Below are 71,131 nucleotides of genomic sequence, written 5' to 3' on the forward strand. Positions count from 1 at the left end.
ATATATAGTAGGTTATTTTTGATACGATATTTTATATAAGGGTAGAGAGAAATATTTCAAAAAATAGACTAAAAAAAGTGTAAATATATATTTAAAAAAATAAAGATGTTTTAAAAATATTGCCTAAGTCTATTACATAAAATTTTACTAATAAAGAAGAAAAATGAAAGTTAAAATTATTAATTAGAATAGGATGCTTTGAAAATTATTGTGTCAATATCAAAATAAGCAACATGCCTAACACATTATCTGTTTTAGTCTAATTTTGACTTAATTACAAAAACTACTCTTACTTTGTCAATTTGAAATATTATACTACTATTAGTTTTGAAAGAATTGGTCAAATTTTCAGAAACACTCAAAGATATGGTTTTCTGGTATGGTTTTAGCCTTGGCCAGGGTTGTGATCGGTTCACGATTCCAATATCAATGAAATTGGTCAGTTTTGATTCCGATTGGTTTAAATTAAATTAAATAAAAATAAAATTAATCTCATTTTTTAATTTTTATTTAAAAATTAGAGAAAAAGAGTTTGAACTTAATTTTTTTATCTATGTATCCTCTTGTTGTGTAAAAAAATTAAAGCATAACATATTTATTTGTATCTATTATTTGAAAAACATTATTTATTCCTTAGATTAGTCACTACCAACGGAAGAACTTGCAGTGACATGAGTTCTATCAAATAAATCATCCATGAGTTTTTTTGTATAATCTTCAGAATAAATTCTTTTTCCATCAAAAAAAGGAAACCGTTGCCTCCCCAACTCCGGACCGATTCCAAGTCGGTTTTGGGTCCGAACTGGCTCGTGGCGGGGGTTATATTGTTTAGACTAAATATAAACAGTAGTACAAAATATTAGTATTTTATAAACGTTTACATGAAACATTTAACAAATTTCTAGTCATGAAATGGAATCATAACTTTTGAGGTAAGGTTGATTATATGGAAGTTAAAGTCTCTATTTTTTTTTTATTTTTTTTTATTAAAGATGGAAATCGACTCTTTAGAGTCTCATGTTAGTTGTTAGTAACCGAAGCGTGGTTCGAATCCACAACCTCTCGATGCACTTAAAGACGCCTTAACCATTCAAGCTATGTCCACATTGACATTAAAGTCTCTATGAAAAATTGATTATATGGAGGCTATACAATTTTGACTCCATTGTGGAACTTTTCTTTTAAAAACAATAAAGGGAAATACTTGTTTTTATAGTTGAAACTTGAAAATACACTTTTAATTTGGCAGTCTGCTTTTATAAACATGGTCGCCATCTTCTTTACCACACAGATATGATGTATTGGGTAATTTATGCTGTGAGTATCCCAACGTTTCGTTTTATTCCATTTTAATAATCGAATTTTGATTTGTTTTATTTTGATTATTAAATTTTAATTTTATTTTAATAAAGGTTTTCCGGCTAAAATGATGACGTGACAAATTTATTTCAATTCAACATGAATTTTTTCAGCCAAATTTTATATATATATATGTCAAATTTATAGGCAAAATATGGCTGCCGCTTATGCATTTTTTTTTTGAAAAACCTTCTGTTGAAATAAAATTAAAGTTCAGTAACCAAATTGAAAAGAAATTAAAGTTTGGTAAACAATTGAAACGAATCAGAATTTGATCACCAAAATTCAAAAATGTGATAGTTTGGGTACCTTCAGGGCCAATTACCCATGATGTCGTATAAAAAAATGAGTCAAATCCTTAAAATAAAGGCGTAATCACTCAAAAATATCTTTTTTTTTTATTATTTTTTTCATTTATATTCTAATTTTTCAAAATCATCAATTATGAGCTAATTTCGATAAATATATTTCCACTGTAATCAATTATTTAATCCTTTCGTAAAAAAGTTACTTTTTCCCAATTTTTCATTTTTTTATAGGACGATGCTTATCAAAATCAGAAAAATCTAGTATAAATGAACAAAATTTGTTTGATTTTTGAAAAAGTTAAATAATTGACTATATAATTGAAGAATATATTTATCAAAATTAAGTTAAAATTGATGTTTTTAACGAAATTAGGATATAAATAAAAAAAATTGAAAAAATTGAGTATTTTTAGGTTATATAAGTCTAAATAAAGGTAGGACATTATGTAGCATTCTTGGTCTTGGACAGCCTTCCAAAATATGTCATTCAACTCTGGATTCCTTTTCGAATCAATTCAAATAAAACGACCTAAACTGAATCATAGTGGTTAACTTTAATTTTGAAGATGAGAAAAGCTAGTGAATTTAAAAAAAATCAATATATTGACAAATTTAAATTTAATTTTAATTTTAGATTTTCATGTTTGAACAGATTTTTAACTCGAATTTTAATATATATTTTTACCATTTGAACCCTATTGACGTGTGGCATTTACAGATGGTACAATTTACACGTTATTTATAATTTTAAGTTACAAAAAAAGAACATTTATGTTCAAATATAGAAAATGTCAGCTAAACCTATTATAAATTAAGTCTCTATACTATTAGTTTTTATTTCACTAGATTCTTAACAATTTTTTTATTTTTAAGTAGTCCTTTAACTATATTATTTGTATATTTATGGTCCTTTTGTGGAGGAAACTACAAAGAAAAGTTGTTGTTTTATATTGTCATGAAATGATGACGTTTTATGTTTTAAAAGATCATATGTAAAATAGTTAGAAAATCACTTAAATGTAAAAAATCTGTTAAGGATCAAGTGAAATAAAAGACAATAGTATACGAATTTTAAAATGGGTTCAACCCAAAAAATCACATGTATACTACATGTTACTCACATCAAGGGAGATAAATGTTAAAATAAACATATGTATTAGTTCTTTTTTTTTAACGTTTTACAACTTTTTAGCTATTTTAAAAACATGCAATTAAATATTTAAAAATTGTTTTGTTGACTATTTAGTATAAATGTTGGGAAGGTTAAGAGAAATTAAAAATTTAATCAAACCATTGATATGTGATTTTTTTTAAATTAAAAAAATTAAAAGTTCTATGGTCAATCGTTGGATTTGATCTGACAATATAAAATTTATTACAACAGTTAAATCAAACAAATCTAGTTTAAAAACTGTAAAACAAATGTTAGATTAAAATATCAATATTCAAAATTCCACGAATAAAGAGTCGATGTGTCTTTTAAACTTATTCATGAGGCTTAAATAATTCAGTTTTTTAGCTCTTTTTATTAAATAAAAATAAAAATCTCTAATGAGGAGTGAACGCGGCTATAACGTCCCGCAACGTCATGAAGTAAGTTTCTAGCGTGTGACGTGTGATCCGTCAAAATTTTAAGGTGCCAAGAATTGTATTCATTATTTAAAGACGTAAGTGATTGATATACGAAATGAAATCATCAAGGTATCAAAGAGGAACATAATCATATGCGTAAAATGATTGTAGAAATTTTTCGGGATTGAGTTCAAATGTATCTCACAAGAGATAATGTGTTATGCACGAGATGAGGCTTGGTGGATACAACATACAAGTTAGATATTGAAAATGTATTCATTCATATATTGTAGTTTAGTATTGGTTTGGGAGTTAACCCATCTATTTTCATCTGAAAAATCGAGTTATCGATGTTTTATAAAGTGAACGATCGTTTATTTTGAATATCATGTATCACAATCCGAATCAGAATGAATATTTGCATTATCCGAGACTGTGGAGGAGGAGGGAATGGATTAACGTACCTCACAAAATATCTAAAATCGGCAGCATACAAGTTAGTACACTCCAACTTCTTGTACAAAATGTAACATCTCAACTACCAAATAGGTATAATATCGTTTATTATTTTTAATATCATTTTAGTTTTACCAACTTAAGCATCGGAATGAAATTTTAGTATAAAATTACAATTCAATCTAATTGTGCCTCTATAGAATCATATGTCCTAACTCGTATTAGGGAGACTCAGCTCACCAAAATTATACAAAAATCATCATATGTACAAATTTAAAAACCGCATTGACCTTATACTCAAAATCCAACTCTCTTCATTGAAAAAAATGGTGATATTTTTACAAACCAAAGCAGGGTACTAGTAACAAGGAAACAAAATGGAGTCATGTTGTCCGCTATGTGCACAAACTATGAATAGTTCTTACCTACTTTCCCCCACCAATCCCATAATTCTTACCTATTTAAAAGGTCCCACTTACTATTTTCTGGTTAGTTGTAGTACAGACAAGTTTTTCCTGTTAGGTTAGATTAAGTATTATTATTCCAGCCAAAAAACGCAGGTTAATCTTTCAAATTTCTAAATCATTTAATTAAAATTAAAGTTAGAGGACCCAATTATATAAATATAAAAAAGTTTTCCGATACTCGTTATGGATTTTTCCTAAGATTGTGCATCGTACCGCGAACCGACGATCTCTAAAATGAGATTTCCATAACCGTACCAAAATACAGTTTGGTTCGGTGCGAAGTTTTAGTATTTGGTCCACTTCTAACGGAACATTATAGTTTGTGAAGAAGATTACATAAATACAAAAATTATTTGGCTTAATGGTGAAAAAAAATTCCAAAACAACTGGTTGCAATTTAAACCAAATTTTTTAATTTTTATAATAATAGCCAATTTTATTTGTTTTTGAAATAATAGCTAAATTGGTGAGCAAACTTGCAATAAAAAGATATACTATAAGTTTGGCTATTATTACAACTAAAAATACAATTTATCTATTATTACAAAAATTAAAAAAATTGGTTTAAATTACAACAAATCAAAAAGGTTTGGATTCTTTTCACCATTAAGCCAAATTATTTTACACCTAATCATACATACCAATTAACAAAAACAAACCAAGCTTAACTTACACGAATTATTTAGTAAAAAGATTTGTCCAAATATTTTAAAAATATTATTGTCAAATGAATTTAAAACTATTATCCAAAATACTAATAAAACATTATCCAATTAATAAAAGAAAAGCTTAATGAAATCTGTCAAACATTCCACAATCGACCTTTGGAGTTTGGCAAAACACATATACTTTAAATCAATTATAATTTTGGTTGTTGAGTACTGTTCTATAAAATTTTCGGTATGAATATCTACATAATTCAAAACCATACCAAATATAATTTTCAATATGATCCTAAGTCAACGATATCAACTTCTATTTTTTTATTTTAATCTCATAATATTTTCGGTTCATTTTTCAATTCGAGTTCAGAGATCTCCATGACTTGTGCATAGCCTTAGACTTTTTTGCCTTTAAGTTTTAGAATCTTATATATATAAGAACTAAAATGAAATTTGAATCTCGATTATAAATGTCATTTAAGCTTAAAATATAGCCAAAAATAATGGAGGTGGGGGACTATTGATTAGTGCAAGTGTTGCACTATTCAAGACGCTTTTGCACGAAAAAGATGCAAAATAGGCAATAAGGTGAAAAGGAGTTGAGAGACAAATGGAGAAAGGGAATGAAGTATGTTCTAAGTTATCTTTTGGGTAATAGACACAAAATAAAAGGACCATTTTTCTCTTTGTGGACACTATTATTATCAAGCTTTTCCTCTTTGAAATTTGAGATTCAGATTGCTTTGGTTTCACTCTAATCCTTTTGATTTCATGATTTGCCCCAAGTTTATGGAGATTGGACAATATTCAGATCAAACCATTCAAGTATGAAAAAAACTTAAATTGAATTTGTTTGAAGAGTTGTTATTGGTCATTAGGTCGTCTCTCACAGCACACCAAATCTCCAATTTATGATGTAAACGTCTCCTCCAACAGTAATCTATCTTACACTATTAATTTTTTACTCTAGATTTGAAGTGAAAGTTGAGTTACACTATAACATAATAAAATAGAGTATAGTTGAAGATGAAAAATAGTGTAACTCTATTTTACTTTTGATATTTTATTTTATTATAAATTTTATTATTAAACATTTGTTAGTTTTGTTTTCAATATAGTCCAAATGATTATTAAACATTTGTAATTCTATGTTTTCTTAACAAATATATTTTAGTGTTTTTTTAGTATTGAATAAATTATTGGTTTTCTTTTAATAAAGATAGTATATTTTAATATTTTTTATTATTTAATAAATATATTTATTTTATATTTTTTAATAAATATAGTTTCTTTATTAATTTAAAGATATACAAACATATTTAGACTATAATAATAAAACTAATAACATATTTTATTATATTTATAGTATCATATAAGTATTAAAAAAATAACAGAGGTAATGTGTAAAATATTTAAATAATTCATTAGGTAGGAACTGAGAATATTATTTTGATATAAAAAAATAAAAAAAACTGTTGGAACATTGTAGCAAATGAATTTTTATATAATTTACATTAGTTTTATAATCATTCTTGGAGATGCCCTTAAATTTCATCTCATATGCTGATTTGAACGAGTGCAGCCTTCGCATCAAATTGCACATGCTGCCTTGTGCCCGAGTATTAATAAAAAAGAAGAAAGTTTATGCCCGCACAGCTTCATGAATCACAAACTCTTGCAATTTTTTTGAATGTTTCCGAGTCTTTTATACTTTAAGACGAATATAAAACAGTTTCAAGAGTATTTACTAGTCATAAAACTAGAGGTATCCAGTTCCTAGATGGACTGATCAGTACTAGTATATGCAGACACTTGCGATGGGAAATTTCAATATCCCCTTCTTTACAGACACGGTGACGTATACAGTCCGTTGGTAAAGCCTCTAACAATAAATGGATTGTATGATTATGAACAATTGCAATAAGTCGGCTAAAATCAAATGAACAAATTACCGAAGGTCGGTAACTTTAAACTTTAAGTTCGGATTCATATAGACATCTGTACAGGTCTGGTAAATTGGCCCACCATCCTCAGGTTGACTGTGAGGATGGAATCCACGTTGCTGGCAGTTTCTTATAACCTTCATGCCACCAGGGGTTGTCAACCGAAAAATGCCATGTTTTCTGCAAGCAGGTCACGATGGTCAAACTGAAAAAATAATGGTGAAACATCTATTATTCATATGTATAAACTTATACCTCGAGGAATCTGATGGCGCCATGACAATGGCGACAGCTTGTGGCAACATTGTCTGAGGAATGAACAAGCATGCATGTGAACAATGAAGAAAATGATTGGGGCCAAATAAACTTTCTTAGCTGTTATGTTGCAACTTTTAACTTATTTACAAAAACCAATTCAAATACATCGATGCAAAAAAAGGACTGGTCCTGAAGATTGAAATTACAATAGAAACGAATGGGATTACCTGATATGAGTAATGGGTGTGGACATCAATTGAAGACATGAAACAAGACTGTGTAGGATGCGTCTGTAATTTGCAACATGGTGAAATCAATCCGTCAAATAAATAAAGAAAAAAAAAACAACTAACAAAAGTTAATATAAAATTTATGTTCCAATTAGATTCTGAAGACAATCATTTAAACCCACAAAAATTATCACAACATGAGTAAGTTAGATAAACTAATGACAGTGACTTTGGCCCCATAATGAATAAAAATGCATGTCAAAAGGAATTCAAACCTTAAACTAGCACGCATTCACAACTTTCATTCTAATATGAAATCAGCAGCTATAAAGTATTAATTTGACCAATCAGGAAAATGGACACTGTTCATCAAATATGAGGCACTTACATGTATCCACCCAAGAGATAATAGATCTCCGTTATCCTGCGCTTCAAATAATTCTTCTTCATTGGTTGTTTGACACTGAGCAAAATGTACATATTTAGATAAAAATCACATAAATTCAACTGATAAGGAAATACGAAAAAACATTCTTTGTGCTGTGAAACTGTCATACTGAATCAGATGTGGACTCCTGCTTAGGGATGATCAGAGCTGTAACACTATACATTCTGTTTTTCTACAAAAAAGGGTTGATAAATTAAGTAGTCAAAATTGTACATTCTGAAGTTTAAGAAATGTAATTTAGGTAATCAAAACTTACGAGTTTTCCAGCTAGGACACCACAAGTTTCTAAATTCTTATCAGTATTTGACTTTGCCAGCTTCATGAAATTCTCCATCATTGTGGTTGACTGCAAATAAAAACTATTGTTAGAAATAGCCACAAGCACAAATACTGCCTACATGCCCTTGGATTTGCCTCACCCCATAATTCCAATTTCCAACTTCGGAAAATAGCAATGTGTCTGTAGTTTTGGAATATTTGCAAGCTTACATAACCTTCCAAAAACACACTTATTTTATTTTGCTAACCATGATCTGAATTAACAGATCCTGAACGCTAACCATGATCTGAATTAACAGATCTTGAATGGTTACAAACAAAGACCAAATAGAAAATGAAGGAATCTGAAACAAAAAATGAAGGGACAAAAAGATGGACTGACATTGACAACTTGCATTACAAGAAAAAATTGTTACTAAATTCAAAACTCAATAGATATTAAAAATTTGTGACTTACAATGTGCAGTTGTAAGGGAGGTTCAGAACAAGCAATATCATCAGGTGAGGAAATGCTTAATTTATTTCCTACTTCCGTAAATTGTGGAGACATTGCAGGTAACAAATCTTGTACTTCTGCAAGCACAGCTGGAGGAGAAGGCTGTCTAATTAGATTTGTCTGAACAGGCATTTCTGTTGCTTCGAAGGAAATCAATGCACTAGGTTCTTCAGCTTTGCACATCTGACTATCCACCTGTGAACTTGGTCTTTCAAGTCCTGAGCTGTTGCTATCTGATTCTAAATTGACCCCATTTTCTTTGAACAGCTGCAGGTTTTGAACTTCTGAATGGCTAGAGTAGTTTTTCTCTGCAACTCCATTTTCCAGCAGCAGGCTGTTTTCACATGCAAAGCCACCCGACAAAATAAATCCAAGATCATAAGACTTTCATCCAAAAAAAGGAAGGGCAACAGGAAAAGACCCAAATTTTAAACAAATAAAGCACTTCTGTAATGCCTTCAGAAAACCTTTAAAACAACTTTTTTTGATTCAATTGAACTAACTAATTAAGACTTGTAACTCAAAACAGTTCCAAAAATAAAATAAAAAGGAACTTTTGAAACCCAGAGAAGAATAAAACCTGGGGAATTTGACTGGAGTGAGGTCTATGTTGCTAGGATACCTGACCTGTATAGCGAAAAAAAATTCAAAACGAGCTTTCGCACAAAGTGCCAAATATAAAGAAGTAAACAATTCCATACTCCTTTATCGCTCCTAGGTGGTTGCCATTGCCCCTGAAGCCCATTTGGACCCAATATAGAATGTCTGGAGAGAGTTTCCTCCTTTGGTTGTGGAAAGTTTAAAGACCTGCAAGAAGTATGTTAACTTGTAAATAAATTAATGAGTATTGAAGAAAGTCGAATATGATTCAAGAAATACCGGATCATCATTGTCACAAACAGTGACATTGGTGAATTACTTCCACTCAAAAAAGAGAAGAAATAAATTAGACTACTCTTGGAATTATCCGCTCATTTCCAGCCCTCCTTTTAACCAGATTATCCAACATCAAACATCGTCCCGCCAATAATGCAAACTATACCTAGAATTTTCACACTAAAATTTGGAGACCTGGTACGGGTCTATACTGTGTCAAAGGTCAAAATTTGTGGATCACCTGTTCATCGGACAATTATTCTCAAACTCTAGTATAGAGTAAAATGCATCATAAACTATTCTCAAACTCTAGTAGAGTAAAATGCATCATAAACTATCATATTACCCAAGTCAAGTCCAAAGTAGTCAATAGCTATATATCCATTTCTAATTATGATATTCACTATGGAAGCTTATTGGGTTTGAGGCTTTGTTACAATTGAGATCAGAGTACAGCTCTCTCTATCTGCTTTTCCCTATGACACTTTAGGTTTTGAAAGCTAACAATAAAGATATAATTTCAATTTGAAAAAAAAAAGTCTAAAGCTTACCGTGCTATAAATAATACCCCAGGGTTCAAATGGGTTGAGCAAAACAATAAATATATATATATATATATATATATATATATATATATATATATATTATAATGATCAGAACAAATTCAATAAAAGCAAATGCCAAAAAGCAATTAGTTCCAACAGAGAATATCTTGATGACTTGATCCATGTTTTCCAGTGAGCAGGATTTGGCAAGCATATAAATTATCTAATTAAGAGTGTCAATTTTTACAAGTTAAAATAAAATAAACACAGAATGCCTATGAGATTATTTTGAAGTTTGTTTATTAGAACATAGTGTGTAAAATTAATAGAAATTCTTCTATTATTAAACTAACAGAAAAGCGGGAGCACCACCATTTAATATCTCAACAGAACTGAAGTTAAGAGTGAAGAATATACGGAACTAGGGAGAGACAATCAATTGCAATAAATAATTACTTAAAATTACCTAAAGATAAATCAAAAAGTTGAAGTTAGGCAGCTATATCAGGCCTTTATAAGATGTAAAGTCACAGCAGGGAAACTATAAGTAAAGAAATGCCTTCATCTCTCTTGGTCATTCAATAAAAGTTAATATTAGATTTTACGCAATTTTACAAATAACCAACCTTTTTTTGAAAAATCTACTCAAAGAAAGCACCAACAGTTTTGCTCTAACTCAACAACAGGCTAAAAAACATAATTTTTTTTTCAAAGAAAGTATAAGTGAAGGCGGTAGTAGCAACCTAGTTATAAGGGAAAACTAAGTGCAAAAAGTGCTCCCTGGATAGTGCAGAGTAGAAGTTGGGGGAGGATAGGAGTACTATTCCACGCCAAGCACCATGACTTACAAATCAACAAATGAAGCAAATTTACCAACTGTACCATGCCCTACACTCTCCGGTATACTCTAAGTTTGTGCAATAAAAATCCATTTAACTGACGGACAACCACATCAAGATAATAAAACACTCACCATCTCTGGAATTGTTCTTCTGGTGGCCTAACATGCGAATATTGCTGAGTTCTTGTGCCCTGAGATACAATTTCTTGTGACGCTGGTCTCCCTGCCTGCCAAAGGCATAATAGTGTTAGGATATTGGCAGTAGAAGAGACTTCCTCCCTGCCAGGCTAGCAGCAGATTAGTATCCTCAATAAAATTTCACCTCCAATAATAAGGGAAAAAGAAAAGAAAAATCATAATAAGATAAAAGTAATAGAAAAGAATCTCTCCCTGGCTAAAAAATTCATAATAAATTGTTAAAGCCGGTAACTAGTAATTACTGTACCATACCTTAGTCACGTCATAACTAGTAAAGGTTTTCTTTTTGACAGGAGGCCCCACTAATGAATCATTTTGATTCACAGAGACCGAGCCATTCACTTGTTGGGTGTGTTTTCTGTTTAATTCATTGATCTTTTGCTGGACTGCTGGCTTCAAGTCCTCCAACTCTATCACAGCATTCAACAATCTCTATAGATATAATAATATCAAATGAAGCCTCCAACATTGAAAGAGAAACAGATTATTGATGATAAAGGAAGTAAAAAGGGGAAAATTCACTATTACCTTTTTCAAATAAACTTTCTTACTCTCTTGGGATGCCCTGTAGTCTCGATGATATGGTATTGTTTCTGATACCAAGCTAAAGCAAAATAAGTAATAACAGTAAGTTATTTTCACATCATTTAGTTTTTCATGGAAGCAAGCTATAATTTAAATACCATAAAATAAGATTGCATTGCTAGTTCACACCCTTGTTCTCACCTTGAAAACCTTAAAAGCATAGTATACAGGTCTATAATATTTCTCTCTTCTCGAAAGATATCAGCCTGCAGAAGAAAACCCAGAAAGTAAATTTAGAGGATTTGGAACATAAAGGTGTACTGCTTAGAATCACATAGCTCAATGGCACATCATTAATCATTGACAATTAAAATAGAAGCAAAATAAAGATCAATGAATTGTGCTTGCTATGGCTAACAAGTATAAAGAAAAAGTAGAGTTAAATGCATTCCGATTACAAAGAAGATGTTAACGGAGCATAAAGATTATACGTCCAATGCTATTAAGCCACAACCAAAAATACTACATAAGAGCAGAGGAAAGCTATTACATTTAACTAGTGATCATATCTTAGGGACATTCAAACATAAATATATAAAACTAAAAACTTCTATTATTACATGATAGATACTTTAAACCATGCTTGATTAACATTTATGCTTTAAAATGCGTTACAATTGCAACTTCATGCGTCACATATTCCCCGAGTTCTTCTTCACAGTAAATGTCACCGCATAAAGATAACCTAGTGTTGTTTAATATGAAACCGGATCAAGTGCATCTCCTCAAATTTAAATTCTACTGCAAATATGCAAATTCTTCCAAAGGTCGCAAAATGATAATTAGATATTTGCATTCGCAGCACGATCCAATAACATCAGTCAAAACTTAACTAGTTAATTTCATAATTCTTTAATGCAAAAACAATTGCATTCATCAATGAGCAAACGAAAATAACTTCCCATTGCCATATCAGCTATTAAACCCTAAACATTTTACCAAAGCAAAGTATTTAACTCAACTCCACACTTATTACTGAACACTATAATCAAGTTTGATTATTTTCAAGCGTTAACCCCTAAAGAACCTCAAATTATAAAAATCAAAATAACATAATATAAATAAGAATATAAAAAGATCTGTATATACCTGTTTGAGAATACTATCGGCGATCCGGAAGTAAAATCGGAGAGAAATTCGATTATCGACATCAATTTTCTGAGCGACGGTAGCGATATTTATTCTACCACCGCGAGTAGAAGAAGACGACCTCATTGAATTTTCCTACTGTTGCTGATCAAATTTTCCGGTGGACCAGAAAAAAATTGACGGTTTGTTGCTGTGATTTGGATCGGCGGTGACGTATGTTGTTGGAAGTTCAAAGAAAGGTTGTTAATGGCTGCTGCTACCTGCTAGCGACTACAGAAGGAAGGAGCCGATGTGAACAAGAATGTCATTTTTGGTTATGGAAAGGGTAATCTTGGAAATATAATCGTCCGTATATTTGGGTTTTGTAAAGTTGCGTTTCGATATATAATATTTGTCGTATTTGATTATTTCACATAAATTAAATAAGTGATACTTTTACTAAATTATTTAGGCTTAATTTTATTTAATAGCACAACATTTCGCGTAATTTTTGATTTAAGTCCAACCTTTAAAAATTGTCAAGCGTTGGCTCAATCTTTCCATTCTTTTTATTTATTAGCACAACTCGTATTTCCGGTGATTGAAATCCTACGCGGCACGCCGGCTGTCCAACTCATTTTCCAGCGTGTCTTACCTAGACGACGTCGTTTCTCTGGGGACCCATACATTACCAAAACGCTGTCGTTTTGCGTGGAACGATTGCGTTTCTCGTTAATTTTGAAACGCCGCCGTTTTGTTTTCCTTCTTAAAATACCCTAAATCTGAAAACCCCAAATTATAACCTAATCAAAATTTCTTCGATTTCAAAATCTAATTTTCCAACTTCTTTATCCCTCCTATTTCATTCTGCAATTCTCTTACTTTATAAACCCTAAATTTTGAAAAACATAAACCCTTAATTAACACTGGAAACGCTATGACTAAGAAGAAGAAGGGGATGGAAAAGTGTGTCGTTGTTCAGAAATGGCATAAAACTCCATCATTAACTGAGGTGCGTTATTTTTTCTTTTCCATTTCACGATTTACTTTGTTTTTTTTTTTTTGCAACCACAACACCAGCTACTCCAAAGTTCACAAGCCCTCATGTAGTTACTGCCACAAGCACAGCTTCACCTGTAAACAGACCATATCAACAGCCAAGAATGGTGAACACAGGTCCAACACATGGTGGGTTTACTAGACTATTTTCAAAATCTGGAGGGAACATCTGCATGATAATATGTATTGTTTTTGAATGATTTACTTGGTTAATTTATAAATGTCATGTCATATGTAGATAACATTGTCATGTTATGTACAGCCACCCAATGGAGGCACTAGACGTGGTAGAGGATTTGGAGGGGCTAGAGGATTTGGAGGAACTACTGAAGTTCCAAGGAGCACTATTACTCAAGCTGGAAATTGTGAAAAACGTATCTGGCTCGAAAAATTGCATTAACAGGTCTCAAGCTAGTGTAACTAAACCTTAGAGGTTTTAGTTGTTTTGTGTCTAGTTGGCTGGAAATATATAGGTTTTTTGAAACTGCTAAGCAGGCTATTTGTAACTGCTATGATAGTTTATTTTCATTTTGCTAAATTTTGCACATGCTATGTAGGCTTTTTGCACTTGCTGCCTCTTTTGGGTTAGGTTAGTTGCACCTGTTATGCAGGTTTGTTTAAAACTCATATGTAGTATATTTTCTATGGCAGCATGTAACATTATACTGTGTCAAGCATTTTTTTTGCAAGAATAACATGTAACCCATATTATACTGTCCTACATATATATTTCGTCCATTCTATCATCAGTAAATGTACATAAAAGTTAGTTTATAGAAACGGCTACTTCTTCATTCAAATTGGCACTTTGTTCTTACATAACATAAACTAACATAAACTGTAAAACATAAACTACATACTGCATACTACATACTACATACTAGCATAAACTAACATAAAATGACATAAACAAACTGCCCAACCATGCACATTACTGACAAAGATTGATGGCCACCGCACAAACAATCACAATCAGTATAGACATGAACCAAATAATCATCACAAACACTTCATTTCTTTTCTGCAGAGTCTTCTTCTCAGTTAGTAGTTTAGACTTGATCCCTCCAAGCTTATCTGTTTGCTTTCCAACTCTAGAGTTCATCTCAGCCATTTCATGAACTGTTTGTTGCAACTCAAGGTTCTTACGATCATCATCTTCCACTTTTTGGTTCAGCACGCCTATAAGGCCTCGACAAGCTGTCCACCTAACTCCACTGCTTTGCATCTCACATCTCAGTTTGGCCTCTATCTCTGTTTTCAACTTCAATGTCTCTTCTAGTTCATCCCTCTTTTCAAATATCTTGTTTATAACCTTTTTTCATGACCAGTTACCTCTGGGTCAATCAATTCAAAGAATTTGCAGTCGTCATACTTCACACAACAAACAACAGACAGATACGAAGCAATTAGAACATCTAAGGGACTTTTGGGTAACAGGACAAACCATAACATGCAAGCCTAGCATCAATACCCTCGATTAACCTTAATTTCACAACCCTAGCCTAAAGAATAACAATGAAATCAGACTAACATCACAACCCTAAAGAAGAACAATGAAATCAGAGAATAATAACTCACCTCTCTAAGCTTGCACCAATAAAACCTCCTTCTAGGGTTCCCTTTCGTGTATGAGGTATAAACGGAAGCAACTAGGTCATGGAGGCAATGCTTATGAGGAATGGAATTGAATTCCGAACTAGTAACTTCAGAGTAAATCCCACTGCTTGCTAACTCATGGTTCGTCATCAAACAATGTAAGGAAAAACTCGAAAAAGATAAATTAGGGTTTTTAGTTGGAAGAATCAGGAAGTTAGAAGAAATTAGAGAGAATTTGGGAATTAGGTTTTCAGAACGAATAGGTTTGAATTTGGGGTTTTCAGATTTAGGGTATTTTAAGAAGGAAAACAAAACGGCAGCTTTCAAAATTAATGAGGAACGCGACCGTTCCGAGCAAAACGACTGCGTTTTGGGTAAGACAAGGTTCATCAAAGAAACGGTGTCGTCTGGGGTAAGACACGCTGGCAAATGAGTTGGATATCCGGCGTGCCGCGTAGGATTTCAACTACCGGAAATACGAGATGTGCTAATAAATAAAAAGAATGGAAAGGTTGGGCCAACGCTTGACAACTTTTAAAGGTTAGACTTAAATCGAAAACTGCGCGAAAGGTTGTGCTATTAAATAAAATTAACCTTTGTTTATGTTAATTACTATCATTTTTATATTTGATTTGTACTTTTAACTTTATTAAATTATTTGTTATTAAGGATAAATTTAAAAAAATAGTGATAAATATTTTTTTAATATTCTAAAATAATAAATATTATGGACTAAAAAAATTAAATACAATAAATATTATGAATCGGAGGAAACATATAATTTGAGAAAAGGAATACTTATATAGAAGAATTTGATAACAAATGAGTTTGTTGCATAGTGTTCGGACTATAACTTCTTGGTTTGTTAAGGTGTGTTTTTGAATTGACTATGATACGACATTTACTTTATATTTTTAGAATCGTATAGTTTTAATGTAGAATTATATATTATGGACTGGATGTAATATGTAATCATATAGTCAGCACTTCATAATTAGATTGATAATTTGACATAGTTAAATCTAATTAATCATACTTAACTCTAATTAAATTTTAATAATAATCTTACTTTAAAATTTTAACTAATTAAATTAATTATACATAATTAATTCTAATTAACCTAATAAATTCTTGTTAACCATAATTTTCTTAATTTTCTGCCGCCACTATCTGTAGAGCAGCAACAATTGCCTCCATTGCCAACAATTGTCAGTCAGGCCAACCCGAAGGTCATGTCCTTTTAAGCTCGACACCTCATCCCTAGAGCAACTCACTCTCCCACTTGACAAGCGGCTCGGTGTCAGAAATATTTCAAACAGAGGACAACTCTATCCAAAGCACCACCATCCACGTGGCCCAGCAACTCGAAAAATACCACCAACTCGGACATAAATATCCGACATACTGGGGGGACTAGTGATAACGTAGCAGTGTAATTAGTAGGGGCGAAGCAACCTCGCCAAGAACATATATCACTAAGTCAAGCATTTTTACTGAGATGGTCCTAATAAGGAATGCCGAGCTATGACGAACAAGGGACGCTTCACCCAAGACTTGAATTCAGGAATATATATACATAAACGACCTCCGCCTGTGATGCTCGGCGTCATAGGCCGTATCAGAGTCCTCTTGATGCATAGAACTCGTGACTTGGGGGTCACCAGACTGGAAATGACGAAGTGGCATCTAGGATGGATATTAAATAACACCGGATTCAAGGCATCGCCCGAGCTTTGAAGAAGGAAACGTAGTAGATCGGCCCAAACAAGAATTGCAAAAGACGAGCTCCGAGATCCCATTATGATCCACACTCACGTGTAACTGATTATGGGCCCACAAAAGATCCTCTGACATGCGCGTAAAGAATGTTCCCTAAACCTGACACACTTAACAAACTGCGCCCAATATGGGGATTATGCCACGTAGGCATAATCGAATACAGGAACCACAAGAAGGAGAGCCTGCCAGCAATGCAAGGTCTGCACCAAAACCCTAACTATAAAAGAAGGTTTAAGGTGCAAACCCTAGGTAATTTCTTTTTTTCTCTCACTTATTCATCTCTTCTTTCTTTTCTTCTTCTTTCTCTCACTGAAACTTACTAGAGCATCGAAGCGAACGTGACCCCAACCGAAAGTTCCATCTGACCTTATTTTTGGTCTGTGCAGGATTTGGAGATCAAATTCTCATTTGGTGATTCATCAGTAACTATGATATAATATGTGGTTTTTGTTTTGTATCTTAATGTTGTTAATTTAATTGGGTTTTAATGGGAAGTGACTCTAATGAGAGAATATGAAATAAATTGTTATTGTTTTGATGGTTGAGATAGGTGGTGGTGGTGGTGGAATCCAATGATTGTGGTATCCTAATCAATAGTGTTCAGAACGGAACATCATCTGCAGCAACAACAACAGTAATTTCTAAAATAAGGAGTGATTTATTGTCTACAACATTAAATACAACCATGGAAGATGAGCCTTGTATTTCTTCCATTTTTAATATTCTTGCTCTTATTTGAGATTGGATAATCATGTAATAATCAACTACATTTTTATATTTAGTAATTCAATTTTGGCTTAAATGCATAAAAAATTCACCATATTTTTTGGGATTAGGATTCCCTAATGTTCATTTGAACATGAGAGGTCATGTTCATTAAATCTACACCATTCATTACAAAATGAATGGTGTAGATAAAAAAAGTCCAAATTTAGTTAAATTAATTTACACCATCCATTTTATAATGAATGGTGTAGATTAGTGAACATGACCTATCACGTTCAAATGAACATGAGGGAATCCCAATCCTCTTTTTTGTGTTTTGCATATTTAATAAAAAAAATTAATTTTGGCAAAAATATTATACAAACTTTTCAATTTTTATAATTAAGACGTCGGCATTGATTTGATTGTTAACTGCACCGTTTTAAATGTAAAATTGTACCAAATATGTCATTGATTGTATTCTTTTTCTTATTTAGGAATAGGAATTAGATTAAGATTTTATTGAGAAATTTTTACTCTCTATAAATAGTTGGGAATGGTTATTGTATTATTTATCCTTTAGGTCAAATCAAATAAAAACTAGAGTAATGTGTATTTTATTCAGCAATATCCAGATTATTATTAGTTTAGGAGTAGTTTTGATATTAATTTCGCTTGAGTTTTTTAATTTCCGAATTAATTTTTGTAGCTTTTACGGTTAACTTTGTTAACTCAAAAATTATGTGTGACTCTAAATACTAGTTCGGTTAAAATATCAAATCTGAATAGTTTAAACTTATAAATTTAAAATTTCGAGTAAAGATTTATTTCGATGCAAACGTACATTTTTAATTTATAGCTTGCTTTATGTGGCTTTCCCCGGCTAATTTGATAATTACTTTCAAAATTGACCGGCATCTAATTATATACTCCCTCCGTCCCGTAAAGATAGAAAAAGCACTCATTTTACAAGAATTAAGAAAGTAGTTATTTATAGGTAACTTGTGATAATTTGTCTAAATTACCCTTTGTAATCAATTAGTTATATACATTTCCCAAAGCCACTTTACTAAATATAACACTTACAACTTCTTTTTTTTATTTTTTCAAAATATGCATTTAATGTTTTATGATAAGTATGTAGGGGTATTTTGATAATTTTTGACTTAACTAACTCCACTTTTTTTATTTTTATGGGACAAAAAAAGGTGGTACTTTTTCTATCTTTACGGGACGGAGGGAGTATATGCTATCGTTTGATTTGTGGGATATTAAAATATAGTAGATCTTATGATGATCAAATGATGTTCGCTAAAACTTTATTATTATTGGTTTGTTTTCTCTTCTATGTTAAAAAACATTGTCTATTCCAATTAATTGTAAAACTTTGAAAATTATTTTTATAGATTCTTTTTTGACAAATTTATTTATATTATTGAGTACCATTTTTTTATGCAATTGCGTACCATTTTTTTATGCAATTGAGTACCATTTTGTATCTCATAAAAATTTGAATTTTTATGCTAAAAAGGTTGAATATCATTTTTTTATACATATACTAATAAATATCAGGATGACTTGACTTTCATTTAAGGATATTTAGTAAATTATCATTTATATTAATGATTAATCAATTAACTACTAAAAATATAAAAATTTAATCATCTAAAATCTTTTTTTGTTTATAATTTTATTTTTTCAATTTTTAAATTTAAATTTATTTTTCAATTTTTAATTTCAATTATAACCATTTGTTTAATTTGAAATGGAAAAATACTTTCATTTATCTTCTGTATTATTTCAAATTGTATTTTTATCAAAATAAATTTTAAAAATGAAACAATATAAAAGGTATACTTAACTATTTTTCTTTTCAATTTAAACAAATGATTATAATTTTTTTTATAATTAGAAAAAAAAGAGTGCTTGTGGAGAAATCGAATCTAAGACCTAACAATTTGCTGATTAGCGCTTATACCGTTTAAGTTATAACTCATTTGGTACATATAATTATAATTAAAAATAGAAATTTAAAAATATGCTAAAATTGAGGATTTATAAAGATAAGGGCATAAAAAAAGTCAACCAAATTAATAATAGGTCTACGAATGTAGATGCATTAAAATATATTTTATATTTTTTATAATTTTTTTTATATAAATTTAATAAATTAATAATTTTTTCCATTATATATATTAATAATTAATAAGGTTGATTGTATATGAAAAATTCTAATCTAAATCTAATTCATAAATTTTCTATAAACCTACAGTGAAATGTAAGAAAATTTAATATAATTTTTTTTGCATAGGTACATAATTTTTCTATAGACCGGCCATTATATATCACCTTGTTTTGCCTTTTTGGTGATTATTCTACAAAGTCATAAACCAGGTCCTTCCATGTAAACCGAGTCAACTCATGTTCCATTTCCAACACCTTCCCCTTTCTCCTCCATACAAAACCTTACAAATTTACACTTCGTTAAACCTGCACCAAACTATCCGATTACTGAACCGGGTCGCCGGCGTAGTCCATGACTTGATGGGCCGACTCTGCAATCTCTGTGCTTGCCTCGACAGAAAACTCAAATCCGTAAAAGCCTCCTATGGCGCTGATAACCGCGACGATAACGATGAATTGGACACTCATAACCTCTTCTTTGACCTGCGTACTCTTCAAATTGCTACTAATTTCTTCTCCGACTTGAATCAGTTAGGCCATGGCGGTTTCGGTCCCGTTTTTAAGGTATGTAACGTTAACATACGGGCGTACCTGAGAGTTTATGGTCCCCACTTTATAGCAAATTTATGCATCCCTGGTAACGGTAACAGGCAAGAGTTGCTTGGCAATTCTGCCGTTAATGGTGGTAATTGAAATGTTTTTTTACAGGGATTGATACCGAATGGTCAAGAAGTTGCAGTGAAGAAGCTTTCATTATCGTCGAGACAGGGACTGAGGGAATTTTCGAATGAGGTGAAACTTTTATTAAAGATTCAGCACAAGAATCTGGTCAGTTTGTTAGGTTGTTGTGTTGAAGGGCCGGAGAAGATGCTTGTTTATGAATATCTGCCCAACAGAAGCCTTGATTATTTTCTATTTGGTAAAATAACTCTGTATTTGGAATTTTCTTTAAGCTTTAATCATTATTTCCACCTTTTTCGGCTTTTTTTTTGTTATGGTTCAAACCTTCAAAATCGTCAATATTAGCTTATTTTTTCAATTTTCAGTTTTAATTGTAGCAATTTAATTAAATTAGGGTGATTTCTTTTTTATATATATGCTCTTCGTGTTTGAAATTTTTGATGGAAAATAGATAAACTGGAACAATATGAAGCAATATTTGAACCCTTTTCACTTTAATTTGAACAAATCGCTACAGTTGAAACTGAATGTTAAGAAATTTAATTAAATTGAGGTTTTGTGAATGTTTGGACCATAGCCGAAAAAAGTCGAAAAGGTTAAATATTTTTGGATGATTAAGCATTTTCTTTAATAGGTCAATAAACATGTTATTTGGTTTATCAGCTTGAATTTTAATTTGGAGGGATGGAATATTGTCAGATAAACAGAAATCTGCATCTCTTGATTGGAGAACTCGGTTTAAAATAGTTACAGGGGTGGCAAGAGGTCTTCTATACCTTCATGAAGAAGCCCCTGAAAGGATTATTCACAGAGACATCAAAGCTAGTAATATCTTGCTGGATGAACATTTGACTCCAAAGATATCGGATTTCGGCCTGGCTAGGCTGTTTCCTGGTGACGACACGCATATGAATACATTTAAGATTTCTGGCACTCAGTGAGTAAATCAAATTTGTCATTTTCTGACTGGAATGTTGATGAGCTAATTACAGAAAAAGTAAGTAATTGATTTTGTTGAATGCAGTGGTTATATGGCACCTGAATATGCCTTGCATGGTTATTTGTCGGTGAAGACTGATGTTTTCAGCTATGGAGTTTTGTTACTGGAGATCGTAAGCGGGAGGAAAAATTATGATAGCCGACTTGGTGGTGAAAAGGCCGACGTCTTAAACTATGTAAGTTCATATTGCTTAGAATTGTGAACCACAAACTTCTGATGCACTTACATTACAGATGCTTATGGTTTGATAAATTGATAAACAGACTGCATCCATATCGGTTGTTTCCTATATTTTCAACCCAAAATCAAATTTGTAAAACAGTTTACATGCTATTTAATTTGTTCTTAATTATTTCTTTCCACACTGATTCTAGGTAAATACAAATTAACCTGTTGATGTTACTAACCAACATAAGAAATGTTATTGGTACGTTCCGGTAGTGTAAAGGTCATATTTAAATACAAGATACCTGAAAGATATCCTGAACTCGTTGCAATGCATGTAATTAGGAAAGCATAAACGATGCCCATTCTGTCTTGCAAATAATATTATAGTTCTATTCGATGCCACTTGACTTGTCATACTCGTAAAATCAGAATTCAGTTTGACAGTCAATGTGACATGTAAACTGAAAATTAAGCTTGTGTTATATGGAAGTGCTGGTTTAGGTACATTACATGTTTGAACGGTCATTTATGGTACAGTTATGCCCAATTCTGCATTTACATGGTAGTAAGATACAATTTTACCTAAATTAAGCTATGTCAATATTAAACCTGACTCTGATATCCAAGTGCTGGTTTTCAAATATCTGGAACTGCCATCGTTTTGTATGTTTAATCGAGTTATAAGCGAACCAGATTGATCCGATCCTCATGGTTTTGGATGCTTTTTAAGCAGACATGGATGCTCTACCAAAAAGGAAAAATGTTGGAGTTAGTTGATGCGAGCCTTACAAAATGCAACGGTGACGAGGCAGCAATGTGCATTCAGCTGGGGCTGTTATGCTGTCAGCAAAGTATTGCAGAAAGGCCAGATATGAATACGGTTCATCTCATGCTTTTAAGCGACTCGTTTACATTGCCTAGACCAGGTAGACCTGGACTTCAAGGGCGACGGGCGAATTTTACGACAACAGGCACTTCAGCTTTTACTAATACAAACACTAACACAAATACTAATGGTAGCAGTACAAATACGGGCATCGGTAAAGCATCGGGAGGGAATAGTTTTATTGAGGATTATTCTAGAAATTCCATGTCTGTTTCTTCTATTGATGAAGGTAGATGAGAATTATTTATACTTATATGAAGGGTGATTACCTTCTTTTTCATTATTTTTAGTGGTAGCTTTATTAAGATTATGTATAGCATTAACTCATTATAAGTATAAAATGCTTGTCATTTAAATTGTTTTTCCATGTAATTAGATATGGTTAGGAGTATATTCTTGTGAATGTCACTAAACAGGGGTGATTTCAACCTCTATTTTGTTTAAGTATTATCAAGTTTTAAGTAGAGATTTATAATGAGGGTCTTTTTTGAAGAAAAAAATTGAAATGATTTTTGTTTGTCACAGAAATCTGAAATAATGCTTGGATTAATGAAAAATAAGTAGAACTAAATTCTAGAGTGAATAATGATTTAAAATTTATGCACTGCCACTTTTGAAGTGATACATATTTTAAAATGGGTTAATTTCATAAAAAGTCACGACCATTACTCGAATTTTCATTTTAATCATGACTTTTAACGTATTGGTATAATTCATATTATATTTTCAATTATATTACAGATTGTAATACAGTCGGCTAAGAATTTTTGCAGTACTGGAAACCCATACTGTGTCTCTTGAAAGCGAGTATATAATATGTATTGTTTTTGAAATTTGGAGAAACAACCAAGAAAGTTAGTTGTGACCTAGCCGACACTCCTTTCTTTGAGATTGGTGCGGGTTGCCATTCCATTGACCATTGTTATTTGATTTTGTAGTTCATTTTTAGGTTTGAAATATACTACTAGTATTTTTTATATTAGTAAAATTTCTCGTAATAATTTGGTGTCTGAACATTTTAATAAATTTTTTAAATTGGTATAGATTATTTATTTTATTTTTACTTTAAGGCTTAATTTCTTAAAAAACCCCCACCTTGCATTTTTTTTTCGTTTATACCCTGACCTTGTAAAAACATCATTTGTACCCAATTTTGAGTTTTTATGTTTCATCTCTACCCAAAAGCATTAAATTGTACTCTTTTCATTTGAAAAAAAGTTTAAAACAATTCTTCATTTTTAACTTATATACGAATTAGATATTAATGTTATTAATAGTACAAAAATACAATCTTTTTCAAAAAATTAAAAATAATAATAATTTTTTTTTAGTTTTTTTAAAAAATATTTCGAATTTTTTTTAATTTTTTCAACTTTTTTAAAAATATTTCCGACAAAAAAAATTAAATTTTTTTAGTTTTTTTAAAAAATATTTCGAATTTTTTTTAATTTTTTCAACTTTTTTAAAAATATTTCCGACAAAAAAAATTAAAAATAATAATTTTTTTTAATTTTTTAGTATTTTATCAAATTAAAAAAATTAATTAATTATTTGGATGTATTTGATTATTTTTTAAGTTTAAGGATTTATTTGTATATTTTAAAATAGAAAAAAGTATGTTTTAAACTCTTTTCCAAATGAAAAAAGTACAATTTAATGCTTTTGGGTAGAGATGAAACATAAAAACCCAAAATTAGGTACAAATGGTGTTTTTACAAGGTCAGGGTATAAACGAAGAAAAAGTGCAAGGTGGGGGTTTTTTAAGGAATTAAGCCTTACTTTAAATAAATTGTATTTTTATTTACGAAAGTATTAATTATGAAATTCTGTGTAACATTAAAATTTCCCTTTTATATAAAGTTTATGAGAGTCACAATTGGTGAAAGAGAAAGAAAACTAAACTAACATTGACAAAAGAGGAAATTAGACTCAGCACTTGATTATCAAAAATAATTCCAAAAATACTTGAGCATTTTTTTTTTTTCCTGTCAACACTTGATTCCACCTTTTTATTTCATCTAGCACTTGATTCCACCTTTTTATTTCATCCAGCACTTGATTTCACCTTTTTATTTCATCTAACACTTAACCCAACCTTTTTATTTCGTCCAACATTTAACTTCATTTTTTTATCTATCCAACATTTAACTCCATTTTTTTAAGATTTAGAATTTAGATTTTAAGATTTTAGGGGTTTAGGGTTTATGATTTTAGGGTTAGGGTTTAGCATGATTTAGGGTTTAGGGTTTAAGATTTAGGATATAGGATTTAGCATGATTTAGGGTTTAGGGTTTAGCATGATTTAGGATTTAGGGTTTAAGATTTAAAATTTAGGGTTTATGGTTTAGTATGTTTTAGGGTTTAGAGTTTGGAGTTTAGGGTTTAGGGTTTAGGCTTTAGCATGATTTAGGATTTAGGGTTTAGAGAAATAAGATTTTAAGTGTTAGGTTTAATGTTTTTATTAAATCAAGTGCTAGGTGCAATTTATTTTCTTTTGTAAGTATTGTCCGCAAATAAAAACGAATATAAGTATTTTTGAGATTATTTTAACAAAATCAAGTATTTTTCAATTTTTCCCTTGACAAAAAGTAGAGTCATTTTTCAGTCAGTTCAGTTTCAGTGTGTTCAGTTAGTGATGGAGAGTGAATGAACAAACATGAAGAAGAGATGAAGTTAGATTGTATTTAGGATTTGTGGGATCATCAGCTTATAATATTATTAATATTAATAGTAAGAAAAAATAGTATAAAAAAGAAATGATGAGGCCGAACTGGGAACTGAAGAAATGCTGCAATCATGAGCAAGTTGTGTTTCTCGTCACCGTCTCTGTCTGTGCTGTTGTCATTCTTGCGGTATCTTTCTTTTCTATATTACTACATTTTTCAATTAAAGAAGCAATCTTCAATGTATATTATATTGCTTTTATCTTAAATCATTATGGTTCACAAGTTGGATGGTTCCATTTGATCTGTTTTGCTATAAGTTTGTTTTTGTTTCTCTGCTTTCTATTGCAATTATTGGACGTTTCGGACAGGAAAACTTCATTTTTTTTTAGATAGAAAACCTTAAAATAACACCATTTCGCCGTGTCCCTGTCCAGTTTCTCCTTGTCTCTGTCAAGTGTTCCGTTTCCCGTGTCCGTGCCTGTGCTACAATGGGGTTCTGGCTAATGCTGTAATGCATTCAGTTTGTTATAAGTATAAAGTTTTGGAGTTTCTATAGACTTTCCGAAAATGGAAAGAGACCATCGGAATGTAAGACTTGATAAGTTTCCGCGCAATATAGGTTTCTATGAGTTCTAATCTTATTTGAACATTGGCCCCAGTTGAAAGGGATGTACCTTGTGTGTTATGTAACAAATTTTTAAGTGAGTGTGGTTTAGATGTATAGAATGCGGCAACTTCAATTCTATAAATTGGAATTGTCTCATTGAAGGTTAGTGAAGTTCGAGTTTCTATACTTTAATGGCATAATTACTTACTCTAATGGCTTCTTTAAAGTAAAAGCTAATGTATTGATATGCCTTTGTTTGTGAATTATACTGAATTCAATCAATATATGAGAGTCATTTCTTTGTTATTGTTACAGTTATGGAGAACAGTACTGCTGACACCATTCAAGCTCGTGACTGTATTTCTTCACGAGGCGAGCCATGCCATAGCTTGTATATTAACTTGTGGCCATGTAAGAGTCTGCTCAATTCTCATATTTAGTGCATATGCTTGATTCTTATGAATTGCTGGATGAATCCTAGCAACCTTATAATTATCTCATTCCATAAATCCAAGTAACAAAGTCTTAACAATATACATAGAATGGTATTTAGTTTTGACAGTGCAAGCCAAAAATTTGTGTCCCATATGGTAAACTGAAAGCAAGAGCAACTGTTTGGATATGAATATCTGAAAAATAGATACTGAACATCCTTCTCGTAGTGCTTGTATTGCAAGTTCTTCATTTCACGGCATTCTCTTGCAGCAAAGACAGACATGTGAAGTGAATGTGGTGATTATATTACTTCTTTATATCAGGTGGAAGGTATTCAGGTTCATGCGAATGAAGGTGGAACCACTCAAACACGCGGCGGTGTATACTGGTTAATCTTGCCTGCTGGATGTAACTTCTTCATCTTCTTAATATCTTTTCTCTCTTTAGTCTTCTTAAGGTGGGATAGCATATAATTCCATATCTAGTTTCTCCCTGGGACGAGCAATCTGCTGCATAATGTTTAGAGCCTGTTGGTATATATTAAGTTATTTCTGCATGAATTATTGGTTTTTTTTATCAATAATTTGCAATGTTCATTTTCACATTCCGCAGATCTTGGCTCCTCCTTTTGGGGAATGGTTCTGATACTTGCATCCACAAATCTTCTTACAGCAAGAATTGCAGCAGGATGTTTTGTTGTGGCTCTACTTATTGTACTGTTAGTAGCTAAAAATGTAAGTGGTTCCAAGCATAAACCTTGTCTTGTCTCCTCCTTGTACACTTCTAGTTAATATCCTAACATTTGGTAATGTTGCATTGTACTTCTTTGTAGTATCCAGACACCATTCTTGTTCTACTATGTTGCATGAAAACTTGTCGAGTCTTACATTTTGGCCGTGTTTCCTTCCGTTCCCGAAAACACTTCTGAAATCCCAAAATTTTGAACTTATAACCTATTCTTATATACAAAAATGTAGCTTCGTTATTCTTTGTTTCAACATTTTCTGTTTCAGCGATTCCGTTTCCGTTTCCATGCTACATATATGATTTGAGTTCGTAACATAAAGAGAATCGCACAATGTCAGTTATTTTGCATAGCATATTAATTACTTCTTACTGTTTACGACACAGTGGACTCTGCGAGGACTTTGTATTGGTATGTGTTTCAGTAACCTGCATAATGCTGCCTATGATTTCCACAAACTGCAATAACACTTACATGTTGAGACATCAGGGTTTGTTCTTTTCCTTGGTGTGGTCTGGGTCCTGCAAGAAACAACAAAAGTTCGCATTCTTCGGTATATAATTCTATTCATTGGCGTAATGAACAGCTTGTTTTCTGTTTACGGTATGTAGAATAGCCTATTGAGTACCACCAACGTATTTGTTTATGTAGTTGTCGTATTGCTAACGTGTATATAACAATGCAGATATTTATGATGATTTAATATCCCGTAGAGTCCATTCAAGTGATGCTGAGAAATTTGCCGAAGTTTGTCCTTGTCCATGTAATGGCATGGGGTGGGGCATTATTTGGTTAGTATCTTAATCAAAGCTAACTTTTTCGCTCTTACTACAACCGGGCTCATGGTGAACCACTCCCGTACGAGTGAATTCCATGGCGGTCCTGAAATTCCGCTTTTTCACCAAGTTTTCAAATTTTGCAGCCTAACAAACTATGTTCTAATTGTGTATAAACTGTCCTTGCAGGGGTCTAATTTCTTTCTTATTTCTTTGTGGTGCCATGTACCTTGGCCTTGTGATATTGTCTTGAGGTACATTTTGATCCTTTTTTTAATTGTTTTCATACACTAAATATTAGTCTGTTTGTTAGAATTAGTGTAAAAATGATTAAAAGATTACTGAGTTTTCTCAGATTGTTTATTATTATTATCTTTCTTATGCAGTGGGATTTTTTTGTTCCTCGACAGTTCTGCATCAAATTGGTTGCTCATTAGAGATTGGAGATAAACCTTAATTGCTGCGATCTATAGGAAATGCAATTGGAGATGAGATGTTTCATCGTGAATTTTGTTACAAAATAGTGACTGATCAAAATTGAATTATTTCCTGAATTAGTTCATAAATTTACAGAAGCTATTTTTTGTTTTGATTTTAATTTTATATAAATAATATTATTTTTATGAAATTTTAATTTTATTACTTTATAAGAATACTTGTTCAACTCAAAAAAATATTATTCACAAATAATTATTTTAAACCAAACATGGTTTATTAATTTATTTATATTTGATTATTTAAAGCTTGTAAAAAGATTTGATCACATGAGCTTTATAGAAAATTTTCCGGTACCATATCATATTTTGTTTGCAGCCAAAATAATAAATTATTTCGCAACGTTTTACAGCCTATTTCTCTTTTTAATTAACAAAGGTTCATTGGTACAAATAATTAAATATTTGGACAAAAATATATTTAAAATAATTTTAGCTTGTTTAACCCCTCTTCCGGCTTATACATCACGTCCGATAATATTCAACCACTCAACTCCAATATATTAGCCCCTAGTCGTAAATCCGCGCATTTGCGCGGAATCAAATATATATTATATTGAAATAAAATTTTAATTTTAAATAATAATAACACGAAAAATGTCAAAAAAGTTATAAGTTGCAAACCAATAAAAATCAATTCTAATATTCTAAAAATTAATTATTTTAATACATATAGAAACTAACAAAAACTAAATAAGTTAAATAATTATTTTATTCAAGTTAGAAACTAATTAGACTTACTTATTAATAATATTTTTTTGAAATTAAATTAATATTTTATTTATATCTAGAATTCATGAGAATTCTCATTTAGTCTATAACTATTTATTGAAAGTCAGAAACTAATTAGAATTATCTATTAATAATAATTTTTAGAAACTAAAAAAATAAGAATAACGTTAAATTATATATTCATATATTATATTAAAGCAACAAATATTTTAATTATCTAATATTTAAGTTGTTTTCTAGTTTTGATCTATTTTGTTTATTTATTTATTTTTCATTTTCATTTTTAATTAGTAGCTTAATCTTAATCCAAAATTTCCATGAGTTGATTGCTTCTTCATGATAGAAAAGCCCTCAGTCAATATGAACATCGAGTAAAGAATTTTGTATTCAATCATATATATAGAAACTTATCTGTGGATGTACTTTAATTAAATAATCAATTATTAATAATTTAAATTATAGTAGTAGATTACCGTATCTATTATTCTAATGACATTCTAACGTTATAATAAAAGTGAAAAGTAAAAATTCATCAAAATAAATAGAATTTAAATAGTTATAAGTATTTTATTCAAATTGAAAAACTAATAAAAATTATTTATTCATAATATATTTATAAACTAAAAAAATATCTAATATTTTATTTAAGTTGGAAACTGATGAATTCAATAGTAAGATTGTTATGGTATAATAATAAATTTAAGTAATAAGTGAAAGTTTTTAAATTAAATCATGGCACCATGCTAATGTATGTTAGCTAATTATTTAGAAAAGAATTACGACATCAATTAACAATTAATTAGATTGAACGTATGTATAAGTTAAAACACTAACTAAAACTCAATAGTTAAAAGTCTTTAGAAGTCTGGAAGAAAAAAAAAGTAACTAAGTCCGGATAAAATTTATCCATTTAGCAATTAGAAAATTAATTTAATAAGTAAAGTTACAAATAAAAGTAAAAGTTAAAAATTCATTAAAATATAAAATTTAACTAAGTAGCTTAAAAGAAGCAAGAACTCATGAGAATGCTTTATTTGATAAACATCAATGAAATAGCTCGATTGGTCCTCTAATTATACAAGTATATAGATAGATTATAAAAGTTTAATGTGCAAATTGAAGCCTAAGGTTCAAATTATCTACTACAGAGATTATGATTTTTTTCTCTAAAACCACAAGTTTAATTTTTTCTGAACTTTTATGCCTAATTTGACAAGCATAATGAACATTTATTCATTTTTTTTCTTGAAGAAATTTTCTGACAAAATATACCATGTTTTCCAAAACATGGCATAATAAATAATTAAGACAATCGACTGCAAACAAAGGACATACTTTGCTCTTGAAGTCAGCATTAACATTGACAAAGAATGCAAATAATGCAGATAAAATTTGCAAATTACGATGGATAGATGAAAAGGTTCAAAAATTCAACATTAACAGTGAAGAAATTGAATCCACAACACTTTGATTCCTACATCAACTCATTGATTCCAAAATTTAAAAAAAACTCGCTAATAAGCAATTTCTGAGAAAAACATTCAAAATCTGTCGCCACTCGACCTTTCTATGCATCAGTTATTGGATACTCGAACACAACATCTTTGCCTGAAAGCTTCCTGTAAACTGCAGAAAATGTGTCCAACTTGTACTCGGTGTTGTTTTTCTCTTTTGGGTCCAAGAAAACCTATAAATAAACAGGATGCACGTATCATGAATAGAAGTTGATTCCAATAAATCTTTGAATAAATAAAAAATGTTAACAATCATTGTATATAAAGAAAATCATACTAATTATCAAAAAAAAAAAACTCATCGTTCATTCTCTCAATCACATAAGTTTAACAAACTTTCCATTTAATCCTGTCACAATACATAGAGCTGTCTCTTTTTTAAAGAAATTATTAAATTGTTCATTTTCAAATCACTGCCTCTTTAATGTGCATTGTTATTAATAATTGTTAATTCACCTAGAACACTAATTAAAGGATATACCAGAAAAGGACCAACTAGCATTTATAAGGAAAATCAAAGTAGGCCTAAGCTTATGGAAACAAAGAAGTATTAAATATAAGATGGGCAGCTTATGGAAACAAAGAAGTATTAAATATAAGATGGGCATCACAAATCTAAAAACTACTTGTATGCTGAAATACCTTCATTATCTTAGAACCATCCACTCTGTATCTGATTCGCTTTCCAACAATTTCAGCAGGCAAAACAAGATCCTCGAGCATTGCCTCATGCACAGCAGTCAGTGTGCGGGTACGGGGTCTTTGTGCAGCTGAACCCTTCTTTGGGGGTCTTAAGATCCTCCTGGTGGCCATCAGGATGACATCCTAACAGAGCCCAAAAAAACATACTAACATTATGAACTGAACTTGTTATAAGGGAAGCCATGCAAACGACAAAGGATTTTTGTTACTGTGACATCATTAAAAGCCCAATTGCATATATTTATATCTGGGTACAAACCAATCTACACCATGGAATGGTTATGCTCAGAGATCATGATTCTCGGAAAAAATAATATCCACAAGAAAAAGACTAGTAAATGATTGATTGCAAAATCACAAACCACACTTGAAATGCTAGTACAGAAAAATTCAAAACCTACAGTTAAAATTTCTTCAGCAAATGATATCAGGCATTAAGCCATAACTTAAAAGCAAACATATAAATAAACATTTCTATTTGAAAAAGAAAAGCAAACAGAGGTGCTCATTAACCGAAAACAGATATATTGCAAATCCATATAACAGCCTATAGATATGATACCATACCCGATGATTCATGTCATGTGAGTTTCCCAAATCAAATGAACAGCAGCACAGCATTATTAACTATCTTTCCTAGTAACATCAATGAAAAAAAAGACACAGGAGACAGACACATTACTCCCAAGTACCTTCCCACTGAACTTCTTCTCAAGTTCTCTGACAAGCCTAACATGAATCTTTCGGTAAGCTTTCCTTAATCTGTAAGGAACATGGATAATAACAGCCTTCTTGTTCCCAGCAACATCAACTTGACTGCAAGGTAAACAAAGAGGAGCTTACAAACATGCAAGGAACAAAAACAAATGCAGGCAACAGATATGTGCAACTGTGATTCTTACATTGCTGAATTTATGTAGAGATCCTTCAAGTCAGACTTCAATTCTGAGTTTGTGTTTTCCAAATCGAAGAGTGCCTACATATAATGACAAAATTTTAAAAAAAAACAATTGTAAAACACATTCAACAAAAAATATTCACCAAGCTATTCAAACCTGTGCAATAGTCTCCTCAAATTCACTAGGTTCAGCATCCTTATCCTTGTGAATCTTCTGCTTTGTGGTATACATCTTCAACAGAACTGGCACAGATAGAACACAACAGTCAAAACTCCGAAACAAAACCATTACTTTTAATTTGTATAACAGGCACTCATTACATAACTAAAGTTAATTACTAGCTCTGAAGAACTGAAATTTTGTCAATTAATGGCAATCACAATACAAAATCACATAACCTAAACCAAAAATCAACACATAATTACGAGATTTCAATTAATAAAAATGGAAACCATCCTCTAATCCACCAATCACCAAAACAAATTCCAAAATGTAAATTAAAAACCGAAACTTTATACCAATAAGAAACAGCATAACATGAAAATAAACTCCAAATCCCATATCAGAATCAATTTCAATAGAACCAAAAAAAGGAATACACAAGCAACACTGATTGAATCAAAGTTTGACAGTAAGTAAATGATTTTAACTTGCATTTTCCAGGCAACCAAACAGAAAGAATAATGAGAGAGTTAAAATTGTACCTCGAGAAGAAGATGTGAAGATCGGAGTGATGAAAGTGTGAAGGAATGGAAACGGAGGCTCCAACTAAAAACTAACCAGAGAAACCCTTAGGGTTTGCTTGTGAGAGATGCCTTTATGAGTATGCTATCAACGGCCACGATTGGGGCTTGCTTTTTACTTGGACGGTTTCGATTAATGGAGAGAACATGTCTAATCAGCCCAGCCTATTTTTGGGCTAGTCCGGCCCAAGTGTTGTAATAGTTGGGTTGGGACTTCTAATAGTTTGAGACAAGGGAAAAGGTACAAATATGATCATAATGTTGTCACCAAGGAGCGAAGATGACCTTGATGTTGCTACCAAGATGCAAAATGAACCTAATGTTTCAAAAACAAAACTTTAGACCCCTCTAATAGACAAAGTTAAATTTCACTGTTAAACTAAGGATCATTTTTGCACTTTTTAAATTATTAGGATCATTTTTGCGCTTTAATATCAACATTGTGGTCATTTTAAAAAACCACGATTATAAATTTAGTATGTAAATATTATTCCAAACAAATAAATATGTTTAAATTCTCCACATTTACTGTTTTTATAAATCATTTTTTTTATTTTTTTAGTATATCATACAAATTATTCCAAATATTATTATTTTCTATAATCCAATTTTAATATTTTAATATATATATAATCTTAATTTAAAATTTAGACCTATATCAACTAATTTATTAGTATTGCACGGTTCATAAAAAATAGAGAAAATTACAAAAATACCAAAAACAAGCCTACCATTTTCACACTCTACAAAAAAATTAAATTTTACTACACGAGTATAAAAAATTTCATCAATACCAGTTTGCTGGTTTACTAGCCATACTAACTCACACGTGACGTGCGGGTTAGTGTTTAGTAATACTTTTTTTTTTATTTTTTTTAATAAAACAAAAACTTGTGTAATATATTTGACTTAGGAACTGAATCTTGTGTAATCATTTGTGATATTTTTAATAATTAAATTTTAAAATACCAGTAGTAATATTAATTTTATAAATATAAAAATACACAAATATTGATACATACTGAATACGTATAAATTATATATCAGAGATGTATCTAATAAGTATATTTAAATATGTATTTATTATGTATTTATTATGAATTATTGATGTATTTATTACGTACATTTAAAAATTTACATTTTTAAATAGTAAGTATACATATTTGATACACATTATATATAACTCAAAAAACAAAAATGTATCCATCATGTATGAATTATGTAGTAAAAAATGTATACATCATGTATAAATTATATATTAAAGATATATAAATATAAAAACAAATCGATCAAATTAGTTGATCGATTTAATTAAATCGATAAAAATAAAAGATAGCAATTAAAAAGTTTAATTAATTAGATTACTAAACTCCAATTTTGAGAAGTATGATGATACTTCTTAATATCACTAATAGCAGTGAAAAACTTGCAGTCATGATATAGGAAGAGAAAGGAGATAGCAAAACTAGAGAAAAAAGGAAAGAAAAAAAAAGAGCAAAATCATAAGAATAAATAAGTCTAATAAGCAATGATGACAAAATCAGAAGACTATAATTTTTTTAGAAGACAATTTTAATTGGAAAGGGAAACAAAATGGCGGCAACACCCAAAAAGGTGTTAATCACTTTAACTGAGACATGACAGATTATCAGTAGAGTAACAGACAATAAGAGAGAAAACTTTCCTCCTCAAAACCAACCAGGTATTCACTAACTCGTATTGCTACCGCTTTACATGGATAGAGGGTAGAAAGAGGAAGGGAAGGGAAGGGAGAGAATGGAAAGAAAATGTAAAATTAAAATTTTATTGTGTTTTGATAGCTAACATGATTAGAAAGGTAAAGGGAGGGGGAAGAATATCATTTTTATTTGAACAAATGAAAAGAAAACAGACAATAATTTTTAATTGACTAATTTATTCTTCATAATTTATTATATGTTTTTTCATTTTTTAATAGTTTTAAAGAAAACCAACTAATTTAATAAAATAAAGTTCATAACATTGAGCTCATATGACACGTAAACAATTTTCACCTAATTTTAAAACGGTATATGAATTTGAAAAAATTGATAGTTAGTGTATGAAAATGACGATTTTAAACGGCATGATTAAAATGACAAAACATTCAAAGTTGGTGATTTTTTATGACATTAACCAAAAAATAATGATATTCATATTAAATAATAAAAATTAAAATATATGGATAATAATTTATGTTTATAATTATTAAAAATAAAAAAAATATTAGGATATGAAAATAAAAAACTTTCATTAAAATATTTAAATATATATAATATAAAAGCTAAAAAATTAATACGATTTTTTTTGATATGATGTGAATATTTATAAAAATAAATTGAAATTATTGAAATTTTATAAGGATAGAAAAGACATTTATTAACAAATTCATGTTTTTAATTGGAGTTGAATTTATCTACACCCTAAAATGGGGTGTAATTGATTTCAATTCTTGTAAGGTGAATAAAAACGAATAATTCACCTTATTTTCCCTTCTCTTTCTAATTAAACTATTTGTCCAAACAAAAAAATAATAATTCTCTTTCTATTACCTTTCCTTCTCCTCTTATTAACCTCAATCCATGCAAAGCGTAAAAGTTAAACATAGATATTTAAAAAAAAAACGAACTAAAAAGGTTATTAATAATGGAAGGTTATAAAAATCCTAAATCAGTAAACAAAGCAAAAGTTGATACATTTGTCTATAAGAGGGGAACAATGCTCACTTCAAATGGTACATTATATTCACTTTACTAAGACTCATCTTTTCGTACCTGATGGAGTCTGCCTTCTGAACCGGTGAGTGAACCTGCAAAACAGGGTAGAAGCTAACCGGACGGTGGTTGTCCGATTAACTCTCCGATGCTAAAGTCAGTTTAGAGCTTTGAGCAGCGTTTTGAGTATATGAATGTAATTGTGATTCTAGGCATACCTCGTCCTCCTTTTATAGTAGTCGAATATACCTAGTAGAGTTGTATTAGGCGGGTGAATCCTACTTTGTAGGGATTCGGCCGTATCTTAAGGATTCTCCTGATTTGTCGAGATCTACCTTAATCTGATAAGAGTCCTATTTAGGAACGTCTTCCTAAATAGTCTTATCTTCCTAAAGTAGAGCTTATCCTTCCATATGTAGTGTTTGTGTCCAAATAGGACAAGATTTCCATATTCAGTCGTTTACCCGAATCCCGGACCTGACGCGCTCTTGGCGGATCATGTGGGATTCGGTCTTTATTAGTATATTACCGAATCTTAGAGATTCGGTATCTCCTTCATATCTTTCCGTCTTCAGGGGGAGTCCGGTGTCGCCTGAGAGTGGATCTCCTGCAACTCGGCTCCATTATACTTACAGTAGGATTCGGTATCCATCATTAGCCCCCCCGCAAGTGAGCTGAAGTAGTTTGGCATTTATGCCTTAGTGGATTTTAGCTCTTTTGGAGCTGAGTTCTTTTGTACGGGCGAGTCGTTTTGTATTCCGGGCGAGTCGTTTCATATGTTTGTGGGTGACGTTTCTTCTTTAGTAAGATTCTGTACTGCCACGTGTTGTCCATCAGTAGAGGGTTATGACTGGATGAATGACAAGTGTCTTCGTGCGCCATTAGTATTATGGGATCTCGTCTTTGGATGATGGGGAGAAGGACTTTGCCCTGTCTTTGCTGTCGGATTGTCGTTTTGACAAACCCAAGTACATCGTTCTTTTAGAACAATATTTAAGTCGCCGTGAAATACTTTTGGCGGATCTTCCTTTAGAAGGTATTTTTCTAATCTTTTGTTGTTATGTTTTGTTTTGTAGGATGTCGACTTCTCTTGAACATTTGCTTGATAATTTTCATGTCGATATGACTGTAGATATGGGCGAGGTGACTAGCGGCGTTCCTAATCCCTCTACAACTGCTGTGCCGAATCCGACGCCTGATTCGGTGAATCCGGATCTTGATCCTGCTTCTGGAGATCAAGTTCCTGCTGCGACTTCCGAGTCGCCTCTGCTTCCTTCGAAGGAGTCAGGTCCTTCTCTGAAGGGGTTGCCTACCGCCGGCCAGAAGCGTCCTGCTGAGGACCAGGCTGGGGCTTCTACCAAGCGTCCCAAGAAGAAGAAATCTTCTGGGGTGTCTTTCGAGGAGGCACCTCGGTTTGCTGCTTGGGCGGACGCGCAAAATCCGCCTCGTCTCTCAAACGTCGCCATTCTTCATGCTTGCATGGAGAATATTATGATAAAAGAGGACATTGAGTCCATTGATCGCGAACATGGCGATAATTTGGCTGAGTTCGCCTGTCTCGGCGGTTTTTCGGTATGCTTCTTTCTTTTTTATATTATGATTTGTTTCTCTTTTTTTCTTTTGTTTTTCTTATTTGTTGTTTTCTTTCGCAGGTGGTCCAGTCCATCGCTGTTTTGGAGCGCCGCCGAAGGGATGCGGTGGATCAATTGAAGAAACTCCAGAGAGATTCCGAATCCTGGCTCTCCGAGAAACAGAAGATGGAGGATGAGGCTGGCGAGGCGACTGGTATGATCCAGCAGCTGAAGTCTTCCGTATCTGCCAAGACTCGGGAGATTTCCGCTTTAGAGGCTCGGGTTCGAACTTTGTCCGAGGAAGTCGAGTCTCTACATTCTTCTTCAGGTGCTCTCACTAAGGAGAGGGATGATCTGAAGAAAGAAGAGGAGCGTCTCCGCCGGCGATTGGGTGACTCTGGGAGCTTTTATTCCCAAGTCATGACTCAGTACCGGTTGGCGATCGGGGCAAAGCTGCGGGAGCAGAATCCAGGCGTCGATCTTTCTGGAGTCAATCAGTTGGATCCTGCTTCTTTGGCGAAGGAGGTGAAGGCGAAGCTTGATAAGCAGAAGCAAGATGCTCTGAAGAAGGCTTAGTTTTTATTTTCTCCTTGTATTTTTTTGCGTTTTAGTATTTTTTGCTTTCGCCTTTTTTTGTATTGGATCGTGGGCGGATCCTTTGTAATTTTTCTTCTGTTAATATAATGATCTTTTGACCATTGCCTTCTTTATTTGTAGAGTTAATCTAAACTCGTTTGTTATTTTGAGAAGTTAATCTAAACTTCTGCTGGTGTAATTTATTTGTAGGTCCGAATGGATCCTTTTATTTATTTGACTCGGACGAGTCTAAATTATTTTTTAACTAAGATTCAAACGACTCTTGTTAAGTTGTATGTATTAGGTCTCGAGCGAGCCTATAAGATTTGTTTCGCCAAATCGCCTTTTATTTCAAAAATGGAAATAAGTACAAGCCATGAATTTATTGATAATACTTTCTCAGGTGTTCTACATTCCAATATCTGGGTACCATGGACCCAGTTATTGTCTTTAGTCTATATGCGCCTTTGCAGTAGCTTCTTCTATGATGAAGGGGCCTTCCCAATTAGCTTGCATTTTCTTTACTCCTGCGTTTCCTCTGCCAACTTCCGCGTTTCGTAAAACCATATCGCCTCTTTGAAATTCTCTAAACTTCATTCTTTTGTTATGGTATTTTGCGGCTTGCTTCTTGTATGTAGCGGCTCGGGCTACTGCTTCATCCCTTCTCTCTTCTAGTAGGTCTAGACATAGTCTTGTTCTAGCCTCATTGGTTTCTTCTTCTAGATAGTTTACTCTGATACTGGGTATGCCAATTTCTACTGGAATTACTGCTTCAGTGCCGTAGGCGAGCCTGAAAGGTGTTTCGCCCGTTCCTTTTCTAGGAGTTGTTCTGTATGCCCATAGAACGCTGTATAATTCTTCTACCCAGTTCTCCTTGTACTGAGAAAGTCTCTTTTTTATTCCTTGTGCTATGGTTCGGTTGGTGACTTCTGTCATTCCGTTTGTCTGGGGGTGCGCTACCGAAGTAAATTTCAAATTGATCATTAGTCCTTTGCAAAATGCCTTGAACCGCTTGCAATTGAATTGTTTGTCGTTGTCTGCTATTACAGTGTGGGGTATGCCGAATCGGCATATTACTTCGTTCTTGAAGAATTCCTCTACTTTGGCTGCGGTGATGGTTGCGACAGGTGCTACCTCTACCCATTTTGTGAAGTGCTCTATTGCGACGATTAGGAATTTCGCTTGATGTTTTCCCGTTTCGAACGGTCCAACTATGTCAATCCCCCAAGTGGCGAACGGCCATGAGCTTTCCATTGATCCTTGAGGCACTGCCGGTACACGACTGATGTTGTCGTGTCTTTGGCATTTATCACATTTCTTGACTAATGCTTTTGCGTCTTCTTTGATGGTTGGCCAGTAGTATCCCTGGAGTATTGTTTTTCTTGCTATGGTGACTGCTCCCTCGTGCGCGCCGCATATTCCTTCGTGGATTTCCTTTAGGATGGATTCTCCTGTCTGAGGCGAGACACACCTAGACCACGGATGAGTTAATGAGGTTCGGTAAAGAACTCCATTGTGAAAAGAGTAGTTGGCAGATTTTCTGATGGTGCGAATGGCTTCGACTTTGTCTGTTGGTAACTCGCCGCGGTCTAGATATTTGATCAGTGGAGTCATCCAGGAGTCGGCCTCCTCGATTGCCATGACCTCTGTTTTTCTGGTGCTTGGTGATTCGAGAATTTCCTTTAGCTGCATTTTAGTGAATAGATCTCCGAGTTCTGACGCTGATTTGGCGATGGCGTCGGCTTCGGTGTTTTCCTCTCTCGGGATTTGAATGATTTCCCATTGTCCTCCTTGTGCTTCTAGCTGTTGAAGCTGTGTTTTGACTTGACTCAGGTATTCGATCATCCCTGTTTCTTTGGCTTGATATTCTCCCTTGACTTGATTTACCACCAGCTGGGAGTCGCTATAGATCTTTAGGATTTCCGTTCTTATTTCTAATGCGAGGCCGAGGCCTGCGATTAGGGCTTCATACTCAGCTACATTGTTGCTGGCGGCGAATTGGATGTTTACTCCATATTCAATCTTGATTTTGTCGGGTCCTTTGAGGATGGCTCCTGCTCCAGCTCCTTTTTCATTTGATGCTCCGTCTACATGGAGTTCCCATACCAAGGCTGGTTTGGGTTGGCCAGTCTCGGTTGGAGTTATTTCTGCTACGAAGTCCGCCAAAGCTTGTGCTTTCAGAGTTGGGCGAGGTTCGTATCTTATGTCGTGTTCGCTGAGTTGGATGGACCAGTGGACTAATCTTCCGGAGGTTTCTGGTCGTTGGATCGCCTTTCGCAATGGTTGATTTGTCCTTACCACAACATTGTGACTTTGGAAGTAGTATCTCAGCTTTTTAGCTGTGGTCAGTACGGCAAGTGCCATTTTTTCGATCTCGGGGTATCGTGTCTCCGCGCCCTTCAGGACTCGACTAATGTAGTAGATTGGCTTCATCTCGTTATCCTCTTCCCTTACCAGCACTGTCCCGATGGTCTCGTTCGTGGTGCTGATGTATAGGTATAGTGTCTCCCCTTTCAGCGGTCTGCTTAGCAATGGAGGGGTGACGAGGAATTTCTTTATTTCTTCAAAGGCGTTCTCGCAGTCTTCATTCCATTCAAATTTTTGTGTTCCTTTGAGGGCTTTGAAGAAAGGCAAGCATCTTTTTGCTGAGCAAGACATGAATCTACCGAGTGCTGTGATTCGCCCGTTGAGTTTTTGAACTTCATTTATGCTTCTTGGTGCCTTCATGTCCATAATTGCTTTGATCTTCTCGGGGTTCGCCTCTATTCCTCTTTGAGATATCATGAATCCCAGGAATTTCCCGCCTTGTACGCCAAACGTGCATTTGTCGGGGTTCAGCTTCATTCCAAACTTATTCAGTATGTTGAATGTTTCTTCAAGATCTTTTGCATGGGTTTCTTCTTTCTCGCTCTTGATGATTAGGTCGTCTACATACACCTGGACTCGCTTTCCTATCTCGTCTTTGAACATGAAATTCATAAGTCTTTGGTATGTTGCTCCAGCATTTTTCAGGCCGAAAGGCATTGCCGTGTAGCAGTAAGTTCCTCCCTCCGTGATGAATGAAGTTTTTTCCTGGTCTTGTTCCTTCATCTGGATTTGGTGGTAGCCTTGAGCTGCGTCGGCTAGGCTATACATCGCGTGTCCAGCAGTAGAGTCCACGAGTTGGTCGATATCTGGGAGAGGGTAGCTATCTTTAGGACACGCTTTGTTTAGATCGGTGTAATCCACACACATTCTATTTTTTCCGTTGGCTTTCTTTACGATAACTACGTTAGCTACCCATTCGGGGTAGTGGACTTCTCGTATGAATCCTGCTTTCTCCAGTTTTTCTACTTCTTCAGCGATTATTTTCTGTTTTTCTTCCGAGAACTTCCTTTTCTTTTGCTTCACTGGGTTCGCCGCTTCTGCTACATTTAGATCATGAGTAATGACCTGGGGGTCTATTCCGACTATTTCTGATGCGTTAGCAGCGAAGGTTTTGACGTTGTTTTTCAGCATGGCTGTGATTTCGCTTTCGATCTTTGGGTTCATGTTTGCGCCGAGATTTACTCTTTTCTCCTTGTCGAGTTGGAGTTTCTTTGTTTCGCCTTCGGGTGCTGTTTCTTTTTCTTCGATGTCGTGATTAAGGATTTCTTCTATTGCCATTGCTTCGCCTGATTCTCTTATTGCTTGTTCGTAGCACTTTTTCGCCTCGGCTCGGTTCCCTTGTATCGTGATAATTCCTTGTTTCGTCGGTATCTTCATGGTTAGCGCCTTTATGCTCGTCACGGCGGCTGAGTCGTGGAGGAAAGGTCTCCCCAGTATCGCGTTGTACGGCAGGTCGATTTCTACGACGCTAAACCGTGTAGGTAATTCCTCGCTTTTCCTTGTCCTTCCTAGCTTGACGTCGAGAGTAGTTGTTCCATTGGGCTTAATTGGCAAGCCCCCAAATCCTACCACAGGCGTGGCATTTCTCTTTAGTTCCGCTAGGTCTCCTCCTAGGCTTTCGTAGGCCTTTTTTGTTATCAGGTTTATTGCGCTTCCTTCATCGATTAGGATTCTCTCAACGTTCCAGTGTTCGATGATCATGGCCACTACCAGAGCTTCGTTGTGCTCTTCGGCTATTCTCCCGAAGTCCTCTCCGTCAAAAGCCACTGGAGGAGGAGTTGAGAGTTCTGTTGCTTTTCGTTTTCTCCGTGTCGTTTGATCCTTCAGGTTTACTCTTTCAGAAGTCATCTTCTTCAATGAGATTTGTTTTTGAGTTCAGAAAAGCTCCTTCTTTTGAAGTTTAGTTAAGCTTTTCCCACAGACGGCGCCAATTGATGGAGTCTGCCTTCTGAACCGGTGAGTGAACCTGCAAAACAGGGTAGAAGCTAACCGGACGGTGGTTGTCCGATTAACTCTCCGATGCTAAAGTCAGTTTAGAGCTTTGAGCAGCGTTTTGAGTATATGAATGTAATTGTGATTCTAGGCATACCTCGTCCTCCTTTTATAGTAGTCGAATATACCTAGTAGAGTTGTATTAGGCGGGTGAATCCTACTTTGTAGGGATTCGGCCGTATCTTAAGGATTCTCCTGATTTGTCGAGATCTACCTTAATCTGATAAGAGTCCTATTTAGGAACGTCTTCCTAAATAGTCTTATCTTCCTAAAGTAGAGCTTATCCTTCCATATGTAGTGTTTGTGTCCAAATAGGACAAGATTTCCATATTCAGTCGTTTACCCGAATCCCGGACCTGACGCGCTCTTGGCGGATCATGTGGGATTCGGTCTTTATTAGTATATTACCGAATCTTAGAGATTCGGTATCTCCTTCATATCTTTCCGTCTTCAGGGGGAGTCCGGTGTCGCCTGAGAGTGGATCTCCTGCAACTCGGCTCCATTATACTTACAGTAGGATTCGGTATCCATCAGTACCCATTATATCCTTATTAACTTGAGCATCGGAATGAATTAGAAGTCCATGTCCAAATTTCATTTTGAGAAAATTCGTTCAGATACTGTCTTGGGTTAAAATATTTAAATTTTTACTGTGACAAAAATTAAATTTGACTTATACGGTTGGAAACTTTTAATTTTGAGTTATAACTTTATGTTTTACACAAATAAACTTTTGAATTTGACAACATACAAATCTGTTAATTTGGTAACACCCACAATCATCAAGCACTTTCCTATTTCTTTTAGATTTCCCCAAGATTCTTGCTGACTTTAATTATTCTCTCATTAACCAAATATTTTTCCATTTTTGTTTGAATTTAAATTTGCTTGTCCTTTTTATTTATCTTTCTTTCATTTTTCTACCTCAACCATATTTAAAGCCGCCGCCGCTGGAGCCCAACCAACTCAACGAAATTTCTAAGAAGAGAAAGATGATGTCGGTCGTGGCGGTCGGCGGGAGGTCATGGCGGTGGTAGGTTATTTTTCTTCTTCTACAATTCATTTTTAAAGTTTTTGAATCGTCTTTATTTTTTTATATTGAAGTTCATGTAGAAGAAGAAGGGAGTGACAGTGATTTCGAGAATTTCACTGTCAATGTCGTAAAAAAGAACAAACTGATTGCTCCTCCGCCCGTTTATATCAAGGTAATTGTTCTAAAAATTCCTTTTATGTTATTGTTTTTAGAGTTCAAAATTCCGCATCATCTTTAATTAAAATTCCTTTGATCTTATAATAAACAACAACCTTCAACGTTGTCACTGTTGCATTTTTTAAAAATAATTACTGTCAGTATCCATGTTAGTTAACCATTAGGTCACTATTAGTACATTATTAGTTAACTTATAACAGAAACTTTAATTCTGCAAGCATTTCTAAAGTTTTGAATCGTCTTTGTTATTTTTTTATTTGCAGTTTTTTTCTGTCAAACTGATGAAAAAAACGATAAACGAAGGCGGTTTGAGTTGAACGAAGAAATCAGTCGTTGGAGTGGGATGAAGATAGGCGAACGATGAACGAAGGCTCGGCGGCTGACAGCTGTTGTCTTTTTTTATTGTAATTAGAATATTAGCAATGATGTAAAAATAATTAAGGTTAACTATATGTTTTCTAATGGTTAATTAATAGTTAACTAACTTTGTATGATTTTTTATATAAAACATGAATATATATTGATAATTACTTTTTTTTAATTACAGTTAACTAATATGTGACTAATAGTTAACTAACAGTTATTTTTATACGTATGATTATTTTTAAAATAATTGAAATTTGATGTTTATTTGTTTTTTTGTTATATTTGAATAATTTTGAAAATAATTACGGGGTAATTATATGTTTCCTAACAGTTAACTATTAGTTAACTATACTTGTGTTGGTTATCTAAAAACATGAATACATAATGTTAATTATTTTTTTATTAGTTAAAGTTAACTAACAAGTGACTACTGGTTAACTGACAGTTAACTAATTTGGTGTACTGTTAATTTTAGGATATATTATTGTTAGATTTATCTAAAAATGATTTTATGATGTTAATAATTTTTTTTTAAATTTAATTTATTAATGGTTAACTACGTGTAAACTAGTATATCAGTTTTTTTTTACAAAGAAATGAATTTATATTATGTATTCATATTTGTTGATTGTTTATGATGAGTTGATGAATTTCTTGTTTTGCTGGATTTTTTTTGTTTCTCAAATGCTTGTTGTTTTCATTTTTTTAATCATTTTATTTGTTTGGTTTCCCTTTTGCCGTTTATGGCATATAATTCAAATTATCAGTTGCTATGATTAAGGATTATTAAAGATTCTTGAATATTAATTACTATATATTTATGCTTTGAGATTTTATAGGAGATTTTGATTCTTATAACCACTTCCTTCTTTTTTTATAGTTGACAGTAATCCTCAAATATCATAAAGTTATTTGTGCAAATTGAAAACTTAAAAAGTATGTCATTAATTTTTTTTTGGTCAACAGTAAAAATCTAATTAATTATAGTCATACATGGTACTTATTAATTTTTCTCTTTCATTTTCTTAGTCATATTTCACCTACCAGCGAATACAAATATACGTTAGAGAAGTACCACATCAATTGCCATATCCATCAATAATTTTATTCCATTCAGTATTTTCAATAAATTGAAAAGTAGGGTATAATTCCAAACCATTTATAAATTAGAAAAAATCCAAACTATTTATATACATAAGTAAATAAATTTAATTCTTTTTGTTGAATGGTATAATACTAAAAGGTGTCCAAGACAAAAAATCAACATAAGAACTTACGCACAAGATGCCAAAAACAAGGTGCACATTAAAAACTACAATTTTAATATTTGAAAGTCCTAATTCTTTAAAAAAAAACTCCAACCTACTAGCTAATTTTTAATCCTACCCTAACGTTGAAAACTGGTCAATTTTTTCCTATTTCGTATTTTATCGTTTCAATTGTACCTTGAAATTTTATATTGACGTTTTTTTCATTTGGAAAAAATTAAAAATGTTCTCTATATTTAATATAAATTAATTGTATATGTTTAAAATTTATTTAAATTTAGTTAAATTTATTAAGAATTTAAATTACTTTTAATTTGATTATGGTTTTCAGTTAGTTTTTTAAAAATAAAGGACTCATTGTAATTTTTTGAATGAAAATGAACCTAATTTTATCTTTAAACTCAGTTAATTGAATGATTCCATTCTTTAAGTAAGAAAATTTATCAGAAATTAAAAAATTAAGATAAAATTGAAACGATAAAATATTATTTAAAATTATGTTATTAAATAAAACGCCCAATATATGTGTAATTATGGGCCACTTTTTAGTTTTAGTTTGGTTTTAAGTTTTTTTTTTCCGTCTAACTATTTTTGAGTGTCTTAAATTATAGGCTTATTTTATATTTTAAAAATTAAGTAGTTAGATAAAAATTAAAAGGGTTAAATGTAAATTAATACACCAACTTTGACCTTATTTGCAATTACAACATAAACTTTTAAACTTGGCAATGTTGGTAATGAATTTTGCACTTTTGGCAAATCGATACATCGCTTATATTTCGGGACAATTTTGCAGAGTTGGAAGTCAGGATTGCCACATAGGCTGAGAAGTTGAAAAATAAATGGTTTTTCAATTTGCCAAAAAGTAAAAGTTGATGGCTATTTTCGCCAAAATTTTAAAGTTAGTGTTGTAATTGCAAATTACGCTAAAGTTCGTGATTTCATTTGCAAACGTGCCAAATTACGTGGCAAATAATGAAATTTATTGTATCAGTATACGTGTTCTTTCCGGTTTCCAACTCAGCAAAATTGTCCCGGAAAATAATCAATGTATCGATTTGCCAAAAGTGCAAAATTTATTACCAACATTACCAAATTTAAAAGTTTTTGTTGTAATTGCAAATTAGATTAAAGTTGGTGTATGATTTTGTCTTTAACTCAAATTAAAATACACATAACTTAATTAGTTTAATAATTTTAACACTTATATATATATATATATATATATATATATATATATATATATATAATATTAAATTATTTTGAATCACTATTTAATAAAAGTGTATTGAAATTGTGAATGGATTAATAATTTAGTAAGAGTACTACAAGTAGTTAATATGATTTTAGTTAAAAAAATGGGCGATGGAAGTATTGTATATTACATTGTCTTTTTTATATATAATTAGGAAGAGAGGAGCGCTTATGGAAGGATTCGAATCAATGGCGGACTCAGGATTTTTTTTTAGCCTGGGCTAAAATAACATGCAATCATTTAAGAGAAAATTAAAAAATTATTAGAGTTTGAGGATTGAATATTAAAAAATTATTACATAAATATAAATAATAAATTAATTTATATCGATACGACATCAAAGAAATTGAAAGTGGGTAATTTTATTGTGAAAGAGAAAAGAATTAAAAAGTATTAGAATTAATAATTAATAGTTGAAAATTTTATTTTAGTTTATTAATAAAAAAATTAAAGATATTTATATTATAAAATTTCAAGAATCATGTCGGAAAAAAAGGTGAAAAGTTAAACAATTATGATATGAGGATTTGAAAACTTAAGTTAAATTTTTCTTATAAGTGCAAAATTAGAAAAGAAACTGGAAAGTTAAGTGAAATTGGACAAAACATTTCCGACGATAATTTATTTAAAGTTTAAACAAACATAAACGGGTCCTGTTATTTTAAAAATAGATATTTGGTCCAAGAAAAGGACATTAAAAATATTAAAAAGGAATTGGTCTTCTTCTTACTCAGCCCGAAAATAGGGTTTTACAGAGCAGTGTCGACTAACACGCTTTGCCGTCAGCCCGTAACTAACTTTTACTTTTCCAGCGGCAATCCTGACTGAAGCCTTCCCTAGTCCAAGGGTAGATCCGCCCCTGATTCAAATCCACAATTTTGACAATCTGATGTCCAACGTTATACCATTTGAATTACAGCTCACCGGTTACATATTAGATTGTTATTAGTAATAATTTTATTATAATAAATTAAAATTTTATATTTAAATAATATTTTGATATTTATATAATACATAAGTCGCAGTAAATCATGCCAGTGGGACTATTTGTCAATGTCAATTCATTTCCGGTGGCGCCAAAGTGGCAAAATTGCTATAGCTTAAATCTTGTAAGTCAATATTAGTTAACCGACCTAGATTCTTTTTAATGGCGATGGTATTGAACATGTGAAGATTATAAGCTTTCACCCAGCTAATAGATATTTCTAATTAAAAAAAAAAACTATTTAAAATAAATCCTCTAAGATAATTTTTTTAGCAACGAGGAATTTATGTAAAAATAAAAAATAAATTTAAGATGAATTTGCACTTTTTAATATACTTATGATAACAATTTTACTTCTACTAATTTGGTTCATTAATCATATATATTAAAAAATTATAGGAATAAGGAGATAATACATTATGGTATAAATGAAGGTAACATGACAAATGAGAAATTGTTATTGAAGATAAATACAGATAAATTTCCAATCACAAAAATAAGTCATCCACTATTGCATGGTTTTGTTGGTAGGTGGATCCTTTCTAAACTAGAAAGTCTTGCATTTAAATAAATAATAAAATTAAAAACTCTTTAGAATTAAACATAAATGTTATAAAAAGATTTGCTTCCTAGAATTGGCTCGATTTTGTGGGTAGCTAGGTTTCCTAAATATGGGTTAATTAATTCAACATATATCGACTGCTCCATTAAGAATAAGCTTTTTCTACTAATATGATGGCTTTAAAATTGATCAACAACATGAAACTAAAAACACAATAACTCAAGTTTTGGAAAGGTATTTTTTTAACTGAAAATGTTATAAATTTAAATTGTAATTATATTTATAGCCGATTAAAAATTAAATTGACTTCATATTACAAGATTTTCAATAATCAAATGATTTATACCCTCCCACTTCTCTCTGACAATATAAACAAAAAAAAGTAATATCATAATTCAATTGATCTTTATTTTTCTCTCGTTTTGGAAGGAATAATTTTTCGCGTTTGTGAAAAGATTAGATCACATGATCTTAATAGAATGATGCTTCTGCACATATCATTCGAAATATAACTTAGTGATTTCATATTTGTTTGCTTATACAACTATTATTTATTTAGACAAATACTTCATGTAATTTCTTTAATGATATACGCTAAAAATATAAGCGTCAATGATTCCGCATATGAAATTTAGTGATAAAAATATTGTAGTTCCATTTCAGAATCTCATCAGTTTCATATTCTCTTCCAATTCAAACATGTATATATAGTTGTAACATTTTGGTGGTAGCCTAAGTAGCACGGAAACGGAAACGGGAAACGGAAACGATACGAAACGGACACGGGGAAACGAAAGTTTTTCAAAATGAAAGACACGAAACGTGGGGGAAACGTGTAAATAACAAAAATTTAGGGATATATTTATAAAAATATTATTTAAATATTTATGATAATTAACAAAATAATTCAATTTAATGTACTAAATATTTAAAATTTTATAAATATATAAAAAATATAATACAATTCAACACAAATAAGTATATTTGTTGTATTGTGGGCAATGCGAATGTAAAATTTATGGGTAACTAGTTAGATTTTTTTATTTGTGGGTAATAATTTTAAATTTTTTACAAATTTTAATTTTTATTATTTACAGAAACGGCCCGAAACGTTTCGTACGGGTGTCCAAGAGTTTCCGGTTTCCGAAACGTTTCCGAAACGGGAAACGCAACTTTATCGAAGTTTCCGTGCTTCTTAGGTGGTAGCAAAATTAATAATTTCTTATCACACAATTACATAATTAATTACTCCTAGGCTAAAAGTCTAAAAGCTTCGCATACTTGTCAAAGTAATTGCTTGGACCATCCCAGAAAAAAGCAGAGAAGACCATAAAATTAGTAGTATAAGTTTCTAAATCGCCATAAATTCCTCCATGCTCCAAATGTCATTATCACCAAAATCGCATCCCATCCAATTACTTTCCGCCACTTGGCTACCGCTGACCGGAGTCTCGGACACCGACTGAGTTGCTAGGTCCGTTGCTTCTTCCATGTAACTCATGCCATGAAAATGGCTCGTTGAAGAGTTTGAACCGTTCTCTGAGTCTGAATAATTTTGGTCATGCTGAGGCAATAGGACCTGCGCGGCTCCCAGTTCCGGTAGTGTCGGTAGAGGTAAATTATGGTCGGGAGTTGATGATGATGATTCTTGAATCTTTTGAAGCAATCTTGGCATCCAAAATGATCTAACTATTTCTTGAAAAGCTGTACTATTTGCATCAATTTTAAGATGCTTGGCTTGTTTCTGAACTCGGGTTCTCCAATAATTCTTGATCTCATTATCAGTCCTTCCTGGTAAATGTTGTGCTATTTTTGACCACCTGATTTATTCAAACAATTCAGTTCAAGATTTCTTACGATTTGAAATAGACATGCGTTTATTTGTATATAATTATAAGCACTTGATCAATTCGTATACGAAGATTGGTACTATTATAGTCGGTTTAAGGGGTGCGAGATTTTCTATTTGAACTTCGGATGGTATCAGTGTCGGAATCAGAAAATAAAAGGAGTCGATTAAAGAGGATAAATACATAACAAAAAGATTTTAAAGGAATTTTGAATACCTGTTACCCAATTTCGAATGGAGATCAAGAATCAAAACTTGTTCATGGGGAGTAAGATTTCCTCGCTTAACATCAGGTTTTATATAATTTAGCCATCGAAGTCTACAACTCTTGCCCATTCTTCTTAATCCTGAAACAAAAATCATACACATCAGAATTTATCAAACTTAAATTTTTTAACTATATATATATATATATATATATATATATATATATATATATATATAATATTAATTAAATACCTGCATGAATCGCAGCCAAATTCCATCGGCCTTCTCCGTGACGAGCAATGTAATGAACGAGGAGAGTATCTTCTTCAAGCGTCCAAGGCCCTCTCCTGAGCTCGTGATGATCTTCTTGATCTTGATCATGATCAGAATTCATGATTATTACTGATTAATTAATTTGAAGCTGCTATATATGCTAACACAAGCAATATGTCATTTACAATTTTAATGAATTTAAATTGAGAGAGAAACATTGTTTAAATGATTTTATAGTAGCTAGTGTGCTTGATAGTTGATAGCTTTTCAAAATAAGTAGCTTGTAGAAATAACCACATTGGGGTTTCCATTTATTTTCCTTAAAGTCTTCTCTTATGAATTTAAATCAATAAAAATTCATTTTAACTCTAAAATTTTAAATAAATGGTCAAAAAGCCTAAATTTGTAATTTTGAAAGAGAATTCTCAATTTGTCAATAACCGCCATTGGTCATAAATTAAGATTGACATAAGATTAAGATTAAAGTGAAACTTATCCAAAATTAACAAATAAATGATTTTTTTTTTAAAATCACGAATTTGAACTATTTGATCTTTTATTCCAATTTGAAGGGACAAAGTTAGCCCATATAGAAATTTAATTTTCTAAAATTTAGACGGTATTTGATAAAGTTAAAAATTAACACTGGAAATTGAATTTTAAATGCTGAAAAAAAAAAATTGCTAATTTTTTTAAGTGTTTAATTAAATCAATCTATTTGATAACTGCAGTTATTGGAAATTATTAAAATTATTATATCTACATATTAAACCTCTGAACATTGACTATTTTAAGGGTTAATTACATATAAAATCCCACATTTACACAAAATTTCAAAATTAATACGACTTTTAAAACATGTCAATTCAGGGCATCACCTTTCATTTCTTTCAAAAACAGCTTTAGCATATTTTTAAATAAAATTTTGCTGAATTAAACACCCGATAGGTCTGCCACATGCCATGTCATATCAATAAAAACGCCACTAAAAATTGCCAATGAAAAGAAGCAGATCCATATGGATCTGCTCCTCATGGTGGCGGCCGTCAAATTTTTTTTCCTGACGGTGGTAGTTGGTTGCGGCGGGTCAGTGGTATCTGGTGGGAAAAAAATTTGTCGGTGAATATCAGAGTTGGCGGTGGTTTCCAATGGGTGCGGCGTTCGTCGGTGGAATTGAGGGGTGAATTGATATGGTTTTACACAGTTTAGGGGAGTGATATCCCCACTCTTTTTTGGGTGTTTTTGATACGAAAGCACAAGTTGCGGATTAGTCTGCAAAATGACTATTTTGATATTTCGTGCCAAGTTGAAGGGGTAAAGTGATCCTTTGTTCATCTACAATTACAACACAAATTTTGAAATTTGACAATGTCAGTAACTAACTTCGTTTTTTTGGCAAATTGGTACACCGGCTAATCATGCAACAACACGTAGCTGTATATTTATTACTCCCTATGTCCCACAAAGATAGGCCTCATTGAGTTTGTGCGGGGATTAAGAAATAAAAGTTAAATGAGTTATTGTTAGTTAACTTCCTACTGTACCCTTATCTTAATTATCTACATGTTTTAAATAGTTTTAACTATATATTTTGAAAACACCAATTGCTTATTGAGATTACAAATAAATTTCGAAAAACTAAATTTAATATTAGTTTTTGTATCGGATTAAGTGATTATTAAATGATGATTAGGAGAATATAATTTGAATGGTTGAATTGATTAAGGATAAATTTGACATCTCAAATAAACTAAATGGAACTTGACTTATATTTTAGGACGCCCAAAATAGCAATTTGGCCTATCTTTGTGGGACGGAGGGAGTACAATGTCCACGTTAGTGTTTTTTTAGCTTGATATACCAATTTATCAAAAAATAAAAGTTGGTTACTGACATTGACAAGTTTTAAAGTTTGTGTTGTAATTACAAATTATTGTAAGTTCGTAATTTAATTTGCAATTAACCCTTCGTAATACTATTTAATTTTATTTTTGTTGTAATTTTATCCAAATTTTTTCTAATCAATTTAATCGTCCCAATTTTCAGTTGAATTTATATAGTAACTCAATAATTAGTAAAATTTATTTTTTAAAATATCAAAATTAACTTCTTATCTAAAAAAATGAAAAATAACGTTAAAAGCTTATTCTAACTTTTTAATTTTTGGTGGTTAAATTTGAAAAAAGCAAGTTTATAACTAAAAATAATCGAAAAAGTCAAATCAGACAAATAAATATTATACAGCGATGAAAAATTAAAAAATATTGATTGAAAAAGAAATAGATAAAATCGCAACAAAATTGTCGTTAGTATTATAAAAATTAAAAAGTACGGTTTAAATTGCAGACAGGGTGTTTTTTATTTTATTTTTCAATTTTTTTTTTTGACAATCGAATAATCTTTCATTAATAATAAAGAGCAGTTACAGGTGTAAGAATTCAGAATGGGTGTAACCGTTTCTAATGACCTGACATGAAACAAGATATAAACCTTGATTCGCAGATCGCCTTACAAAACAAAATTAAAATTGCATAACCGCTCTAACACAATAAGATCCAATCCTTTTCTGTCTAACAAAAGACTCACAAACTCTTCATAAAAAAACAACAAATCTTTCATATAGAAAGAACAGCAAAACTTCCAAAAAAGAAAGACAATCGCTGTAAAATAGTTATAAAAAAAAAAACTAATATAACCTATAACGATTTCATCTTCAATCTTGAAAGGGTTTGATCCATCTCTGATTTTTTATTTGTATATTTATTGAAATTGATGCGCCTCGTCGATAGATTTACCAACTAAAATGAAAAAGATGAAAAGGAGTCGGCCATTTATTTTATTCTAAAGCAATAAAAAAGAAATGGCTACCGCCAACGGCAAAAATAAACCATTGACGGCAGCCGAAGCGAAAAACAAAAGAGAAACGCTTGACGGCTAGGGTTTTCTATTTTATTTTTTTTATATTATTTTTCAATTTAGGCCAAAATTATATGATCTGCAATATGGGATAATGCCTAAAAGGATCTTCTGAATTAGCAATTATTATGCATGAATATTGAATACTAAAGTTCACATGAAGTTTTTTTGAAATAGAGATGCTATCCAACTCACTCACTCAATACATGAAAATTTATGGATTCACAACTAATAACTTACGACAAACAAGTGAATTTATCTATGTACAAACAATACATGTGAATTTATCTATGTACAAACAATACATATAATCATATTATAAAGATAGAGTTCTTCTTTAATCTTCATTAGTCATGTTGACAGAGTAATTATATACAACATTTATATTAGCTGAAATTAGTATAATATCATATTGGAAAAATATTTTAGTCAGTGAATATATGATATCATATTGGAATTCTACGCGATGCGAATGGTAATTGACTTGGGAGTTTTTCAGCTTCTATTGGGCGAGGATCTGTCCTAGAGGCTGAATTCAGGGGCGTGTTCCATGGGTTGCACCTCGGCTGGGATATGGGGTTCAGGTCTATTATCTTGGAAGTAGATAATCAGTTGGTTGTAAAGAGAATTTCTGATAAGGCGGATGCAGCTCAGTTTTCAAATGTGGTTGCAGCAATCCGGACTTTAATGGATAGAGATTGGAATATCACGGTGAAGCACATCTATAGAGAAGCTAATTTTGCTGCAGATCATCTTGCCTCGCTTGGTGTGGATAGTTCGATTGGGTTGGTTGTTCATGATCACGCCCCCTCTAGTCTTATTCCTTGGATTATGCATGATATCCATGGAGTCTCTTATGATAGAAGTGTTGTTGCTTAGTTTGTTTTAGGCTTTTTGCCTCTTCTCTTGTAACAAAAAAAAAAGTTTATTTAGACATTTCCATGTCTTTCTATGTAGGTCAATTTCTACTGCCCTCAAACTAAAGATAAAAAATTATAATAATGTATAGATTTGAAAATTAATTATTTTTTTAAAAATTTATTTAAAATCTCGAATTTTAGAAATTAAAATTATCCAAAATTTGTAATATGATTCTGATATGTTTTTATTTTAAAATTATCCTCATGTACTAAATGTTTTTTACATCGATCCCTAACGAAATGTGAAAAAATACACACCGAACAATCCGTTAAAGAAGGATCCGGTTGATAAAAAATAAGATGTGTTTGCCAAAAAAATTCAAACAACTTGTACATATATAGTCTTAGATGAGTAAAAGTGAATCATAAGAACGGGATTTATGCTAATTATATGCTAGAAGGTGAGAAAAAGGGCATAACTGAAACCTTGTGGAAATAGAAGGACTTGAACATATTGGTGAGACTGTTGTACTAGTCAGGGTATTTGACGTCTATGATCAGTGGTGTAGTTATGAACTAAAATTGAGGGGGCAAAATATAATATCTTTTTATAAAATATTTAAAATTAGAATTTATTGAAATAAAAAAGTCAACAAGTAATATTTTTTTAGATAACATGACAAATATAGATTAATGTTTTTATATGATTTTCCTTTTCAATTAAGAGGGGCAAATGCCCCTTATTTATCATCTGATTAAGAAACCATATGTGACTAATTGACTATCATAATTTGATGCAAGTCACTTTGATTATAAACACTGTAGATCAATATTTAAAAATACATGAATTCCAATAGACAAAAAATTGAGTATCATAGTAATGACAGTGGATATCACATATCAATACAATTAGTGGGTGATTTTTTTTCCGAACTTGCTACAAAGTCATTACTTTGTTTGAGTGGTATTGAAAAGGAGCTTTAATCCTAATGAATTAGAGATATTGACTCTCAAGTATTAAATATTAATTTATACGTTAAAATTTAATTTCCTCTAACATTTCATTGTTTTATATTATAAACTAGCGTTTGTCCCGTGCGTTACACGATTTTTATTTTTTATTTTTTAAATTGTTTAGCTAACAATTTTTACTTTCAGAAAATAATTTACAAATATTTGCAAACTAATGCAGTATAAAATTTTTTTTTCATGTGATTTGTTATACATTTATATTTTAATAACAATATTAGTATTTTTTTACAGTTATTTAATGTTATTTTACAATTAAAGATTCTTAAATATGTGTAGTTTTTCATAACTTACTAAGCAGAGAAATTCTTAGATAGACCAAATCTAACACGTCATCTGTAAACTAAGCCACTCATAATACAATATCTCATTAAAATGATAGCAATATTGTAATATCACCATTAAGATTTGAATGCATTTATTGTACAATTATTATGATATTACCATTATTCTAATGAGGTGCTGCATTATGAGTGATTTAGTTTACGGATGACGTGTTAGACTCGGTCTGACTAAAAATTTCTCTACTAAGCAACTCAAATAACAATTGATTCTTAATTTACAAATCTTTATCATTGGTAATAGTTGAATTTTTTCTTGCACAAATTTAAAATACATAAATTACTAATGAAATATAACAAATAAAAAAGTACAAATAACATAAAAATAAATAAAGTTGGAGAATGTTTTTAAACATTATCAATTAAAACTATACAAACCAAAATACTATACCAAAATGTTATAGAATTTTAAAAAAATATACCAAATTTAATTAGCAAATTAGTTAATATGTTACATTTTGTCAATTTTAACATATGAACTAAAAATAAATAATATAGCAATTAAAACAAAAAAAATCATAAAATCAATTTAACAAATCAATTAAATCTTACCATACTGAAGCACTATAAACTTTTTAAAGAAATAAATATGAGATCCATTGTTTTCTCTATTTTTGAGTTTTGGTCACCTTTCTTTTGTAAAATACAAATAAATGAAAATTCAGTGTGTGGCGTAATCTGTTTATTTATATTTTAATATTATTCTATAAATTTGATATAAATTAGATAAATTATTCGAAAAGCTTTAAACTATTAGTTGCTAACAAAACTAAAATTATTTTCCGATCTCACCAATCAATTAATATAATTATGTTAACAAAGTCAAGTAAGACAAATTAGTAATTTTATCAAATTAGATTTACTAACCCCGCATGCATTAAATTTGACCAATCTTTTTATATCCAATAAAAATAAATAATGTAACAATTTAAAAAAAAAATACCAAATTAGGTTAGAAAACGAATTAATACTTGAAATTTACTAATTTCGCCATACATAATTATCAAATATGTATAGCTATTAGTAATTTAAAAGGGAATGATTAGAATCGTCAAATATGTATAGCTATAAATATAAAAGAAATGTGTCAAATAAACTTGATAAAGATTGTTTATATCTTTTATATTTTTAACATAAATAATTTTTCCTTTTGTAATAACCCGCAAGATATTTAAGGAATAGTTCGTACCGAGAAAATTTGGAGTTTAGAAATTTAAGTAAGGAAGACGGAAAAGTGATTAGACTTTAGAATTTTGACGAGCCTTAGATAATTTAAGTAATCGAAAAAAATAAAGTTTAAGTGAAATGTCATTTTTATAGAGTATTTATTAGTGGGATTAAAAATAAATAAAATATTAGTCCTAGCTAATAAATTAAATATCCAAATAAAGTATAAAAATAAAATTAATACGAGAGTTGTCAAGTTTAAGAAACGATTCGGGTTTAGCACGTCAATAAATACGGAAATGAGATATATAATATATATTTAAAAATTAAAATGTAAAAAATGGACCTAAATTGTTAAATGATAATTTTTCAAAAATACCCATACTGTGTATAAATATTCTCAAAAATACGGTTTGACCAGTCTGGGTTGATTTTTACGGTTTGACTTTTAAAAGTTGCGAAATTACACTTTTTGAGTTGAAAAATACGGTTTTTTATTTCAAAAAATCAGTAAGTTTGCTATCGGGTTACTAACAGTTTATCAACAGTTTACAAATAAAAAACTTTACTAACGGTTTACTAACAGTTTACTAACGGTTTTTATTTATAAAAATACGGTAAATCTCCTATCGGTTTACTAACAAAAAATTTGCTATCAATTTACTAACAGTTTACTAACGGTTTTTATTTATAAAAATACGGTAAATCTCCTATCGGTTTACTAACAAAAAATTTGCTATTAATTTACTAACAGTTTACTTAAAAATCAAATTTACTATTAATTTACTTTTTAACCGTATAGTTAATTCATTAATCGTTTACTATCAGTTTACTAAAAATTAAGTTAATTTACCATCCGTTTACTAACATTTTACTAGTTTTACTAAATAGTAAATCGGTAGTCAATCGATAGTAAACTGGCATTCAATCGATAGTAAACCGGTAGACAACCAATGGTAAACCGGTAGCGAACCAATAGTAAACCGGTAGTGAACCAATAATAAACCGGTAGTGAATCGATTATAAACCGGTAGTAAACAATGACATTTGGGTCTGTAATGAAAAATAATTTTACAAAAGGAACAATGTAAACAAAATACAAAAAGTAGTTTGATTCAATAACATTAAATTATAAATCTTAACAATATACTGTCACAAAACTGACAATACATAAACCATATCAAGCAAGTCTTTTGATTTTACCCTACAAATTGATAACAAAGGTCTAATTAAACTAAATACAAGAAAAAGAACCAATCCACCTTATATTATAATTAAACAGTGACAGATCAAAGCTTTCTTTGGCGACTTGGTAGCCTTAGTTGGTGACTTGGGTTCCTTCTCAGCCTTTTAAGTCTTCTTTGGCAACAAGATTGGGCTAATATTGAGTAAAATACCTTTGTGAGCAATTATGACACCAACTGACAATTTTCCAAGATCTTCATCATTTCCTATAGCAAGAAGAAAATGTCTCGCGGTTATTATGTTCTTATTATTGTAACTTGCTGTATTCCCAGCCAATTCTGATGCCTGCCATAAAACCAATTCAACAACAACAATAAAAACAACAAGTTTGGGATTCTATTAATTAAAGGCAAGAGCTTTAGCATTTTTATCGACATGGAAGGTGAGCTTGCCGGCGAATTCAGCTCCACCACCACAGACATAAATTTTCATCACAACACTTATTCTATCAAATATTGCAGCATAGTTTTTCAATAATTTTGATTGAAATTGAAATCTCCGCCTCCGCCTGCTGAACGCCGTGAAACACAAACTAAAGATCGGCTTCTTTTTGGGCAATCACCGGCGAGTCGAGCCGGAAAAGTGAAGAAAGGAGGCGGAGTCAGAAATTTTAGGGAAGAACAGATGATTTGCAGAAGAATGTATTAACGAAGTTAATTAAAGGCAAAATTAAGAGAAAAAAAAGTAATTATCAAACACGCTTAAGTTGAACAGTAATAGTGAAAGAGGAATGGCCGGACCGCATTGTTGAGATTAAAATAGGTATCCACCGTGCTGAGCCTAAATTCTTCTTATTAATATCAATATTGCTCATATTCCTTCCATTAGCTTCCAAAAAGACCAAACTCTCATCCTCACCAAACTTACTTTGCCGAACCCACAACTCATCACCTCTCCATCAAAATTTCTCACCAAAACTTAAGATTCTTGGAGGCAAATCATAGATTGATTTAAGGTAAACTCTTTTCTTTCATTAATTTAAAGTTTGGTTGGTTAATTAAGGTTAATTATAGGATGATTTGGTGTTAGATTTTGGAGAATTATGAAGGAATTTTAGGTAATTTATTTTCAGCTCTAATAATTGATGTATTGTGTTGATAAATTGATGAAATTAAGACTTGATTTTGAGCTGAAATTTATCAAATAATTAGGGGAGGTTATGGCGGATTTTTGGTGTGAAATTTCTGGAAAATAGGTGGCCGGAGAAGGCTCCGGTGAGCAGCAAAATGCTGCTCACCAATGAGCAGAATTCTGCCGTAGGAAGCAGCAGCTCTGCTGGCAGCCCCTTTGAGGGCTGCAATTGCAGCCCTCGGACGTCGGGGGAGAGGTGAATTCGACGTGTATCGGTCCTCGTTTGTATAGTTTTTGATTGGTGCGATTAAGCGCAAGTTTGACGGGTTATTAACAATGAATGAAGTTAATAGAAATGATTTATAGAAGGGTTTAAGAAATGGAAAAAAATGTATTGTAATATCCCGTAAAATTTTGAAGTTTAAATTACGAGTTCCGGTAACAATTTAGTTGTCGACGTAATTAAATTTATTTTATCAGTCGATTCGGAAATGGTTTAATTTTAAGTCCGGGTTAGAAAAAAAGTTAATTAAAATCCGGGTTTCGAAAATATATTTTTTATTAAAAAAAAAAAAAAAAAATCGGGTCGGGTTCGGTCCAACCAGAATCGGTTGGACCAGGTGTCGGTTGGACCAGGTCTCGTTGAACCGAGACCTGGTCTCGTACGAGATGTGCAGGTCTCGTACGAGACCTGCTGCAGAATTTCAGGAGGGCAGTTTTGCCCCCTGATTTCTCTCAATCTATAAGCATTTTAAAAACGCTTTCTGAACCAAATATCTTCACCACTCTTCAAACTAACCCTAGCCGCTATCTTTTCCCTTTTTCGCTGAGAAATCATCGATCAAAATCCCTTCTGAAGTTGCTGCCGTAGGTGAGTATTTGAAACCTTTAATTTCTGTTTTGGCTGAAAACGACCCTTTCGTTTTCTGGATCGTTCTCACTCGTCCGAACGTTATTTTCAGTTCCGAAACGTTCCAGTCGAAGAAGACTCACGTATCTACAAATCCCAATTTTTGTTTCGTCAAACGGTACGTAAACGAACCCCTACCAATCGCCGCCGTTTTACCGTTTTAAGAAATTCTGTTTTTGAATTCTAAATCGATCTTCCTGAATTTTGATCCGTTTGGCAGCCGTTCGGAGGTCGAAATCAATTCCGTTTATTTCCCGTGAAAGTAGACTCACACATCTACGTTTCTACACTTTTCGTTTGTCAAACGGTACGTAATCGAACCCGTAATGATCGATGCCGTTTCATCGTTTTCACGTGCTATTTGGTTCTAATTGTTAGTTTGTTTTCTGCCGGTTTTTGTTATAATTGATAGGCTATGTTCTTGTGATTCTGAGTTTGAGTCTTACGGACATTGATTCATAGGTTTTAGTTTTACTTCTATAGCTTCTTGAATCGTTCCTTATCTTACGGATTTGTTGGTTGGTTGTTCGGTTTCGATTTCAGTTCTTAAGCTTCACTGCTATGTTTTAAATTGTCCAGGGAATGTTTTCTTGATTTGGAGATGCTATGTAATTCTTGAACTCTTGATTGTTGTCCTTAATTCATTGTGTTAATTTTGGTTGATTAATGAGTTTATAAGGAATTGATGTTTTGAGGTTTGGTTTCGTATGTTCCTGCAATTATATAACCTGGGCTTGTTTGAGTTTTGAATTAGAGAAGAAGGGGTAGGTGGCTATGCATGATTGGTTACTTAAAATTCTGAATTGGTTAAAAGTCTGTTTTAACCATTGAAATATTGTGAGTAAATTGAATAAGTGCTTAAGGTTAATTATTAACTAGTTATACCTTATTATTTTGAGTTTAAAATACTAAAATGATTTCGACTTAATTATTTAGCGGTTTAAATAATATTATTTTATAATTTGAAATTTCTCCGGGCACTAATATTTTAAGTTTAAATTAAATATTAATTTAGTTATAGTTATACATAAAATTAACTATAATAAATAAGTATTGGGGATTTTCTTTTATTTGAAAGTTTGTCAAATTAATTATATTATTTTTAAGGCATAAAAATAATATTTGAATATTTAAAAATTAAATTAATAATTATTATTAATTATTAATTAATTGTTAGATTGATACTTTTGGCTTAGAATGCCTTTGGAATTAAATTATATTTTAGCTTTGTTTGTTATTTAATTATTTGAGATATTTGTCGGTAATAATTAATTTCTTGGGTTTCAAGCTATTGAGTTTTATTTTAATTTTATTAATTATAAACTGTGGTTTATAAACTCTGGAATATCAGTTGGGTCGGTTTAGACTTGGGTCACCGACATGTGGGTTTAGCTTGGTAGTTTTGAAAAACTCGGCTAACCCACTATTTGAGGAATTGATTTTATTTATCAATTAAATATTATTTTAATAATATTTTCGGATTGAATTTAAGTACGGACTCAATGGTCTTGAATTAATTACGGCATTATATTTTATTTGGGAATGGTGTTTCTCTGTGATTTATCTGGTTATTTAATTGTGCTAGTCCTACGTGGTGTCTAGTGATCTTAGAGTTAGGGGTCAACGGATTTTAACCTATTTATTATTTTAGACCCGTCGACTGCTCGTGCTTCGGAGTCTACGCAGGGTTAGCTGTTTGCCAAGATCACGTGGATAAGCAAGCAGTGAGTTTGTAGTGCTATTTACCGCTTTATTAAGTACCGCAATTTATTTTAATATTATAAATGTTTGCGAACTGTTTTTACGGATTATGGAACTGGATTGAAACGAGCTACTCGATAGGCTTGTATCGAGACTGTGTGCACCGGTAAGTACTCTGGGAAACGGCAGACTAAAGTCTTGCTCACGCTGGTATATTTATTTGACGAGGATTTGTTCCCGTCCACTCTGGGTTATCGGTATGCTATGTCATACTTACGCTGGGATCATTTCAATACTGTTTTTCCATAATCATATTATATTAGTATAAAAATGTTTTGATTTAAGGGTTTTAAACTTAATAAATGTAAATAGTATTGCGAACTCATCTCAGTATATCTGACCCCGTTGTTTTCCCAAATTTTCCAGGTTTATGATTTGAAAGCTGGTCCACTCCGATTCTTTTGACTCCTCGGAGGTTTTTATGTTATTAAACTAGTTTCTATTTTTCGAACTCTTAGACCGCAGTAGAACTAGTTTATACATTACTTATTATTGCACTTTGGGATTGTCGTTTTGAGCGACTATTTATTATTGGCATGTTCACTCCGGATTATTTATTTTTATATATAAGGCATGCTGTTGAACTTTTCAGATAGTTAAGTTATTTATATTATTTATTGTTTTTCCGCAAGGCTTGCTACGGGTTTTGGTACGACCATACCCATACCCTAGCGCCGGTCACGATCCACGAAATTGGGTCGTGACAAAGTTGGTATCAAAGCTTTAGTTTCGAACTAAGGCCAAATTTTCTCATGTTACGTGTTTATCGCTTTAAGGCATGTTAAGTGTTATAGTTGTGTCATAGGATCTACTGCGGAATTAGGATTCAAGTTTTGTCTTTTGAAACGTCATCTTTTGTTTTAAAAAAAAAAAACTTCTACCTTCGCCTTAGGGATGTTTGAGTCGGTCTTATGTATTACTAATGTTTTACTTTGCGAAATTTTTGCTTTACTCTGAAATGTTTGTGTTATTACTCTGGATAAATTGTTAATTTTTGAGCTGTTAAATTATACTCTGGGTGTTGCCAAGTGGGCATTATTTGAGAATTGTTTGTTTCATTCTTAGGAATGAATACTCGTAGGCGTGCTGCAGCTCAGGCTGAGGCTGAAGCTGATGACGCTATGTCGATTGAGGTTGACCAGCATGAACCAGAGGTTCAAGTTGGCAGGGGACGTGCAGGTGGAGTTCCGGCTGGTAGAGGCCGAACTGGCAGAGGTCGGGGTGGCAGAGGTCAGGCTGCTGGAGGCAGAGGTAGGGGACGTGGTGGTGCAGGCGTTCAGGCACCAGGTGTACCACAAGCTCCTATCGATCCATTTGACTTCACGACGTTTCTGGCTGGGATCACTGCACTCCAGAATAATCAAGTGCAACTGCAGGCGGGACAGATCGCCATGCAGAACCAGTATGCTATGCTGGGACAGATCGTGCAGCAACAGGCACCACAGGCTGGTGGTGTAGCAGTTGGTGGTGTTGGAACCACTGACAGGGATCTGGTATTGGCTTACATGAGGCTGAAGCCAACGGAGTTTGACGGTTCCGGAGATGCGCTGGATTTTCTCGAGGAGGTTGAGCAGAATGCTCGGCGACTACAGGCTACAGAGCGTCAGACCGTCGTTCTGGTAGAGATGTCAATGAAGGGTTCAGCTGGGGACTGGTTTCGTAGCCATGTTCATGCTGACATGGCTACCATCTCCTGGGCTCAGTTTGTGGCGAGATTCAGAGCTTTCTTCTTGCCGTTTTCAGTAACAGAGGGTTTCAGAGACAGACTGCTGGTTCTGAAGAGAGATGACAGGTCGGTACACGAGTACACTACTGAGTTCGTGAGACTTAGTCGCTTTGCCCCAGATCTGCAGACTGAACAACAAAGGGTGAACGATAGATACGTGAAGGGTCTGGGTGCTGACTTTATTAGTCTTCTGACTGAGACGACCAAGGAATTTTCTGCTGTAGTGGACAGTGCCCGTCGGATGGAGGCAAATTTACTGCACTTTGGGAAAATGACTGAGACGAAGAAGGCGAGTGGTGGGCAGCAGGGTGGTAATAGCAACTATCACCACAAGCCTTCCCAGTACAAGAGTCAGAAAGGAGGTGTTCGAAAAGGGTATCAGCCGTATTCTCACAGTTCAGGTTACAGTGGGAATAGCCGTGGATCTGGTCGCGGTTACAGTGGTACTTCTAGCGTTCCGTTTTGTCAGAACTGCAGGCGCAGACATTCGGGACAGTGCACAGTGGCACCAGGTAGTTGCTATGCTTGTGGCCAGCAGGGTCACTTTGCTAGGGAGTGTCCGTCATCTGGACAACAGATGTCGTCGGCTAGTGTTGCTCAGCCGTTCTTTCAGCAGCAGAGACCTGTTTTCACTCCTTCGGCAGGGTATTCTCAACCTGCCGCTTCATTTGGTGGCCAACGGGGCCGTGGTTCAGGAGGGCGTGGTTTTGGTGGCCGTGGGAACGGTGGTAGAGGCTCGGGTAGCTACAGTTCTTCTCAGGCACCGCAGCAGGGACAGGGTCAGGCCAGAGTATTTGCTCTGACTCCTCAGGATGCTCGTGCATCAAACGCCGTGGTGCAAGGTACTATTCCCATTTCATTTGTAGATGCCTTGGTTTTATTTGATGCGGGTGCTACACACTCTTTTGTTTCATCGAGTTTTGCTGCTAAATTGGGTGTGACACCATCTAGGTTGTTAGAGCCTTTATCTGTATCTACGCCTTTGTCTGACTGTGTTGTGGTGGATGTGGTCTATCCTTCTTGTTCTGTGGTTATACATGGTAGAGAGCTTAGTGCTGACTTGATTATGCTTGATGTATTGACTTTTGATGTCATCTTGGGGATGGATTGGCTCTCACGCCATTTTGCATCTATCGACTGTCGAGGGAAGTCGGTATTGTTTGGGATTCCGGGTGATATGCCTTTTTCCTTCCAAGGGGAAAAGACAGAAGCGCCTAAGAATCTAATTTCGGCGATCAAGGCCAAGCGTATGATGGGCAAGGGTTGCCAGGCCTTTTTAGCAGTTGTTCGTGACTTAGAGGGTGACAGTGGTGATGTGCATAGTGTTCCGATAGTGAATGAGTTCACTGATGTGTTTCCAGAGGAGTTGCCTGGAATACCACCCGATCGTGACATCGAGTTCTGTATTGATGTTGCTCCTGGAACAGCTCCTATTTCGATACCTCCGTATCGGATGGCTCCTGCAGAGCTGAAAGAGCTGAAGGAACAGTTACAAGAATTGCTTGATAGTGGTTTTATCAGACCGAGTACTTCTCCGTGGGGTGCTCCTGTGTTGTTTGTCAAGAAGAAGGATGGGTCATTTCGGCTGTGTATTGACTACAGACAGCTGAACAAGGTTACTATCAAGAACCGGTATCCTCTTCCTCGTATTGATGATTTGTTCGACCAGTTGGAGGGTGCTAAGTGCTTTTCGAAGATTGATTTGAGATCCGGGTATCATCAACTTCGGATTCGAGACGCCGATGTGCCTAAGACTGCTTTCAGAACGCGGTATGGGCATTTCGAGTTTCTGGTCATGTCCTTTGGGTTGACTAACGCACCAGCAGCGTTTATGGATATGATGAACCGGGTATTCAAGCCGTTTCTGGATCAGTTCGTCATTGTGTTTATTGATGACATACTGATTTACTCCCGGAGTGAGGAGGAGCATGCTTTCCACTTGAGAACGATACTGCAGACTTTGCGTGAGCATCAGCTGTATGCTAAGTTCTCGAAGTGCGAATTTTGGCTGGATCAAGTTACCTTCTTAGGACACGTGGTGTCGAAGGATGGGATCAAGGTTGATCCGACGAAGATTGAGGCGGTTATGGATTGGCAGAGGCCGAGGTCAGTTACCGAGATCAGAAGTTTTCTGGGGTTAGCTGGCTACTATCGTCGGTTCGTGCAGGATTTCTCCAGAATATCTGCACCGATGACTAAACTGACACAGAAAGGTGTTAAGTTTGAGTGGACTGACAAGTGCGAGGCGAGCTTTGAGAAGCTCAAAGAGATTCTGACTACAGCTCCTGTGTTAGCTTTGCCATCTGGCATTGAGGGGTTCACTGTCTATTGTGATGCTTCCCGTATCGGTTTGGGTTGCGTTCTTATGCAACATGGTAAGGTGATTGCCTATGCTTCTCGCCAGCTGAAGAAGCATGAGGTGAATTATCCTACTCATGATCTGGAGTTAGCAGCTGTGGTCTTTGCTCTCAAGATCTGGAGGCACTACTTGTACGGTGCGACTTGCGAGATCTTTACTGATCATAAGAGTCTGAAGTACATCTTTGATCAGCGTGAGTTGAATCTGAGACAGCGGAGATGGTTGGAGTTACTGAAAGACTACGATTGTACTATTCAGTACCATCCGGGTAAGGCTAATGTGGTAGCCGATGCGTTGAGTCGCAAATCTTCGGGCAGTTTGGCCCATATTTCTGAGGTTGGGCGGAGACCCATGGTTCGTGAGTGGCATAGTCTGTTAGCTTCGGGATACGGATTTCAGGTTTCGCAGAGAGGTTGTTTGTTGGCACAGTTGCAGGTGCAACCGGTTTTGATTGATAGGATCAAAGCTTCACAAGCTGAGGATCCACAATTGAAACGAATTATGGAGGAGATCCATCTAGATGGAAATTCTGAGTTTGTTCTGGCGGATGGAGTTCTCAGGTACGGTTCTCGACTGTGTGTTCCGGATTCGGATGGTTTGAGAGACCAGATTCTGGAGGAAGCGCACAAGTCAGCTTACAGTGTTCATCCGGGTTCTACCAAGATGTACCATGACCTCAAGGGTACGTACTGGTGGAGCGGAATGAAAAAGGATGTTGCAGAGTTTGTGTCTAAGTGTTTGACTTGCCAGCAGGTAAAGTTAGAGCATCAGAGACCGTTTGGATATCTGCAACCGCTACCTATTCCAGAGTGGAAATGGGAGCGAATCGCCATGGATTTTGTGGTTGGTTTGCCACGTACCCGACAGGGGTATGATTCGATTTGGGTGATAGTTGACCGTTTGACCAAGTCAGCTCACTTCTTACCGATCAAGGTTACTTACCAGGCTTCAAAGTTGGCACAGTTGTACATCGATCGGATTGTGAGTCTCCATGGTGTACCGGTGTCGATAGTTTCGGACAGAGGTTCAGTTTTCACCTCTCGGTTTTGGAAGGCGATGCAGGAGTCCTTGGGTACGAGATTGGATTTCAGTACTGCTTTTCATCCTCAGACTGACGGTCAGTCTGAGAGGACTATTCAGACCTTGGAGGACATGCTCAGGATGTGTGTTCTGGATTTTCAGGGTAGCTGGGATACTCATTTGCCTTTGATTGAGTTTTCCTACAACAACAGTTACCACGCTAGTATCGAGATGGCACCTTATGAGGCCTTGTACGGGCGCAAGTGTCGATCTCCTATCTGTTGGGAGGAGGTTGGCGAGCGCAAGCTCTCGGGAGCAGAGATTATCCAGATTACCTCAGAGAAGGTACCATTGATCAAGCGGAGATTGGAGACAGCGTTTAGTCGGCATAAGAGTTATGCTGATCCGAAGAGGAAAGACATGGAGTTTCGGGTTGGAGATTTCGTGTTTCTTCGAGTTTCGCCTATGAAGGGCGTTGTGCGTTTTGGTGTTAAGGGGAAGTTAGCACCGAGATATGTTGGTCCGTATGAGATCATTGAGCGTATTGGAGCAGTGGCGTATAAGTTAGCGTTGCCACCAGATATGTCGTTGGTTCACCCAGTGTTTCACATTTCCATGTTGAGGAAGTGTATTTCTGATCCTTCTCACGTGATAGTACCCCAGAGTGTTGAGATTGACCATGAGCTATCTTACGAGGAGCAGCCTGTAGAGATTGTTGATACGCAGGTTCGTAAGTTACGGAGTAAGGAGATTCCGATGGTCAAGGTTCTGTGGCGGAACCATTCTGTTGAGGAGTGCACTTGGGAGACCGAGTCGGATATGCGGAGTCGCTATCCTTTTCTTTTTCCTTGAGGTACGAAAATTATTTGCTATGTGAAATTTTTGGTGAGTTTTACTTGTGTTGTGTTATATTAAGTGTTATGTGTTAATTGTGATTAAATTCGAGGACGAATTTTTAATAAGTTGGGGAGAATGTAATATCCCGTAAAATTTTGAAGTTTAAATTACGAGTTCCGGTAACAATTTAGTTGTCGACGTAATTAAATTTATTTTATCAGTCGATTCGGAAATGGTTTAATTTTAAGTCCGGGTTAGAAAAAAAGTTAATTAAAATCCGGGTTTCGAAAATATATTTTTTATTAAAAAAAAAAAAAAAATCGGGTCGGGTCCGGTCCAACCAGAATCGGTTGGACCAGGTGTCGGTTGGACCAGGTCTCGTTGAACCGAGACCTGGTCTCGTACGAGATGTGCAGGTCTCGTACGAGACCTGCTGCAGAATTTCAGGAGGGCAGTTTTGCCCCCTGATTTCTCTCAATCTATAAGCATTTTAAAAACGCTTTCTGAACCAAATATCTTCACCACTCTTCAAACTAACCCTAGCCTCCATCTTTTCCCTTTTTCGCTGAGAAATCATCGATCAAAATCCCTTCTGAAGTTGCTGCCGTAGGTGAGTATTTGAAACCTTTAATTTCTGTTTTGGCTGAAAACGACCCTTTCGTTTTCTGGATCGTTCTCACTCGTCCGAACGTTATTTTCAGTTCCGAAACGTTCCAGTCGAAGAAGACTCACGTATCTACAAATCCCAATTTTTGTTTCGTCAAACGGTACGTAAACGAACCCGTACCAATCGCCGCCGTTTTACCGTTTTAAGAAATTCTGTTTTTGAATTCTAAATCGATCTTCCTGAATTTTGATCCGTTTGGCAGCCGTTCGGAGGTCGAAATCAATTCCGTTTATTTCCCGTGAAAGTAGACTCACACATCTACGTTTCTACACTTTTCGTTTGTCAAACGGTACGTAATCGAACCCGTAATGATCGATGCCGTTTCATCGTTTTCACGTGCTATTTGGTTCTAATTGTTAGTTTGTTTTCTGCCGGTTTTTGTTATAATTGATAGGCTATGTTCTTGTGATTCTGAGTTTGAGTCTTACGGACATTGATTCATAGGTTTTAGTTTTACTTCTATAGCTTCTTGAATCGTTCCTTATCTTACGGATTTGTTGGTTGGTTGTTCGGTTTCGATTTCAGTTCTTAAGCTTCACTGCTATGTTTTAAATTGTCCAGGGAATGTTTTCTTGATTTGGAGATGCTATGTAATTCTTGAACTCTTGATTGTTGTCCTTAATTCATTGTGTTAATTTTGGTTGATTAATGAGTTTATAAGGAATTGATGTTTTGAGGTTTGGTTTCGTATGTTCCTGCAATTATATAACCTGGGCTTGTTTGAGTTTTGAATTAGAGAAGAAGGGGTAGGTGGCTATGCATGATTGGTTACTTAAAATTCTGAATTGGTTAAAAGTCTGTTTTAACCATTGAAATATTGTGAGTAAATTGAATAAGTGCTTAAGGTTAATTATTAACTAGTTATACCTTATTATTTTGAGTTTAAAATACTAAAATGATTTCGACTTAATTATTTAGCGGTTTAAATAATATTATTTTATAATTTGAAATTTCTCCGTGCACTAATATTTTAAGTTTAAATTAAATATTAATTTAGTTATAGTTATACATAAAATTAACTATAATAAATAAGTATTGGGGATTTTCTTTTATTTGAAAGTTTGTCAAATTAATTATATTATTTTTAAGGCATAAAAATAATATTTGAATATTTAAAAATTAAATTAATAATTATTATTAATTATTAATTAATTGTTAGATTGATACTTTTGGCTTAGAATGCCTTTGGAATTAAATTATATTTTAGCTTTGTTTGTTATTTAATTATTTGAGATATTTGTCGGTAATAATTAATTTCTTGGGTTTCAAGCTATTGAGTTTTATTTTAATTTTATTAATTATAAACTGTGGTTTATAAACTCTGGAATATCAGTTGGGTCGGTTTAGACTTGGGTCACCGACATGTGGGTTTAGCTTGGTAGTTTTGAAAAACTCGGCTAACCCACTATTTGAGGAATTGATTTTATTTATCAATTAAATATTATTTTAATAATATTTTCGGATTGAATTTAAGTACGGACTCAATGGTCTTGAATTAATTACGGCATTATATTTTATTTGGGAATGGTGTTTCTCTGTGATTTATCTGGTTATTTAATTGTGCTAGTCCTACGTGTTGTCTAGTGATCTTAGAGTTAGGGGTCAACGGATTTTAACCTATTTATTATTTTAGACCCGTCGACTGCTCGTGCTTCGGAGTCTACGCAGGGTTAGCTGTTTGCCAAGATCACGTGGATAAGCAAGCAGTGAGTTTGTAGTGCTATTTACCGCTTTATTAAGTACCGCAATTTATTTTAATATTATAAATGTTTGCGAACTGTTTTTACGGATTATGGAACTGGATTGAAACGAGCTACTCGATAGGCTTGTATCGAGACTGTGTGCACCGGTAAGTACTCTGGGAAACGGCAGACTAAAGTCTTGCTCACGCTGGTATATTTATTTGACGAGGATTTGTTCCCGTCCACTCTGGGTTATCGGTATGCTATGTCATACTTACGCTGGGATCATTTCAATACTGTTTTTCCATAATCATATTATATTAGTATAAAAATGTTTTGATTTAAGGGTTTTAAACTTAATAAATGTAAATAGTATTGCGAACTCATCTCAGTATATCTGACCCCGTTGTTTTCCCAAATTTTCCAGGTTTATGATTTGAAAGCTGGTCCACTCCGATTCTTTTGACTCCTCGGAGGTTTTTATGTTATTAAACTAGTTTCTATTTTTCGAACTCTTAGACCGCAGTAGAACTAGTTTATACATTACTTATTATTGCACTTTGGGATTGTCGTTTTGAGCGACTATTTATTATTGGCATGTTCACTCCGGATTATTTATTTTTATATATAAGGCATGCTGTTGAACTTTTCAGATAGTTAAGTTATTTATATTATTTATTGTTTTTCCGCAAGGCTTGCTACGGGTTTTGGTACGACCATACCCATACCCTAGCGCCGGTCACGATCCACGAAATTGGGTCGTGACATGTATGAATATACATTTTTAGATTAAGTTAAGATTAGTTATTAGTTAGTTCAAATGATATTTAAAATTAGTTAAAAAAATAGAATAGAATTATATGTTAAAGATTATAAATAGAAGTTTAAGTTACAGCTAAATCGTAACGCTTAGGTAAAATTGAGTCGTTGAGATGTGGTTTGCGAAGTTGAGATAAGTAGAATACTAATATAATGTTAGCTATTCAAAGTGTCGAGATTGAGTTTGAGATGCGTTAGTCATTTACAATCTTTGTCGATAAGCAAAATTTTGACGATGAACATGTCAAGTTGTTAGAAATTTGTAAACTTCTATCTAGTTTTACGTCAAGATTAAACGCGATTTAATTATGGCAAATTAAATTTGCGTTTTACCTAATGTCTATAGGTCTGTCGAGTTAGAATCTTATTTAAGTTAATTTACGTTTTATCTAGATCCGGCAAGGAACGCAGTTAACGGGCAAGGAGCACCTTAAGCTAGACGGCAGTTAATCTATCGAGGTTTTAGGAGTAGCAAGCGGTGAGTTTATATATGTTTACATTTGACGTATTAACTGTGCATTACTTTTAAATGCAAAACTTTTATAT

At 33.0% G+C, this 71,131-nt stretch overlaps 6 protein-coding genes and 3 long non-coding RNA genes across 10 annotated transcripts; 6 read left to right on the plus strand and 3 right to left on the minus strand.

The window, feature by feature from the left end:
* Positions 1–6,481: 6,481 nt before the first annotated feature.
* On the minus strand, positions 6,482–12,954 carry LOC126688004 (AMSH-like ubiquitin thioesterase 1). Its single transcript, XM_050382560.2, has 14 exons — positions 12,613–12,954; positions 11,665–11,729; positions 11,467–11,542; positions 11,191–11,370; positions 10,873–10,967; positions 9,180–9,285; positions 9,059–9,105; positions 8,440–8,812; positions 7,960–8,049; positions 7,813–7,875; positions 7,644–7,718; positions 7,253–7,315; positions 7,023–7,075; positions 6,482–6,947 (listed from the first exon to the last, which is right to left on the minus strand). Exons 1-14 carry the CDS (start codon positions 12,736–12,738, stop codon positions 6,773–6,775), a joined length of 1,587 nt encoding a protein of 528 aa, XP_050238517.1. The 5' UTR covers positions 12,739–12,954; the 3' UTR covers positions 6,482–6,772.
* Positions 12,955–20,088: 7,134 nt separating this feature from the next.
* On the plus strand, positions 20,089–23,093 carry LOC126654130 (cysteine-rich receptor-like protein kinase 44). The gene is made up of 5 exons (XM_050348195.2): positions 20,089–20,478; positions 20,623–20,833; positions 21,295–21,532; positions 21,620–21,770; positions 22,497–23,093. The coding sequence occupies exons 1-5, from the start codon at positions 20,152–20,154 to the stop codon at positions 22,884–22,886; spliced, it is 1,317 nt and encodes a 438-aa protein (XP_050204152.1). The 5' UTR covers positions 20,089–20,151; the 3' UTR covers positions 22,887–23,093.
* Positions 23,094–25,213: 2,120 nt separating this feature from the next.
* On the plus strand, positions 25,214–28,506 carry LOC126686168 (uncharacterized). 2 transcript variants are annotated; one of them, XM_050380204.1, is made up of 9 exons: positions 25,214–25,501; positions 26,238–26,333; positions 26,681–26,765; positions 26,970–27,091; positions 27,489–27,513; positions 27,592–27,705; positions 27,788–27,893; positions 28,068–28,132; positions 28,289–28,506. In XM_050380204.1, the coding sequence occupies exons 1-8, from the start codon at positions 25,406–25,408 to the stop codon at positions 28,129–28,131; spliced, it is 708 nt and encodes a 235-aa protein (XP_050236161.1). In that variant the 5' UTR covers positions 25,214–25,405; the 3' UTR covers position 28,132; positions 28,289–28,506. The 2 variants fall into 2 exon arrangements, with proteins under 2 accessions (XP_050236161.1, XP_050236160.1); XM_050380203.2 differs by having other exon boundaries at positions 25,215–25,501; positions 28,265–28,506.
* Positions 28,507–30,495: 1,989 nt separating this feature from the next.
* Positions 30,496–33,034, minus strand: LOC126653822 (40S ribosomal protein S7). Its single transcript, XM_050347771.2, has 6 exons — positions 32,924–33,034; positions 32,376–32,461; positions 32,223–32,296; positions 32,013–32,136; positions 31,261–31,443; positions 30,496–30,791 (listed from the first exon to the last, which is right to left on the minus strand). The coding sequence occupies exons 2-6, from the start codon at positions 32,448–32,450 to the stop codon at positions 30,672–30,674; spliced, it is 576 nt and encodes a 191-aa protein (XP_050203728.1). The 5' UTR covers positions 32,451–32,461; positions 32,924–33,034; the 3' UTR covers positions 30,496–30,671.
* Positions 33,035–36,723: 3,689 nt separating this feature from the next.
* LOC126687526 (uncharacterized) lies at positions 36,724–37,988 on the plus strand. The gene is made up of 3 exons (XM_050382087.1): positions 36,724–37,266; positions 37,347–37,505; positions 37,983–37,988. Exons 1-3 carry the CDS (start codon positions 36,772–36,774, stop codon positions 37,986–37,988), a joined length of 660 nt encoding a protein of 219 aa, XP_050238044.1. The 5' UTR covers positions 36,724–36,771.
* Positions 37,989–49,172: 11,184 nt separating this feature from the next.
* Positions 49,173–50,486, minus strand: LOC126688101 (transcription factor MYB62-like). The gene is made up of 3 exons (XM_050382678.2): positions 50,155–50,486; positions 49,913–50,042; positions 49,173–49,666 (listed from the first exon to the last, which is right to left on the minus strand). The coding sequence occupies exons 1-3, from the start codon at positions 50,294–50,296 to the stop codon at positions 49,198–49,200; spliced, it is 741 nt and encodes a 246-aa protein (XP_050238635.1). The 5' UTR covers positions 50,297–50,486; the 3' UTR covers positions 49,173–49,197.
* A 9,105-nt stretch (positions 50,487–59,591) lies between these two features.
* LOC126686200 (uncharacterized) lies at positions 59,592–60,004 on the plus strand. Its single transcript, XR_007643830.2, has 3 exons — positions 59,592–59,675; positions 59,767–59,832; positions 59,935–60,004. It is a non-coding gene; the product is annotated as an uncharacterized LOC126686200 (long non-coding RNA).
* Positions 60,005–61,275: 1,271 nt separating this feature from the next.
* LOC126686201 (uncharacterized) lies at positions 61,276–62,066 on the plus strand. The gene is made up of 2 exons (XR_007643831.1): positions 61,276–61,438; positions 61,842–62,066. It is a non-coding gene; the product is annotated as an uncharacterized LOC126686201 (long non-coding RNA).
* A 7,608-nt stretch (positions 62,067–69,674) lies between these two features.
* Positions 69,675–70,418, plus strand: LOC130015728 (uncharacterized). The gene is made up of 2 exons (XR_008791067.1): positions 69,675–69,790; positions 70,194–70,418. It is a non-coding gene; the product is annotated as an uncharacterized LOC130015728 (long non-coding RNA).
* Positions 70,419–71,131: the final 713 nt, after the last annotated feature.

This window comes from Mercurialis annua, linkage group LG6, assembly GCF_937616625.2.
Source record: "Mercurialis annua linkage group LG6, ddMerAnnu1.2, whole genome shotgun sequence".
NCBI classification, from domain to species: domain Eukaryota; kingdom Viridiplantae; phylum Streptophyta; class Magnoliopsida; order Malpighiales; family Euphorbiaceae; genus Mercurialis; species Mercurialis annua.

Bases quoted from the DNA above. Each gene is read 5' to 3' on its own strand.
- LOC126688004 (XM_050382560.2), bottom strand. From the start codon at position 12,738: ATGAGGTCGTCTTCTTCTACTCGCGGTGGTAGAATAAATATCGCTACC. The intron at 11,371-11,466 runs GTAATAGTGAAT...TTATATCTATAG, and splicing joins AGAAAGTTTATTTGAAAAAG to AGATTGTTGAATGCTGTGAT. The intron at 9,106-9,179 runs GTATGGAATTGT...TTCGCTATACAG, and splicing joins CACCTAGGAGCGATAAAGGA to GTCAGGTATCCTAGCAACAT.
- LOC126654130 (XM_050348195.2), top strand. From the start codon at position 20,152: ATGTTCCATTTCCAACACCTTCCCCTTTCTCCTCCATACAAAACCTTA. The intron at 20,479-20,622 runs GTATGTAACGTT...GTTTTTTTACAG, and splicing joins GTTTCGGTCCCGTTTTTAAG to GGATTGATACCGAATGGTCA. The intron at 20,834-21,294 runs GTAAAATAACTC...GAATATTGTCAG, and splicing joins CCTTGATTATTTTCTATTTG to ATAAACAGAAATCTGCATCT.
- LOC126686168 (XM_050380204.1), top strand. From the start codon at position 25,406: ATGATGAGGCCGAACTGGGAACTGAAGAAATGCTGCAATCATGAGCAA. The intron at 26,334-26,680 runs GTAAGAGTCTGC...TCTTTATATCAG, and splicing joins GTATATTAACTTGTGGCCAT to GTGGAAGGTATTCAGGTTCA. The intron at 27,092-27,488 runs GTAAGTGGTTCC...TTTACGACACAG, and splicing joins TACTGTTAGTAGCTAAAAAT to TGGACTCTGCGAGGACTTTG.
- LOC126653822 (XM_050347771.2), bottom strand. From the start codon at position 32,450: ATGTATACCACAAAGCAGAAGATTCACAAGGATAAGGATGCTGAACCT. The intron at 32,297-32,375 runs GTTTGAATAGCT...CATTATATGTAG, and splicing joins TTGAGGAGACTATTGCACAG to GCACTCTTCGATTTGGAAAA. The intron at 30,792-31,260 runs GTATTTCAGCAT...GTTTATTTATAG, and splicing joins ATGGTTCTAAGATAATGAAG to GTTTTCTTGGACCCAAAAGA.
- LOC126687526 (XM_050382087.1), top strand. From the start codon at position 36,772: ATGTCGACTTCTCTTGAACATTTGCTTGATAATTTTCATGTCGATATG. The intron at 37,267-37,346 runs GTATGCTTCTTT...TTTCTTTCGCAG, and splicing joins CCTGTCTCGGCGGTTTTTCG to GTGGTCCAGTCCATCGCTGT.
- LOC126688101 (XM_050382678.2), bottom strand. From the start codon at position 50,296: ATGAATTCTGATCATGATCAAGATCAAGAAGATCATCACGAGCTCAGG. The intron at 50,043-50,154 runs GTATTTAATTAA...TTTTTGTTTCAG, and splicing joins TTTGGCTGCGATTCATGCAG to GATTAAGAAGAATGGGCAAG. The intron at 49,667-49,912 runs GTATTCAAAATT...TGAATAAATCAG, and splicing joins CATTCGAAATTGGGTAACAG to GTGGTCAAAAATAGCACAAC.